At 35.6% G+C, this 72,089-nt stretch overlaps 3 protein-coding genes across 3 annotated transcripts; 1 reads left to right on the forward strand and 2 right to left on the reverse strand.

Annotated features, from left to right (window-relative positions):
• Positions 1 to 4,430: 4,430 nt before the first annotated feature.
• LOC113348838 (plant intracellular Ras-group-related LRR protein 6-like) lies at positions 4,431 to 11,171 on the forward strand. Its single transcript, XM_026592717.1, has 21 exons — positions 4,431 to 4,698; positions 4,928 to 4,991; positions 5,097 to 5,233; positions 5,319 to 5,405; positions 6,590 to 6,665; positions 6,809 to 6,883; positions 7,011 to 7,080; positions 7,173 to 7,250; positions 7,395 to 7,455; positions 7,556 to 7,634; positions 7,729 to 7,819; positions 8,399 to 8,459; positions 8,541 to 8,608; positions 8,723 to 8,790; positions 9,111 to 9,248; positions 9,498 to 9,602; positions 9,803 to 9,927; positions 10,015 to 10,111; positions 10,234 to 10,308; positions 10,505 to 10,560; positions 10,853 to 11,171. The coding sequence occupies exons 1-21, from the start codon at positions 4,634 to 4,636 to the stop codon at positions 10,923 to 10,925; spliced, it is 1,749 nt and encodes a 582-aa protein (XP_026448502.1). The 5' UTR covers positions 4,431 to 4,633; the 3' UTR covers positions 10,926 to 11,171.
• Positions 11,172 to 12,218: 1,047 nt separating this feature from the next.
• On the reverse strand, positions 12,219 to 13,881 carry LOC113353818. Its single transcript, XM_026597302.1, has 4 exons — positions 13,529 to 13,881; positions 13,263 to 13,440; positions 12,983 to 13,143; positions 12,219 to 12,870 (listed from the first exon to the last, which is right to left on the reverse strand). Exons 3-4 carry the CDS (start codon positions 13,106 to 13,108, stop codon positions 12,430 to 12,432), a joined length of 567 nt encoding a protein of 188 aa, XP_026453087.1. The 5' UTR covers positions 13,109 to 13,143; positions 13,263 to 13,440; positions 13,529 to 13,881; the 3' UTR covers positions 12,219 to 12,429.
• A 23,137-nt stretch (positions 13,882 to 37,018) lies between these two features.
• Positions 37,019 to 38,768, reverse strand: LOC113353819 (CBS domain-containing protein CBSX5-like). Its single transcript, XM_026597303.1, has 2 exons — positions 38,099 to 38,768; positions 37,019 to 37,908 (listed from the first exon to the last, which is right to left on the reverse strand). The coding sequence occupies exons 1-2, from the start codon at positions 38,473 to 38,475 to the stop codon at positions 37,083 to 37,085; spliced, it is 1,203 nt and encodes a 400-aa protein (XP_026453088.1). The 5' UTR covers positions 38,476 to 38,768; the 3' UTR covers positions 37,019 to 37,082.
• Positions 38,769 to 72,089: the final 33,321 nt, after the last annotated feature.

Here is a 72,089-nt window from a genome sequence, read left to right on the forward strand (position 1 = left end):
TGTTGATGGTTGAAGCAGAATAGGTAGGATTTTGAAAGAAATCGACACCACCATCAACATAATTGAGTAGACTGGATGTTCAAGTTAGATATCAAAACCATAATTTTTGTTGCTTTTAATGATTCTTTTGGTTTATTTATTCTATTAGGTGATCCAATATTCAAAGAAAGTGTTCATCCATAGCGCCATTTTAATTGAGACCCACGTACGTACTCCTTATAATGAAGGATTTTGGTTTAGTTATATCAATTGGATTTCATATTACATCGATGTCTGTAAAAAGGTTTACATTTGGTATTCATTTAGGATATCTTGTATCGAAATGCAATTAATCATGTATAACACTACATACACATATGTTGCATGCTTCAAAAAATATATATATGCTGAATTTTGATATGGAACTTAGGAAAGGAACAAGTAATTTTTGATAAGGTTTTTTTCACCATGTTAGGAGAAGCGACATTGATTAGAGTTCTCACTTTTTTTGCTCTTTGAATAAATGATGCAGCAAAAGCCCAGGTGGATGTTTATGATACCGCCGAAGAAAAACCACACAAGATGAGATCCCAAAAAATAAGGTCTGAGGGTCCAATCGTAGTTTCATAAAAGGAGACGGGGCATAAGAAATATGAAAACCACTAAGAAAGTTTATGGCACATGAAATATGGGAATTCTTATTCAGTTTTTCATTATTTGTGTCTGTTTGTTGGTGTTCAATTTCTTTCGAACTTTCTTATCCTTTATCTTCCTTCATATTTGTTAACTTTAAGATCTTTGATTTTTTAGCTTGGTTATGTTGTTTTCAAGTAGTTCTTGATCGTTCTTATCGGAAAACTAAGTAGGTCTCAACACATAGTTGTAGTTTTATTACATATATTAAAATTAATTTTCATTGATTCACGATAATTCTCTGATCCCATAATTGTTTAGATACTTATTTGTCAATTATAAGTGTAAAAACTGATGTTATAAATGTGTTATTGTTCATTAGAGATTAGTGTTGTAGTTATGGTTGATATTGTCACCCTTATTTGTGAACTATAACAAATTTTTATTTAATAAGTGGTTTTACTTTATTATTCAACTTTGCAGGAACGAATTCGCCCTTCGTAATATTGTATTGTACTCTCGTGCATTCATCTATAATGTTTGATGAAAAAACATGGAGTGAATTAAGTGACTAAAATTCGTATAAGCAAAACTATTCAAAGGAAAATGCTTATTTTCAAGCAAAACTATGAAAAGGAAATTGCTTATTGCTAATTTCATAGACGTAATTTTTCTTTTTTAGGTTTGGATGCTTATAAAACAATCTCTTATGATATCTTTATCTATTTATCATAATGTTCAATGTGCAATTATAAGTGTTTGGTGAAGGATGTCGTAAAGCTATATCTTTGAAGCTCTACTTGATATCATGTTTGGCTATCTAACAAGGTACAATAAAAGCAACATGAAGTACTTTTTAAGGTTTACCATCTTTGTTAATCGTTTTGGCAACTCTTAACATCATTACTTTAAGTATCATTAATTTTATAATCACTATCATTCTATCAATATTCTTAGGCAGTGTTGCGAAATCGATGTTGTCATGTATAATTTTTTTTAAAGAAAATCGTTGCATCCTAAGTTTTTGAACATTTTTCTCTCCCAGGTAGTTAGATTGACAACATGTTATCACAAGCCCTAGAGTAATTATCAAAATATTTCATGTAGGATTTGTTCCACCATATCTTTATCGCATAGGAAGAGAAAGACTAGAGATTCAAATTAATCTTGGATGCCATAAATCGGGCCTATGGATTTTCTGGAACTCACCCACTCCAAAAACATTTTGTTCTGTAATAACTGTGCGCTACAACTTTATTTTATGAAGGATGACACCATCTATTTGTTTTTACAAGAGCAATCAATTTCAACTGTCATAAATTCAGCTTCCACATCGTATATCAACTTAATGGATTTTGTAGAGTTATAGTAGGAATGATAACTTTAGATAGTTACTTTGTTTCTGTCTTTTTCTTCCATTTCCTTGTTGGTGCGGGATAGTTGTACTTGCTACTATTATTTCATATTAATATTTAATAAAGAGTTATTGAACATTCATTCTCTCTTGATTTAAAATGCTTTAGCTAGAAAAGAAAAAAAGGGTATTTATGATACTTTCAAGATAACTTTCAAATATGCATTACATGTAGTTTGTCACGTTGATTCGATACAGAATATTTTGTGAGGTCGTAATATAACATTGTCTTTGATTTTTCGATAATATCATTTTATGATATTGTTATTGATGTGTTTTTATGGTGCGTGTAATTCTAATTTTTTGTATTACAACTAACATCGGATTATGAACTATTCTTGCTTACCTTATAAAATTCAGGGCAATGAATGAAATTTGAAGCCAGTTTATTTTAGTTAATAGAGAAAGTGGAGCAGTAGATGACTTATGTTTGAGGTAAAACTGATGGGGATGGTCGTTCCCTAGAACAACAAATTCTTGAAGTAATATGAATAAGGATTTGATTTAAAAACTTAGTGGATTGAATTTATGGGGAACATAATTATACTGTTTTTAATACCGTGTTTCCACCGATAATGATGAGTTTGATTTGTTAGTTACACAACTTGGACCATATGTAGCTACAATTCTTTGAATCTTGATTTTTCGCATTACTCTGTCTTTAGACATCCACAAAGAGAAGGTTATGGGTATAATATTACTCTTTCATTTTGAAAGAGTAACACTACCGATTAGAGCAAATTTGTTGTTATTATGGTACTCTTTCACCACCCTTTTATCCCAAAATCTTTAAAACACTCATTTAGATGAAAAAGTGTATGAAAGAGATCAACCCAAATGGTAAACAGTCTTTATATGACAAATTATCTAGAGGATGATTAAATATCAAACAATTTGGAGAATGGAAATAAAACCAAAAAAAAAAATATTTTAAAAGAAAAAAACAATTGGACAACAAAGAATCTGGAGGAATACGTATTTTTTTTGTTATTATTTTAAAATTTAAAATATTCCCTCCATATTTTTTAATATAAGATTTAAAAAAAATTAGTATACGACAAACTATTTTGTCGTATGGTCTCTCCTTCACTATTTGCCATAGTGGCTTCCCTTCTTCGTATGAACCACTCCTCTTTCATTATGTAGAAGTTAGTCTCATTTGGAGACTAACATAGTCCATGCTCCTACAACAAGAAATATAAAATGAGAAAAGTCATTCAAAGTGAAGGAGTTTGAGCACCAGATACCAAAATTTGTTCAAACAGAAGAAACTAAAAATGTTCGGCTCAAGTGAAAACAACTTTCACCAAATTCTCTAGAAAGCGAAAGACGATTTATAGAAAATGTTTGGGCGGCTAATTTTTGACCACTTGAGAGATTTTTCTCTTTAATCGGATGATGTTCAGCCGCTTAGTGTATTTTATTCACTTTTTCATAGTGCGAAGTGCCATTGAGGTGGAACTAGGGCGTGACCACAAATAAATCCTAAGAAAACTAGAACGCGAACACATTATGAAAGTATAGCTATGCACAACCCCAAAAAAGCTTCACAAGTCACTTATTATTGACAACAAAACGTTTTTTGCTTGTTAACAAAAAGTTTTCATATCTAGTTTACTATATTAACAAAAGGTTTTCATAAGTACAAGCTAAAATATAAACGAGACCCACGATAAAATGTTTTTTTGCTTGGGAATAACAACAACCAAGAGAAAATGCCAATAATAAGTATCAGGGGCTATCAGGCGATTTTCTAATCTCTAACCTCTTCGGAAACACCAAAATGATCTCCCAAATCTTGGTAGGATGGTCCACACCAAATATGAATTGGATAAAGATCAACATTGATGGGGTTGCCAAAGGTCACCTGGGTTTTGCAGGTGCAGGTTTCATCAGAAATTTTGAGGCTTGAACTATGATGGCTTTGGCACAACCTTTATACATTCACGGTTGCCTTAACAACATAAACACGAGCCCTGCTTTTGGCATCCGGAACAACAATAAAGAGGCTATGCCCAAAAGTTCTTTTCAATGTACATTCAAAAAACATCCTCCGATTTATTAGCTCTCCCGCTTTCCCACCTTGGTACATCTCAGCGATGACTGAAAAAATAAAACATAGAATGAGTCAGATTCTATAAGTTATTATCCAATACAACTACAAAAAAGGAAATCAGGCAGCAAATATCAAGGCCAATCATACGATATATGGTAGCCAAATAGAAATTTATCAACCAAAATTTGGAACGAGACAATCCCACATTCTATCGGTCAAATTAATTCCATGACCGTGTGATATCACATATCCACGCGAAATTGGAACCTAAACTTCTTTATTCAATACGTGCTCCCAAAAAAGAAAGAAAGGCTACACGTCGTGTTTTGTCGCTCGCCTGTCCTAGCTAGTTTAGCTTACTGGCACCCACATTATAGAGGTGATGATGGTCCTAATGGGAAACTAGATATCGTGCGAGACTTTTGTTTAAGCGGGAAGCGAAGGGATGGGAAAAAATTAATTCATCTGTAATGTCGATCTATGGTTGTCTGAATCTGGAAACATGATTACCAATAAGTAAAAGAAGAAAGAAACCCTAGAATATAGGAACTATGGATCGGATCCTTAAAGCTGCAAGAACTTCTGGTTCTTTAAATCTATCTAATAGATCTCTCACGTAAGTTCAATACATTCGTTAACAAATACTTTATTGTTTATTGCTCGAATCCTACTACATTTAATCTGTTAAATGAGCTAAAATTATGAGTTTCACTTTGTTGTGTAATGTCCAAATGGCTGGTTAGGGAATATTTGAGTGACTTGATCAAATTAGGGTTTTATGTGAATGACTAAACAACACTGCAATATTGCATTTGTAATTTGAACAGCTTTTAACTTTGTTTCAGGGAAGTACCAGATGAAGTTTACAAAAATTTGGAGGGGTTAGCAGATGGTGGAAACTGGTGGGAGGTATTTTTATTACTTCATATAAATGTTTATGAGATTTTAAGGGAAAAGGTTGTAAATTATCGTTTTATTTAACGATGTTGAATGTGTTCATCTTTGTATTCGCAGTCTGTAGAACTACAGAGGGTGATTTTGGCTCATAATGAAATTGAAGTTTTGAAAGAAGATGTTAGAAATTTATCCATGTTGGCCGTCTTAAATATCAGTCATAACAAGCTAACTCAGCTTCCAGCTGCTGTAGGAGAGTAAGTGAGCTGAATCTCATTAAAAAAGACTCTATATCGAAGTGTTTTGTTTTTCCTTGCTGACAATTTTACACATATTTGTCAGGCTCCAAATGCTAAAATCACTGGATGTGTCATTTAACCTGATAGACAGCATACCTGAAGATATTGGATCAGCTGCTTCTCTTGTCAAGTAAGCCTCCTGAACCACCCTTCTTCTCATCATCTGTTACTGGCCATGGAAGTAACTGAAGGAGATATTGTTTGGATTTTCTTTTTGTTTACAAACTATTATTTCATTGATTTTGACAAGGATATCGTAAATTTTAAACTTTCTAAATAAATTTTAGATAGAAGTTATAAAGTATATTATGAAAGCAACAATGCAAATATGTGTCCCACTAATTTGTGGTTCTTAATTCCATAGAAATCAAACAGATGCTGCCTACCAGGGTATTCTGCCTTGAAGTGTGCTTTCATAAGCATATACGCTATGCGCGCGTGACTTTCTAAAATGCTTATTATCTAAGTCATCGCAGAAGAAATAATGATCAATCTAGACCCCAATAAGATAAACAAACAGCAGTGAAACTAGAAAAATAATAGAACTAAAGATTGCTCAATAAGGATGTTGTGGTTGTTTGATTACAGAAAGACACAAAACTTTACCTTACTTTACCCTAGATGTTACATCTCTCTATTTCATCGATGAGATGACGTTTAGAACACCACATTTTAAGGTTACTTTACCTTAGGCGTTGCATGATTGCATCTCCTTCATTCTATTCCTTATTTGATTCTTTTCTAGTAGAATGTCCACCTCTATGTACCAGCTAGCACACTATTTGATGGACTAGAGTTCTTTATAAACTAGCAATTCTAAGAAAATAGAAATTCTTTCCAAGTTTGTAACTTTCAGGAAATTGCAACTCTAGTTTCTCCTTTAGGAATAGAATTTTTAATCCAGAATTACTTGGAGAGATATAATTTTCTTGTGTGTAAGCCTCATTTGGTTTGATTGTGAATTGAAAGAATTGAGGTTAATCTTCCTTGATCTCTTAGAAGGTCATTGTTCTGGTATTGGGTTTTTTGATAGGACCGTACCTAATAGCAGATCCAACAAGAAATACTATACAAGTACTTGTTGTCATATATGTGCGAGAAAACATGCCTAAGTAATGTGCTTTGTGTGATATGTTATACTCATTCACTTGTTTAACTCGGCATGTGGTGTTTCAGTACGTATTCTGAACTGAATGAGAAGAATCTTGTATCATTGCCATTTATTTCTCGCTAACCGTTTGATAACCCGCATCAAACAATCATTTTCACTCTACTTATGTCTGACAATGCTTATATTTTCTGACATTATTTCAGGCTCGATTGCTCGAATAACAAACTTAAAGAACTCCCAAGCTCCCTAGGAAGATGCGTGAATTTGTCAGACCTTAAGGTAACTCATCAGTGAATGTGCGCATCCCTTTTTAATTTTTAAAGCTTTGCCCTTCATTAGTGAGTTTATTGGTACGGATCTATACACCATATGCTTGTTTTCGCAATTTTAGATGTTGAAGCCTATTACTGTCTCCTTCTCAGGCCTCCAACAATAGCTTAACAAGCTTGCCGGGAGATCTGAGCAACTGCTTAAAATTGGTGAAACTGGATGTTGAGGTACTTGTATTTAGAGCAAATTTTATGGTGATTGTGCATTATTCATTGTGCCTTAATGTGCCAATTCCCAAAATCGTGAATCATTTTATCAGTGATTCAAGTACTGATTATCTAAAGCTTTTGTCAGGGGAACAAATTAACAATTTTGTGTGAGAACAATCAAATGTCATGGACAACGCTTACTGAACTGAATGCTTGTAAGTGTTTCAATGCATGTTATTCCTGATATCTGTAACCTGCAAATCTTTTTCTGGAGATAGTAAAACCATATTGGTGGGTTTTTATGCAGCCAAGAATTTGCTGAGCAGCATCCCAGAAAATATAGGAATTCTTTCACGACTTATTCGTTTAGACCTCCATCAGAACAGTGAGTTGAATTTGCATTCATTATCTTTAGATATTTAAGGAATTTTCGTACATAACTTGAAGCATGGGGCGAAAATGCTGCCCGAATCTCAATTTTTCCAGTCATATATATTCTGGCACACCTGCTTATGTATTTTGGGTGCAGGGATTACTTCTATCCCATCATCAATCGCTGGTTGCAGTTCGCTCACCGAATTCTCAATGGGGTCTGAATTTATATTCTTCATTGTCTTCTATTGTACTACCACAATTATGTATAGTTATTGATGCTGGTGTCTTCTAAGTTTCAACGTTTGACTTTGACAGGAACAACATGCTCTCTTCCATACCGGCAGAAATAGGGGCTCTCACACAATTAGGAACACTGGATCTTCATTCAAATCAGGTGGTTACAAAGTGTAGTTTGTGTTGCTTCCTAGTTGTTTTTATCTGAATCGGAACTATTTGATCATGATTTCTATTTCTTGTACTGCGTGCAGCTGAAGGAATTCCCTGTTGAGGCATGCAAGTTGCAGGTTTCAGTCCTAGATTTGTCAAATAATTCACTCTCAGGACTACCTCCAGAAATTGGTAAGGTTAGCAGTTGGCTGCAGCTTCTTTTAGCACTTCTCAGTGGAGTGACATGAGAACCAGTATCATTCTTTTCACAATTTTTGGTGACACCATTTTGTAAACCACCCAAGTTGCCTAGATATCTAATTCCTTACTCTTCAGGGTCCCGAAATTTGTTGCAAGCTGTCCAAAACGGCAAAAAGAATTAAAATGTATAGTTAGCAATCTAATATCAATTCAACTTAATGTAATGCTACATCCAATCTCCAAGAATTTGTTCTACTGGACTCCATTAGTAGGTAGTCTGGTTCTCTTCCCGTCCTCCTATTACTACTAAGTCTCCTATTTGGTTGAGATCCAAAGATTTCTACAGTGTGTCATGCTGGAAATACAGATTTGGGAAAAAATGTCTTTAGTAATTGGAAATTGTGTACGAGCCTCCTTTGATGTCACAATCTTTTCACCTTTCCGCCAAAGACTTACTTACTGCCCCGTGCACAACTAGCAAATTTCTATTGTTTGTTTGGCTGTTCAAAATTGTTGGCATACTTTGTAAACATGATAATGCTGTCACTATTGATTCTAATTATCCTACAGGCATGATGACGAGTCTCAGAAAGCTTCTGCTCGTTGGTAATCCGATGCGAAGTCTTCGAAGGTTTGAATTGGGACTGGGTCGTTTACTTGATTTAAAGTGTTGACCAGTTAAGTAGTTTACCTAACTGAGTTTTGATTATAGCTCGCTGGTGAATGGTCCTACACCGGCTTTATTGAAGTATCTCCGAAGTAGAGTGTCTGCTGATGAAGGCAAGTTGAATCTGACTTTCTTGGATAGTACTAATGTTGTATAACAGTTTAAACCTTATATGTGTTCTTTCTAAAATATTTTACGCGGTTTTGTTCATTTTAACGCAATTACAGGGTCTGCTTCCACTTCCTTGAAAGAAGATGTAATTGTCAAGGCAGCTCGTCTCTCTCTCTCTTCCAAGGTTCGCCTTCTCTGCATATCTCAATTTTGTGACTACATTTGTACATAACTGATAGTTCACTGGTAAAGCATAGTATGCGCTACATGTATGGTGTTAAATATAAGATTAGCAATCCTGCTTTCGGGTGACGAATCTCTATAATTTTATTGTTGGAAATGAAGATTCTTTAGGAGGTCACTGAAGATGGATCTAACCTTTCATGGACATCATGTTTCCGATTATGATGGTTTTGGACCTTTCTCTTTGGTCCTAAAATCTCAGATTTTGCAATTCTTTTCATGCATATAGAAAATTTGAACTTTTTGCATTTGTTCTTTCAGGAACTTTCTCTAACTGGGTTGGGCTTGGTCTCAGTTCCACCTTCAGTTTGGGAATCAAGTGATATCGTAAAAGTTGATCTTTCTAGAAATTCCATTCAAGGGCTACCTGACGAGCTTTCATCATGTAGCTCCCTTCAGGTAATTTATGGATAACGTGCCTTTGGTGGGGATAGAGAATCACAAGTTGTTATAATCAACTTATGTACTCACATACTTACATACATACATGCATACATATGAGAAAACAAAAATCATGAAGTTCATTAACTCATTGAAGCAAAAATCATAAACCGTGAATCGGATCCACCGTGATTGGCGAAGTTTCCTACTTGTTATATGGCAAGCCTGAAACTTGGGTGCTTTCTTATTCTTTTCAATGTGTTTCAGACTCTGATATTGTCGGGGAATAAATTTAAGGAATGGCCTGGTTCAGTCCTAAGCTCTCTCCCTAATCTGTTATGTTTAAAGCTGGACAACAATCCCCTTACAAAGGTAATTCTGATTCAATTATGTTTTACTTCTTTAAGATGCCAGAAATGACAAGAAATGCTAGTATATAGAAGCACCTTGTATATAATTCATAAGCCACTCAAGTGCCATGTTATGTGTTTTCTTTCCTACCTTTGCCTCCTTTTATCTTATATGGAGTATATACATATATATCAAGCTTCCTTGTTCGCTGGAATTTGCAGATCCCTTCAGATGCATTTGGAGCTCTCTCGAAACTCCAAATACTGGATTTGAGTGGTAACGCTACTTCATTACCACAACCTCCCGCATTCTCTAGCTTACCCCAGTTGCAAGAGCTTTATCTGAGGTATTCCTTGGGCCGAACTAGTTACTTCTTTAATTTATTCATAAAATGCATCATCTCATTATCTTTAACTATACCTTTTGGGTACAGGCGTATGCAACTACATGACATCCCTTCAGATTTACTATGCTTACAACAGCTGCGGATTCTTGATTTGAGCCAAAATTCACTTGTATCAATACCAAAGGTAAAACTAGTTTTTCTTTTTTGGTTTTAAAACATGTTTTTTTAATGCAAACTAGTTATCCAATTGTTATATGCATATTTTCTTGGTAGGGTTTAAGACGCTTACTTTAAATTGATATGCAGGAATTTGGGAGATTTACATCTCTCATTGAGCTTAACCTGTCTGACAACAACATCTCAATGATTCCACCGCAGCTGGTTAGGAAACAAAATCTTAACTCCTTTCACTTTCTTTTTTCCTTTGCATATTCATTTTGAGGTTGTTGTGGCGTGTATCATACATTAGTGTCAATAAAAAGCACCGAGTAGATGTGCCAGCAGAACTAATTGACTTGATATAGCATTTTTTGTTGCACCTTTTGTACCTATTCTTATAACAAAGTTACTTGAGCAGGGTTTACTGGAAGATAGCTTACAGGCTTTGAGACTCGATGGGAATCCATTGAGAAGGTAAAATGCTTTGCTCGTCATTTTTATTTATCTGAGAAACAATTGGCAGCAAAATTTGAACTCGACATGGGACGTCAGTCAAGATTGCTAATTTCCCCAGCTCTTTTGAAGCGAGGCTTAAAATGATAAAAATCAATGGTCTTCAGTGGTTTTTTTTGTTTACTTAGCCACTCAACCTGTCCTTGGTGTTTTTTTTTTTTTGAATTTGAAATGGACAACCACTCAATTCTCATGGAAATTACTGGTGATTGTATTTCAAACCTCCAAACTCAAATCTTAACAATTTCTGCAGCATACGACGTGCCATTTTAGATCGTGGAACCAAAGGAGTTTTGAGTTATTTGAAGGAACGGATTCCAGAGTAGTAATTTCACAATAGCTCATGTTCCTGTTATCTTTTTATTCCTACTTGTGTATCTCTGCTTTATTGATTGATTGTTTTTCATTTGAATCTCAGTTGAAGTTTATTTATTCTGTTCTGTTTGAGAAGGCCAGAAAATTGTATGGGTGGCTACACTGAAACCTTATAAGCCTGTATAAACTTTGTATTGTACGTTTAATTTTTTAAAGTGATATGGCACAGAACGAAAAATCCAGATGTTACTCTCCCACTCCAGATGGACTTGGCAATAAAAGCCGATTTGGTGACAGTTGAAAAAGGAGGTTCCCAACATGTTTTAATCTCCGACCATCCTTGAGATGAATGGTTATTTATATATATGAAAAAGATGTATTTTACCTACCCTTGTGGACATTCAATGAATAAGTAAAAAGATTGTTCGTGCAATTTGGCAGTGTTCTCTAAACATGCATTTGATAGAGATGTTACACCGACTATGTACTCTTTTCCCAATTGATTGGAATGTAATAAAGAGCAAGGAACAAAATAAGAAGCAAAAAAAAACAGAATTGTAAATTAAGCTCGACTAGTAGGATAAGCTTTAGGCCCTAAAAGAAACTGGAGTGGAGAAAAAAGATTGCAACCTATATGCTCTGATTGGGAACCAGACGCCAAAACAAGGAACCGCACGGCTACTTTTAGGATATTCTTTTTGATCTGAATTTTATTTGAATTATTTAATGATAACAACCAAAAAGAGCTGCACTATACTGTAAGAAGCAACCTTAGAATTAGAGTATTAAAAGTTACGGGAAGGATTGTCAATTGGGATCTCGATCTAACTACATCACTTATTTTGACTCGATTCATATAATCCTACTGTATTCAACAATTTTGAATCAAATTCAAATGCGATATATCAGATCAGACGAGCCAGAAAGAAAACAAACACCTTGCATCACCCGGTGCTGAAGAAAACAAACACCTTGCATCACCCGGTGCTGTTAATGGCACTACTGCACTAAAAAGGCTCAACATTCTTCCAAGGGTTAATGTGGTTGAAGTCGTGGAGTTGATAAGGGATGGGACAAGTGAATCCAAGGATGAGCTGCACCGCTGCCCCAGAGCACGAAGCTTTGCTTTGGTCAGCTTGAATTCGTATTCGTTGGAGCCGAGTCATCATGTCTCATCAAAAGGCAATATGAAAAACGCCTAAGAAGATTAATTACAGGGTTCAAAGTTCAAACTCCCAACTCTTTTTCTTTTTTTAAGTAATTGCAGGCATTTCGATAAAAAGAACAATGAAAACTCAACCTAAATAACATTTGGACACTCAACATTTCCATGTATGGCATGCAGTTTCCAGTCTCAACATCATACAGCAATCAAGAATGACAATAAAAGAATCTTTTCCCAGTAAATCCTTTTCATCTTCTACTATAAACAACCTAAGCTATTAGGGTACTGTTACCATTTAGAGCAACAAAAACTAACCACCAAAAAGAGAACAGTAAACTACGTGCTGTGACTCAAGCAGCCAAGCTTTTAATAGCGTCAGCAGTATGACTTGATTGTTCCTCAGACACGTCCTCTTTGCGCATTTGAAAACCACCTAGAAACTGGAAGAACCGAAATATTCCTTGGTTAGCATCGTCTTCTCCTTTTGTACTTTGATCTTCATGGGGGTCCATATTTAACTTCAGCTTAGAATCATCAGACTGTGATTCTGTTTTTGCTGGAGGAAGCAGATCGTTCTCTGTAGTATGACTCGATTGTTCCTCAGACACAGCCTCTTTGCACATTCGAAAACCACCTAGAAACTGGAAGAATCGAAATATTCCTTGGTTAGCATCGTCTTCTCCTTTTGCACTTTGATCTTCGTGGGGGTTCATATTTAACGTCAGCTTAGAATCATCAGACTGTGTTTCTGTTTTTGCTGGAGGAAGCAGATCGTTCTCTGTAGTGAGTGCCTGAATCATTCCACCAAAAACATGTACAGGGTGATACTTAAGTTGGACAATACTAAGTAATCAGTAACTTTGGTATCAAAAAAGGTTGAAAGAAACAACAGCTAAGCTTTACCGGACTAGACTTTATTATCTTCAAAGCAGAAAGGACCTCTACTTTAATGTAAAGAGTGTCATCAATGACAAATCCTTTTCCGGGATCGACTAGTTCATTAAGAGGCATTACTTTTAAAAAACCCATTCCATCAATCTTCCCGCGGAATTCACCTTGCGAATCTGACAAACAAGCAGAATCGAAAAATAAAAACGTACGTACAGAGAGATTCCTAGTAGTCGACATGAACTTGTGGCAGATAAAGGAAAATATAAACACTTTATTGAAGAAACTAAATTACCAATTTTTCGTGTCTGTGACGTATCTTTTTGATTGATTACGGCAAGACTGAACCGGGTGTACCAGGCTCTAGTGTCCAGAGAGTAAGAAATATCGATAAGTGAGTTCCTTTCATCAGTTGAGGGCCATCAAACGTATGCCAGGTTCCAATCACTCCTTTCGGGTACATATACAAACACCTTGAAGACAATGACACACATTACTAATGAGAATTTGAAAGCAAAGACAAAGTTGCAACTTTGCAATAATGGTGAAAGAACGACATACCAGTTAACACCATGTGCGGAGAAATCTTCAGAGTTATACGTTTCGTTGCTCAAGCTAGAAAAGTTTTCAACCTTCCATACGTATTCATTGGAATCAGGCGTTACACTGGGTTGATGCTCGCTTACTGACGGTCGAAGAGATACTAAAAACTCAGACACTTCTTTGTTTGTGTAGATCGAGAGGAAAGTTATTAGAGAGAAGAAGAAGAAGAAGAACTTGCTGGTTAGATTCATGATGAACGATGATTAGTTTCGTGATCGGAAAGTACAGGGAAGGAAAAGAAAAGAAAAGGGTTTGTAAAGGAGTATATATGAATATGATTTATATAGAAATTTCTCACGCAGGTATGTTGGTTAGGGTTAGGGAAAATCTTATGAGTTGCCCTACGAAACTCAGTTTCTATAAGCTAAGTAATAAGGCTCAACATCCTAACGTGCTGCCTAAAAAACAAACAAAGAAAAGGCCAAGTGCCAGGTGTCGCAGCTCGCAAGTTTTCGTTTGGAGCACTTAAAAGGAAACTGGTCGGTCAGAACGGGCATGCTCATCAATCTGCCTGTGTAACAGATCGTCATGGCTAACTGCTTACATGGCTGCTGGAGAGTAAGGTCTTATGCTAGATTGGAAGGCCATGTCAGCTAGAATAATCCTCTAAGTCTTATGACAATTCTAATCTAGCATCTAGATGCGCTAACCATTCCTCGTGGTCGCGCTGAATGGAATAACGCAATCATCTCAACCGTCAGATTAAAAAATAAATCAATCTCGCTGAACCATTCCGCGAAAAATAGAATTTTAGTTGCGCATAATGAAATAGCGCAACTATCTCGCTACTAGTTTACATGCGAGATATATCTGGAAAGAGAAGTAGCGTTGAAGAATAGACAACGCTTTGAGAAGAAATTGTAACGTAATTTAGAAGCCAAATCTAACCCGTAAGACTTAGCCTAAGCCTATTTGGCCACTTGATCCCTTAGCAGTATCGTTTGGTTAATTGCCTTTGTAGTGCCCCAGCCTAGGACACTACTCAAGCTATTAGTGGTATTATCTTGGTGTTGGATATTTTCTAAACATACGCATTTTGTTACCGCTACGGCAGGGAGTCAAGGGTGACGACAGGCCCCCGTAGCAAAATGTGAGACATCGTTTCGTAGTAATATTCCTGGTTTTAGTTTGAAAACATAATTCAAATTTCATTTTATTGAAATTTGAATAGATGCGTCCCTTCCCAATAGCCACCATTGCTGCCTCTTGAATGTCTCAAATGGACATGAGACCCTTATAAGTAGTGGTGTTTGTTCTCTGGAAACACAACAACATTTATTGGTTTTTTCTTTTCCAATATCATCATCGGAAACTTAACAACGTGTTCTTGGACTGATCATGGAGTACAATCCTTGAATTCAGTTATACTGTTAGGGATTTATTGAATCCTGAAAACATAATTCGCTGACTTGTTATGATCGCCAATGATTTGAGAAAGGTCGAATTATTAAAAGACCCTTGAAGTCAGGGACATACCATTTCTCTATGTGTTTTTCATCCTTTAGTTTTAACCCAATTTTCTAACAATTTTAGACAATAAGTTTCGATAATGGAGAGTGATACTTCAACCATTACTGATCAATCTCTGCAAGTCATGAAACAGACTCTGAATCACTTGGAATATTTTGATGGCGAGAATTTTATTCGTTGGTAAGACATTGTGAAATTATTCCTGACCATCATCAAGTTGTGGTACATTATTGAAGATAGATTGGAGAAAATCCTACTGCATCAAAAAAAGATACTGATGAATTGAATGCCAAATGAAAGAAGCGTTATGAAGATGATTGCATGTGCCATGGTCATATTTTGAATGCCCTGGAGACTAGTGTATATACTTCCCATCGAAGTATTGCGCATGCAAAAAAATTATGGATTATGCTTGATAACAAATACAAGATTTGTGAAGCAAGTAACAAGAAATTCCTGATTTGAAACTTCATGGACTTTAAAATGGTTGTCATCAAGTCAATTATTGCCCAGGTCAACGAATTTTTGCTCATTGTTAATCATCTTAAAGTTGTTGGTGTAGAGCATTGCTAGTTCGAATTCACAAATTTTGCTATCTCAAGCTTGTTGTCAAATGTAGTTGTCAAAGCTATATCTTGATTTCTACTCTTAAATTAGTTAAGTCTCGGATTAGGATATAAGTGTAGTTGAGAAACGAACATCGCGGCAGTCAACATTGTGTTCTACCGTTTGAAGGCGGAGATCAGCCGAAGCTTTTGGATAACTTCTTCAACAAAAGGTAAGTGAAGACTGAACCACCTATTTCTCAAGTTATATTGATCTTTCTACCAATGAGACGATGTCGCATAACTAATTAAACTATCATGCATATACAAGAATTTCGAGTCAAGTTTATCTTGGTAATTAGTTTTCGAAATATAATGACTAAGTTTAATGAACATTTATTCATACTTGAAGAATTTCATTTAAGGACAATTTATTGTTCGCAATCAAAATCATGATTCAAGTTTTATCATTCGAAAATAGCCTGGAACAATGATATGTGTCATTGATGTTATTCGGGAATGTTTCGAATTGATTTAAATAAAAATATGAAACAACTTATTAGAGCACAACACGGTTGAACTCACCAAGCGTTGGTATGTCAAGTTTGGTTGTCATATTTTAGTATCAAAACTCATGTAGAGTCGCTTGATTAAATACTAGAGTCAACTTTGTTTAGGTTAGACTAGAAAGTCTAGGAATATTGAGACATACAAGTATTACTCCGAAGACCTGAAGAATGTGAAGAAGTAACGAACTACAACGACGACATCATCCTTCCACTCGAGGTTAGTAATACTTACTTGAACTTGTTTCATTCCTAACGTATCTTTCAAGTCGTGCATATTGAAAACATAACTGTGAAGCTGTATATACTGTATATATTGTATATTATATTCTAGTGATGTGACATGATCATAATAATATGATCATAGTATTAAGGAATTAGACTACACAGTATAATTAACGGTTATCTTTTGAACTTCGTAGATATGACATCGATATAATCTTGTATATACTGTTATGGTTATATATATGGGTTATGGTGATGATTTAATCCTAGAAACAATGTTTTACATTTGTTTAAAGGAAGTACATTCATAAACTTGCTTTGTGAATCGAAAGGGAAATCAATAGGATTATTGGTCTTGCTATTCATTGCATATCTTTGGATGACAAATATGTGTGAGTTGGTAGAACCGATCTAAGCTAAGGTTATGTATCTTGGTATAACCGATTACAATGCCTAGACTTATGATTTGGTATGACCGGTGTATTGGTGTAACCGATCCTAAGTAATCACCATGTGATGGTATGATCGATCCTTGTAATTGGTGTGACCGATCATAAGAGTTGTGTGACCGATCCTTGTAATTGGTGTAACCGGTCCTCGTAACTGGTGTGACCGATCACAAGTAGATACCATGTGTAAATGGAACTGATCTTTGTAATTGGTGTAACCGGTCCTGGTAACTGGTGTGACCGATCACATGTAGGTATCATATTTAGGTATAACCGATCCTAGTGATTAGTATAACCGACCAGAATCCATGTGTGTGACTTGGAAGGACCGATCACAACTAACCATTGTGATTTGGTATAACCAACCACATAGTAGTCTTAGAATACATGCAAACCAATTCTAAACTTATTTGGAAGTGTGGTATAACCGACTCCAAGAATGAAGATCCATGTAATATGAAATAAGGATTTGTAGTGAAAAGATGTGAACATACTTTGAACAGGAGCAGTAACTCTTATCATTTATTGTTCAAAGATATTCCTTGGTACTCAAGGTGATCCTGTACCGAAATAAATTAAGAATCTTTTAATTAAGGTTTTTGATTTTATATGCATTAATTACCATCAATTAATGCATAGCTCTAGAAAATAAAAATTAGTAATGTGCATTTACTAATTATAGTTTTTTTATTGAGAGATTTCGGAAATATTGGACAAGCATTTATTGGAATTAGGAGACCGAATTTCGCGATTCGTTGCATATCTTGAGAATATTTTCGGTTTTGGAAATTCCTTGGTGCCCAAACATCCTTAGTCTATAAATACCTAAGTTTGCATTTCTAGCAAACTATCCTAAGAGACAGGCAAACTTCATTTCTTGTTGTTTCTGGTGGAGCCATCTATTCGGAAAGGAAAGTATCTTAATTAGGTGAAATCTCTTATGACCGCTCGTTTAAAGACTTCTGTGGGATCAAGAAGCTCTACGAGTACCGTTGGTGGGGAACTAGATAATTGTAGAGTTATTAGTTTTCGATTTGATTTGATTGGATAACGGTTGTTGAAACTTTGATTGCACCTAGTTTGTTTATGCTTGAGAATATTCGAGCCTGTTTGGTACAATTTTTAAAAACAGTTTTCAAAAATAATTTTATACTATTTTAAAAACATACTTTTTTTTTCCTTGTTTTCATTTTCTAAAAATTATTTGGTAGGATAAAAATTGTTTTTGAAAACCAAGGAAAATCAACTAAATCAGATCAAATATAAAGACTCGTCTCAAAGATAGTGATATTGGCGATGACTCACTTGCAATCATTCCCCCGATCTCTTATTTTGTTCTGAAAAGAAGAAGAAAGAACAAAAACAAAAAACACAGAAAACAATAAATTGTTGTTTTCATTTTTTTGTTTTCAAAAACAAAAAACAAATAGAAAACATTTTCTGAAAATGTCCCTACCAAACGCGTTTTCTCATGTTCTCTGTTTTTAAAATCAGAAAAATGTTTTTGAAAACTATAGCAAACAAGCTCTTCTCTTCTGATATAAGATTCACTCAAACTAGATCGAACTATCGATGGGATCTTTAGAACTCTTGTTAGATCTAAAGAAATCTTGTGATAATCCATTGTTAACAGACTCAGTTCTATGCGTGATTGATCACAAGAGATCCAAGTGGAGTTGTGCGGGTTTTGAAGATAAAAGAAGACGAAGAAGATTTCTTATTAGTTTTTGTATCTTGTGAATTATTGATAAGTGCATATTTTACATATATTTAGTGTCAATTCCATGCTAGTAATTTTTTATATTCTTGCAAATTATTGTATATTACGCTTGTTTTCTCTTATTTTATGTTTTATTAGGTGAATCATCCAAAAGAAGTCAATTGGCACTTAATTGTGCAATAAAAGAAGCTAGCTACAAATGGAGAATGTCCAAAGACCAATGTAACTTGTTCAAGTACAAGATTTTTACTTTTCATCTTGAAGAGGACGAAAAGATAAAGCCAACGGCGAAAGGATGAAGTAATTCCGAGTTCGCATGAAGAAGTTATGAGCAAAACAAGAACTCATAACACAAAAGGGAAAAATGGTTGTTTCCGGGACAAGTGCTATTGGCACCCCTTATGCATTAAGGGGTATCCATTCTACTAAGGGACAATCAACTTTCAAAGGAATTACTAATGGCAGTCCGGCATTTTACAAGGGGTAAAGCTAGAATTTAAATATTGTTAAAGGCAGACGTTGTTTCACTCAGGGCTGCCATATCCATCTTCGTTATTCAAAACTAGAAATCTCGCATGCAGTTTCTTCTGCATGGATATCTGTTACAGTGTTTCTCGATATGCTACGATTGGCATTGATGAGGAGGGTTCGGTGATTGATGGAAGACGAGTAGAGAAGAAGACCTCAAGCCTGGCAGTGAACGTTGCTGACGTTGTTGGTCCGTAATCATTGGTGATGGGTTTAAGTTTTGTCTACTATGAAGAAAAGCAGTGGTGCTGCTACCGTTGGCAGTAATGAGGAGATTGCGTGATTCTGAGTTGCTGCCATTGTTGACTGTGAGAACCAGTAATGGAGCTGGTCGTCTGTGATAGTTAAGAAGAACTCGATGGTGTTGATGGAGCTCGAGAGGTACTGGGGTTTTTAAGATTGCTACCATTACGGTAGTGATCATGGTGATCAGGCAATGGAGTTAATGTCGTGACTATGCCATGGATAGGTGGTTTGCGGCTGACTACTGGTGATGCTGGCAGTGACGAGGAAGAAGTGTTGAGTTCGAGTTTAGGTTGAGCTGGTGTTGGGCTCGATATCAGGTGAAGCAAGATGGCTTCTGCCATTGGTTCTGGTGGTTAGCAAATGACTGGGATTGTGACTTTGGAATCCTAGTTTGATTGGAAGAGTGGTTATAGATAAAACATGGAGTTCGAGGAGGTGTAGCTGCTCGAAACTTGAGAGAGAAATCAGCTCGGAAACTGATATTGCTGCCGTTGATTGAATAGGTTGGATGGAGATGATTAAGCGGTGGTTCTGGAGATCGGATAAACAAGGAATCATTGCTACGCGCTGGTGAAGATTGGGTAATCTTTAGAAGTCAAAGCTTGGGCGAGAATTCAGAGTTTTGATAAGTTTTGTCGCTGGAAAACAGTCATCAGGTGAGACTTTTGCCGTTGATTTTGAAGATGAACGGTGGATGATAAACACGAGTATAAGGTTTGAGTCGGCTAAGGAGAGCTGGGTTTTTATCAGATTCGAAATTTCAGCTACAAAAAGCTATAAATAGAGGGTCAAATAGCCAGTAGAACTCATCTCCTCAACCTCAGTTTCACGCTCATAACCTGTTCGTAAAAAGTCTTCACATAAGCAGAAAGTATTCATACATGCAATAGTAGCAGAAAGGTTATAGCAACAAGGAGACAATGGCTGATCTCTTGCAACAGATGCAGCAGTAGCTAGAGTTCTTCTACAACAACAGTTTGCTTTCTATAACCTCCATTATGTCTAGCTAATTTACTTATTTGATTGAGAATGAATTCTAAGTACTATATATGATTTGATTTAGTATATGAATCTGTTATGATTTCTTCATATAATTATTGTTTGTGTTTATTATTAAAAATGAATATGATTGATTGATAGATTGTTTAGGTGGCCAACTGAATATATTTGTTAACTCAATCTAATGCTAATAAGGGTTAGGATATTCGTAATTGTTGAATAATTTCTTACACAAGTAGAGAACGTGATACCTTGCGGAGGGATTCCGTAAAGCAATCGCATGTAAACACAACATTAGAAAGTAGACCGAGCATACTGAGTCTAACTACTAGAATTAAACCTAAATTCACAGACCATAAAGCATTCGTCTGAATTACATCTTGTAAGCGTACATCAAGGTGGTTCAGACGGATAGACTCTGGCGACTAAGCGTACCTGTTGTTCAGTGGCTTAAGGAATTTTGGAGATAGCTAAGCGTACTTGTTATCTTATGGTTAGTAATAATCTATGATTAATGATGAATGGATGAATATACTACTTTGATGAATATTTATTTATGAAGAATGATTCCTCGATCATCTCACTCCATATTGCTTGCAATCTTAATTACTTCTCATTGCTTTATTATTTATTTAGCTTTTGAATCTAAAACAAAAATCCCCATTTGTGACATTTTTGACAACTAAACTCCCTGCTCTTCGTGGGAACGATCCTTGCTTCCATTATATTATCAGCTAATTATGTGGAAATAAGATTATTAATTTGTTAAGCCTACGACACCCATCAATTATTTGCACAAACCTTGATCTGCTGGGATCCAACTAGAATCAGTTTATCTGATTGATTAGTTGCATGAGATCTGCATTCTCTATATTTCAGTTTGAGTGGTTAGTAAACAGATTAGTTGTTGCAAGATTGATTAGAGTGGTTACCAAACAAATTCTCCACTTGTTGTTTGGAATACGATCCAAAGGCCTTTCTGTTCACGTGCGTGAATCTAGAAGTCGAAGGCGCAGGGATACTGATGGAACTAAGTAGCTAGGGGTAGTTGCTTGGTATCAACTATACGAAGTTGGTATTAGATTTTTTTTATAGCGGCTTAATTCTGAGAGTATTCAAAACTGGACTAGACCGTGGTTTTTCTGCATTTGCGGTTTTCTCGTTAACAAATATTGGTGTGTCTTTACTTTTATTTCCGCATTATATTTTTTTATTATAATAAAATAATATACATATATACGTTAGCTCCGCATTACTTGATAGTGATCCTATAGAGTTCAATGATTGCTGAACCTATTATCAAGTAACACACTTCATTGTTGTATTGTATTGATCTTGTATCCATAGTCAATCACACAAGTTATCTTGTTGTCGTATTGTCTCGATCTTGTATCCATAGACGATCACACGAAGTGTGAACCGAATTGTCGTATTGTCTCGTGAACCAGATCGGTATTGTCTCAATCACAAAAGTTATCTTTGGGTACGCATATCCTTATACACAGATCCTGTAGAGATCTGTTAACTCGTGAACCAGATCGGTACGCATACCCATATGCAAACCGAAAATGAACTCTATTCACGGAACCGATTTGGTATCCATACAAGTACATGTACCAGAAAAGTTCTGTTTTCCGGAACTCAGTTTGTGTATCCATACCGGTACGCATACCAAAATAGTTCTACGGACTTCGGAACCGGTTATAGTCTTAAGGTACACATGCCGGTACGCATACCTAAATTGTTCTGTGAACTCCGGAACTTGGTGTCCTTAATAGTATACAAACCAGTATATGTACTGTGACTGACTTGACTCATAAACGGCTATGGTATTTGTACTTTGTACATCAACTAACCATGTCGATTATTTTCAAATGCAATAAAATTATTTCTATGAAATAATTAGCATTTGATCAAATCTCTAAAACACAGTAGACTTGTTTGATCACAAGATTGTGACTCAAGGTTAAAGTCTTAAGTGTTTATGAAAATTAATATTGAGCTTATAAGTTCAAATTGACTAGTTTCGGCTAACCATCTTGAACATAGTCTTTATACGCAGTTCGATTACGATTTCAAATAACCAGAGTGTATATCTTGTTTACGTAAATCAGATTCAAAGATTCATCTAACGGTGGATATTGATTGCTTGGTTCCAAAGCTATCTTAGCGTAAACCTAAAGCAACCTATGGGAACTTCAAGAAACTAGGATCTTTGAATCCCGACACTACTTTCCTTGGTGTGTCCTAGTTGTAACTAGAGTCGTCCTCTTCCTAAGACCCTTTTAGGGTTAAAGCGACTACAACAACTTCATTGGGATTCGTGAAACCAGGTCCAACTATTGTTTATCTTGATAGATCGAGTACCCTGATCTTGTTCGATTTTTGAGCCGCTCAGTTGAAAAAGATAGATAGAAATCATCAAAAAAAATTTCGTCTCAGACTTTGTTTATTTCACAAGTTTTATATTTGTGAATTGAATAATAATCTAGGTTGCACTTTGGGTTGTATAAGTCCGGATTTTGAGGTTGGATAGACTTTGTCTATTCCTATCGATTTCCATAACCTTGATCAAACTTTTTGATCTTAAAGGAAATTACATATATGTTTAATATGTGGGAGGCATATTGGTTTAAAGTCTTTAATTAAGTTGAAGCAACTCTTAGTTGGTATGACTTTAGCTAAGGGAATCAATTGCGCAGAGTCCTGCTGGGATTCAAGAGGAGTAAGTAACGCGACTGTAACTGAATTGCCGGGAGCGTTTAATTCGGTATAAATTACATTCCAGTCCTAAGTTAATTGGTAGTAGGCTAGTGTCTGTAGCGGCTTAATACCGTTTGGTGTTCAATCTGGATTAGGTCCCTGATTTTTCTGCATTTGCGGTTTCCTCGTTAATAAAAATTTGTATTTCTTTTTCCACATTATATTGTTTATCTTTTTAATTGAAATATCACAGGTTGTGCGTTAATCAATCATAATAGATATATCTGACCTTGTTTGTTGGATACGACTTGATTGATTACTTGGGAAATTGATCTTTTGAATCACCCAAGTACTCTTACCCTAAAATCAGGTTCACGGACTATTGTATATGTGTATGTAAATGTTCTAATTTTGAGAGATAAAGATATAACTCTAAATATTCTTTCTTGATTGAGTTTCATCTCATAAGTTTGTGTTCGAAGCAATCTGATTATATGGACATGAGTAAAATCTCTGATGAACGTCACACTAGTTTAAAAGAAACTTCTTTTATGGATTATGTAAATGAGTTTGATCCCTCAAACTCTCATATAGAGGAACATTACTTCCCAGAAAGTAGTTGAATGTTGATATATGTTATTCTTATTTTCTTTCTGATGAGTCTGACTCAGAAGTGGAACAGGAAGCATCCAAAGAAAGTATTGGGTTTTTCAAACTTATGGAATTCCAATTTTTTGAGGTCAATCGGTTGAAACAAAAAGTCAACAATCTCATCGGTATTATTTCTGAACATGATTTTAAAACAATGATGCTTCTCGAGGAACATGCCGAAGTGAAATTGAAAGTCATTTCGCTTGAGGCTAAACTTAAAGAGAAATCCTTAGAAATTAAGCAATTGTCGGGTAAAAAGACTACTCCACGTTGCAATAATGAATCTAATGAAATTACCATGGAAACCGTTTTTGTACAAGGAAATGAGTTGGTAAAAGTAAAAACAAGTGTTGTTCATGATATCCCAACAATATTGTAGTCAGAAACTGATAAACAAAGTATTCTTACTTTAACAAGAGAAAAATCAGTTAAAATTCTCTGACCAAGAAAAAATTGTGTCTCTAAGGAGGAAAAGTTCTTTACAAGACGAGTATGATAAAACTACCTATTCTGATTTTATTGAAACTCATAAAGTCTGCTTTCACTGCAACACTAAAGGACATGTTCAAAGAAAGTGTAAGCTGAGGTTGGAAAATTATCAGTTCGACCGTCTTCAAAACACGTTGGAGGGTGTAACTGATATTCAGATGTCTAAACCTCTTGAGGTGAAATCACATTCAAGTAAATATGCTTCTAGGAATATCAGTACTTCATGGACCACGAATATTCGAACAAGTCAAAAAGGTAGTATGGAAAATCGGTTTAAGAAGAACTCAGTAAAACCATCACAAATATGTGTTCGGAAGGATACCCATACGCCTCCTAAGAAAGTTGATAGTCTCGAAAATGAAAAGGTTCCACAAGCTAACATGAATATGATCATTACAAGATATAAGGATCTTATTGATAAACTGTCATTTCCCATGAGGAAAGCAATCTCAGGTAAGGGTTCTAATCGTGTCTCTTATTATGATGACAACAATTTCTATGATCATTTTTCACATTCCAAAAATATTTTCTTGACAAAATAAAGAGGTAAACGCAAAAATAAACAACAATATAATTCCTCTAGCAAGCGTATGGCTCACCCTTGTGCAAACTAGGCACAAGTGTTGAAACCTTATCCATGAAGAATCTTGCTGGATAAGGATTACTGTATGACACTTATACTATTTATCTCAAGAATTACTGAGATGTGATGAACTATAATTGAAAAGTTGGGGGTCTAACAACCACACATAATATTTCTTTTAGGAAATATGTATGGAAAAACTCCAATATATTTCCAAGAGAATCACCTAGACATTCAGACTCAATCAAGGAAAATACATCCAAGAGTTATACCTCAATTTCTCAAATCAATCTGCAATCGAACAGATAAAAATCTATGAGCCGGATTAATACGAGAAATAACTTGGATGGTACCAAAGACCAATATCCAAGTGTCAATCAATTTATATCAACAACCAAAGGTTGGATTATCTAATTGATTGAACTATGCACAACCTGTGATATTTCAATTATATAAAAATATAATGCGAAAAAGAAATAACACAGACGCCGGAAATTTTGTTAACGAGGAAACCGCAAATGCAGAAAAAACCCCAGGACTTAGTTCAGATTTGAACACCACACTGTATTAAGCCGCTACAGACTCTTGCCTACTACCAATTAACTTCGGACTGGAATGTAGTTGAAACCTAACCAATCTCACACTGATTAAGGTACAGTCGCGTTCCTTACGCCTCTTGAACCATGCCGGATTCTACGCACTTGATTCTCTTAGTTGATCTCACCCACAACTAAGAGTTGATACGACCCAAAGTCGAAGACTTGATAAACAAATCTGTCTAACACAGAAAAGTCTACTGAATAGATAAATCTGTCTCCCACAGAAATACCTACGAGTTTTGTTCCGTATTTTGATAAATCAAGGTGAACATGAACCAATTGATACACCAGTGTTAGAGCATAGCTCGGTTGAACCCACCAAGCGTTGGCATGTCAAGTTTGGTTGTCATATTTTAGTGAATCAAAACTCATGTTAAGAGTCGCTTGATTATGTACTAGAGTCAACTTTGTATAGGTTAGCTTGAAAGTATTAGGATATGAGACATTACAAGTATTGTGAAGTCTTGAAGATATGAAGAATCAAGGAGCTACAACGACAACAATCATCCTTCTACTTGAGGTTAGTGATATTTGACTTGAACTGTTTCATTCCCTAACGTATCTTTCAAGTCATGCATATTGAAAACAAAACTGCGAAGCATATTTGAACTCTAGATAGACATAGTATTAAGGAATGCAATACGAGGTTTATTGCTTAACCATTAAACTTTGTAGATAAAACATCGCCATAATCATTTGAATGCTATTGTGATTATGTATGGGTATAAGGTGAGGATTTCATCCTAGGGAACAATGTTTTACATGTGTTCTAAGGAAGTAAGTTCATAAACTTGTTTGTGAACCGAAAAAGGAAATTTCCAAGCATTATTGGTTTTGTTATTCATTACATATCTTATGAACAACCAATATGTGTGATTGAGTGTAGCCGTTCACGACTTGTTTATGTTCTTGGTAGAACTATTCATAAAGGCCTGACTTATGTATTGGTATGACTTTTATTAGTGAAACCGATCTTAAGTAATCACCTGAGATGGTATGATCGGGTTTGTGATTTTATGTCTGACTAAATATGGGAAAGGGATACCGATCCTAGTAAGAGGTGCAGTACATCACAAAGGGTAATCGATCCTTGTATGAGGTGCAACAAGGTTTATAGCAGAAAGGGGAACCGATCCTATGAACATGTGCAACACGTTTTTAGGCAAGGGGGAACCGATCCTATGGACATTTGAAACATATATAAGTTAGATACCATATATATGTGGGAAACCGATCCTAGTACCTAGTCAACCGAATTTTGGAAAGCTAGTGTGACTATGCACAGTACCCACATGGAAGGTAGAACCGAAACTTGTTTTGGTAGAACCGTTAAACCCAAGATTGTGATTGAATATTATTTGATCAATCGCATAGTTCTTGAAAGTCAAATGAACCAATTCTAAACTTGTTTGGAAGTGTGGCAAATCGGTATCAAGGTTGTAAGTGTGAAAGAGAACTTACAAAGTACGGATGTCGACATACTTTGAACACGTGCTATGAATGTTTATTTCTTTAATTGTTCAAAGTTATTCCTTAATAGCTAAGGGAAGAGAATCCCAAGATCGAAACATAACTAAGTTAAGAATCTTTTAATTAAGGTTATTAATTTCATTTTGTAGGGAAATACAAGAATTAGTAATGTGCATTTACTAATTAGATTTTCCGAGAGATTTCGATCATTATTTTTGGTCCAAGAATTATGAAAACCGAATTTGTGCTTTAATGAATATCTTGAGAATATTTTCGGTTTTTGAAATTCCTTGGTGTCCAAACTTCATTGTCTATAAATACTTGAAGTTTGCCTTTCTAGCAAACTAATCCTTCATAACAACAAGCTTCCTCTTTGTTGTGTTGTTACTGGTGTAGCGCCTATTCGGAGAGGAGAGTAACATAATTAGGCGAAATCTCTTCCGACCGCTCAGTTTAAAGTCTTCTTTGGGATTGAGAATCTCTAGCGTGTATCGTTGGTGGGAAACTAGATAATTGCGGTTTATCTTTTGTTTTCATTGATTTGATTGACTAACGGTGGTTGAAATCTGATTGCACCTAGTTTGTTTATGCTTGAGAATCTTCTCTTCTGGTATAAGATTCACTCAAACTAGTTCAGAGTTTCGACAAGGATCTTTAGACTGTTGTTAGTTCTAAATACGATCTTGTGATAATCCATTGTTAACAGACTCCATTCCGTGCTTGATTGATCACAAGAGATTCAAGTGTTTGTGTGCAGGTTATTATTGAAGATCTAAGAAGATTTTAAGACGAAGAAGATATTGAAGATTTATGATTTGTGGGTTCATAATCTTTGGTGTGCACAATACTTGTTTCGGTAAAAGTGGATCCAATTGATAATAGGTTTATCCTGTGATAGATTGGATTGATTAATTGAGTAGATTGGCGTCAACACAATTATTTGGATTAATAATGTTGTTGGCTTAATCTTAAACGATTACTTCGGTAATTGAACATAAGATAGATCTAAGGACCCGGCGAAGAAGTTTATGTTAAGATAAACAGAAGAGCCTTTGTTCGACTCATATCACTTGGTTGAAGAGAGTTGATACCAAACATATTTGTTGTTCCTTTACTGTTTGGAATACGAACCAAAGGAATTGTTCCAAGTACGTGACTTATTTATAAGTTGGAGGCGTGGGAATACAGACGGAACTAGGTGAACTATAGGTTTAGTTGCTTGGTCTCAGCTATACGAAGTTAGGTGTAATTTTGTGTAGCGGTTTAATCCTGAGAGTATTCAATTCTGGACAAGATCCCGGGGTTTTTCTGCATTTGCGGTTTCCTCGTTAACAAAATCTTGCTGTGTCATTTACTTTATATTTCCGCATTATAATTTTTTTATTATAATTAAAGTAAATTACACAAACGTTAATTCCTATTTACTTGGTAAGTGAATCCTATTGTGTTTGGTTAAGTCCGAACCTTTTTATCAAGTAACATACTTCGTTGTTGTATTATCTTGATCTCGTATCCATAGACGATCACACGAAGTGTGAACCGATTAGTTGTATTGTCTCGACTCAATCCATAGACAATCACTTTCGGACAAAGGACTTATAGGTAGGAAAGGTTTTAGCTTGAGGTACATTTGGGTACCCTCGCTTTTTTAATTGGTATCAGAGCAGGCAAAAACGAAAAGATCTAACAATCTGTGTTTGGTGCGATCCAACCTATAAGAAATGAATCTAATATCTGATTCAATAACGTTATGCAATAGTATGACTGCTCAAAGGTTGAAGATGTTACTACTTCGTTGACTCATGATCCAGAAGTTGCGAAAACATCTATGTCTATCTCTGATGAAAGAGAAGATGTTGATAAAGAGTTGATAAAACTCCTAAAGCCTATACGATCTCTGTCTTCCAAAGTACTCATTTTAAAGACAGAGTCAAATCTTCTTAAACAGGAGATCATAGAAAAACACATTCAATTGAATTGTCTTTCCAAAGAGAAAATGGATCTCACTGTCAAACTAGAGGCTCTTGGTAAATCTCTTAAATATAAAGAGACATGTCCTACGATTCTAACTAATGATGTTGTTGTGATTTCTTCTGATGAGGAAACTAAAAGTCCTTGCTCGACTTTTACAGACTGTGATAAAACCGGATTAATCACATCTGAAACAGATCAATAGATGGTATTTTTCCTAACTATATCAAGTTGGAAGAGGATGAGAAACCAGCTTCTAGATCTACTGATGATCAAACAAAATCTTGTCCAAAGGATACTTTGAACCGATTCCATGGTGATTGTAAGGAATACAATTTTCAGTCACTTGACAGGAAACTTATACTTCTTCAACATACGGTGGTAAAATTTTTGAAGGAAGTTTCTTGTCTTAAAAAACTGAAAGATCATTCCTCAGTAGAAAGACAGATTATACCACATCCCGATAAGATCAACTCAAAAGAGTCATAGGAAAGAGTTGATAATCGCTTCTGGAAAAAAGGTTCCTCCACACCCATATCGAAACAATTCTATTTTTGATAAGGAACGACTTCAGAAGGAAGGGAAAGGGAGAATCTCTGCCAAAAGAAACAACCAGGAATTTCCGATAGTTATTTCAGACAATCACACTAATGTGGAAAATAAGGAAGTCCTTAGAATGAGAAAAATCTTATGAAAATATCATTGAAAGAATTAAGAGAGATTTATTTATCTATGAGAATTCTCACATTACTACGTTTTCTCCACATGATCATATCTCTCTAGTTAGAAAAGATCATCGTCTTGGAAGAAAATATTTTGGGCAGAAATTCCCGAAGAGAAACATGAACTATGTTTCTAATATTCACTGTAAGCTGGAAAAATCTTGCTCCGATGAAACTTAGTTGTATCAAAGTTGTGCATTCTCATCCTTTTTGTGCTCATAATCATGGATGAGAAAAGCACGTAAAAAAAGGGCACTTGTTAATGGTAGTTCCCATTTTCGGTAATAAGAGATATTTATGGAATATCTTTTGATTCTTCTCTTCAATAAAAAGAGAAGTTCGAAAACATATTTGTGTATATTTTCGAAAAACCATGTTTCAAAAATCTTCTCTTAGGATTATTGTCTTTCCTTGTTAAGGATGGCTCCTATAACTCGCAGTGTTACAAGGAGTGATAGAAGGGAAACACGAAAAGTAAGAAACTGTCAAGGGTTTGTCCTGTATCGAAGAATCAGGAAGATTGTCTCGAGAATCGTGAATGATCATAACTCTGATAGATCTCAAGAAGAAATAAGTCTTTTTGCGATCGATGATTCAGTTTCTACCAAGTGGTTTAGATGGCATGCATGAAGCTATGCATGGGTTTGATGAACTCATAGGAAGTCTTTTTTCCCTGATGCAAGACCGAGATGGACTGAAAGAAAGATTGGAAGAGGAAAAAAGTGAGATTTCTAACTTGAAGCTTCAAATAGAAGATCTTATGAAACATAAAGTGGCTGATGACAAGTCTCTTGAGACATGCTTTAAGAGTTTAAACACTGAACAGACCTCAGTGAACAACAAGATCTTCTGTTTACATATAGCCTGTGCTTGAATGCTTTTATCTTATTGCTATGTATGTTTATGGGATGTTTAATTTCGGTTTTACTACCTTAATATTCGATCTCATATATTATGAACCCTTGTGGTTTGGGTGACTTTTTGATTTAGCAGGATTAAGTTCTGACCCATGTTGGTAGGCTTTATCAAAGAATCATGAGGGATTCTGGTAGAAAAAATATGTGAGAAAGTCACAATATGTTGAATCGGTTTTGGTTTAGCATAAAAGCATATGTGTTTCGACGGTTTTCAACTTTTGCTTGCAATTGTTAAAACCGATTTTCAACCTTTCTCTGGTAAAGGTTGGTTGTTTTTATTCTTTTGTTTTTGCATAAGGATGACAACATGGTGATATTTCAATATCAATTCTCCCTGGACGAAGATGCAACCATACTGGAGAAGTGGATGCGAAATTTGAGGTAACAGTCTTGTTAGTTAATTGTTTTCCTGTTTAAGAAAAGCCTGAGTTTATATTATATATATTTATTGCTTTTGCTTAACAAAATTTCGGTGCAATTGATGTTTATTCCATGATGTGTGTGATTCAATTGGTTGCGTTTAAGAAAAACTATTGTTATCTTGCTTTATTGTGTGGTATCAATTGTTTAGGCTTACAAAATTTCGGTGCAACTGCGGTGTTTTAATGATTATGTTTATTCAATTGCTTCCGGTTGAGGTGAATAATTATGCAAGTTGATTTATTTGGTTCGTATGAATTATTTATGGCTTAACGAAATAAAAGAATTACGGGATGAGTTGTTTAGTCCAATTCGATTCCGGATAAGAGAAACTAATGTAATTCTGATCTTAGTTAGAATTATCGAAGTGAGGTTTCGGTTATTCAAGTCTAATCGAATGCCTTAACAAGAAATGCTAGTTAACTAACCTAGTACTTGTCTTGTTTAAAATTGAAAGGTCTAAGTTTATGGATAATTAGAACCTGATGAGAAAAATAGAGTTATCTTTATTTTGGTCTTATCGAATCAAGCGGTTGTTTTTGAACAATCGGTTTAGCAAAGGGACTAAGGTGCTTAGTTGGTTTTTGTTTTGCTAAACTAAATTGGAAAAAAAATTTCGGACAATTGTTTCCTTGGTACCATATGAAAATAAAACTACTTGTAGTTTCGGTTTTGATATTCGTTATCTGAACATGATGTGTGGAACCCTCGTGCCTAACTCTACAGGTTGCTAGTCTATTTTGAGATTTGTAAGATTCTTTTCGTGTTGTCCTTTATTTTTTCGTTTCTTTGTCATTTTGTGAAAAAAGGGGAAGAAATATAAGGAGTAAACAAGTGATACTGGCATTGATTTTATATTGATTAGTATCACTAAGGAAAAGAACATTGATGCTTAAACGTTTTATATAAACGAAAGAGTGAAAGCACAGACTAAGGGGGAGTAACATGTCATATGAATTGGTATAACAAAGACGTGCAGATTGAATATCTACCTATCTTCCTTAGGGGGAGTATTAGCTTTGTTATTATAATGTCAACATCGACATTTTCAAGGATTGAATGTAAGCAGTTTACTGTGTTGTTGAATCGTGAATCAAGCGTATGTGTAATGAATTCTTGTAATTTGTTTATCCATATGATGTAAGAGTTTTGTCACTAAAATTGACAAATGGGGAGATTGTTAGATCATAGCTCGGTTGAACCCACCAAGCGTTGGTATGTCAAGTTTGGTTGTCATATTTTAGTGAATCAAAACTCATGTTAAGAGTCGCTTGATTATGTACTAGAGTCAACTTCGTATAGGTTAGCTTGAAATCATTAGGATATGAGACATTACAAGTATTGCGAAGTCTTGAATATGTGAAGAAGCAAGGAGCTACAACGACAATAATCATCCTTCCACTTGAAGTTAGTGATATTTGACTTGAACTGTTTCATTCCCTAACGTATATTTCAAGTCGTGCATATTGAAAACAAAACTGCAAAGCATATTTGAACTCTAAATAGACATAGTATTAAGGAATACAATACGAGGTTTATTGCTTAAGCATTAAACTTTGTAGACAAGACATTGCCATAATCATTTGAATGCTATTGTGATTATGTATGGGTATGAAGTGAGGATTTCATCCTAGGGAACAATGTTTTACATGTGTTATAAGGAAGTAAGTTCATAAACTTGTTTGTGAACCGAAAAAGGAAATTACCAGGCGTTATTGGTTTTGGTATTTATTACATATCTTATGAACAACCAATAAGTGACCGTACATAGTTTGGGTTCGCCAGTATGCGAACGGGTACGCATACCTCCAAATTCAGTTGAATTCCCGTACTTGAACTTTACGCCGGTACGCATACGAGTATGCATACTAAGTTTCTGGACTTTCAACTAACCAACCAGTACGCATACGGGTATGCATACTGTGGTTCCCGAACTTTGAATAACTTGCAACAGTTAGTATACAAGTACTCATACTGTGCTATATTCAAACATAATATAACCCCATCTTAATCATTGAAACATTCTTGGAAGACGGGAATAGATGCCTCCCACAAACTATTAGCATTAAAGCAATTTTCAAGCGATCAATAGATCAGTACGAAATATTCCGAATCTACATCAAATGACTGTCTCATACAAATCATGTAAGATGTTACCAGGGTGATTTTCACATGATCATCTTTTGACTTTCTTCAAGAATATAAGATGAACTTGGTTAAAGCGAAAGCTTACCAACACATATTTCGAGAAATATATAAGCGAGTTAAACTCAGCTCGAAAGATCAAATGTTCATAGTCGAAGTCTATATAACTATACGTCTTTTGTCTCAACATGATATAAAATAGAAATAGACTTCTGAGTGATAGATGAGTTCAAGTCTCCACATACCTTTTGTTGATGAAGTTCCACAAGCTCCCCTTAGTAGTTCTTCGTCTTCAATCGATGAACACCGTGAAGTCTAATGCTCAACTACACATTCTATCCTAATCCGAGACATAGCTATAAGTAGACTAGAAATAAACACTTATAGTTTTGGAAACTAAACTTGACAACAAGCTTGAGATAGCAACGCTTGTGAGTTCGACCGAGCAATGCTCTAACAATCTCCCACTTTTTAATTTTAGTGACAAAACTATCAATACATATGGATTACAAAATAAATAAACATGGTAGCTTCTCATCCAAATGCTTGATTTCCTTGGTTCTTCAACATTACTCGAAATCTTTGTCACTTCCAAGTACTCTAGTGATTCTGAACGTGTTCAACTCAGTATCATAGTTGTTGAAGATCCGTATCCAGAACAATAATAAAACAATTGTTCTAAATTATTGTTATACAGTGTCATAGTATTATTACACAACATCAAAGTCCAATTGTATTACAACTTTGACAATAATACCACGGTGATATGTATCACCCCCCCTTAGTCAATACTTCATATCACAATGAAAACCACTTCCCCTTACATAATGATCCGTAAACCATATGTATTTGTAGTGTGGACTACACATTAATTCTCCCCCTTTTTGTCAACATAAATTGGGAAAGATACGAAAACTAGTGGGATCATAATGAAATTCTCATAGAGATACTTCATGACTAAAGTATAACATATCAACTTTATTTTGATGATTTCACATAGTAGAAACTTAGTGTATTCATCAAGGAGTTTATAAAGATGCAAGAAAATTCCTACAATATTCCACAGCCGCACTCCCGACTAAGATTTGGCAATGAAGCACAAGTTCAAATAAGAACTCCCCCCCATAAAATGTCATTACCGAAAGAACAACAAGAGCGACCTTACTTTGACAAGAAAAGAAGGATTTTATTTTGATACTTAAACGGAAACAAACTACTACAACCAGAAACAAATGAGGAATTGAAACAACACTTCACTGAAACTTCAAGCTTTTATTGCCCAAAAGATATTGATAGATCCAGGGGCAATACATCAGCGAGAAGTCTAATGAACCAAAACAACACCTATAGACTGTCGTAAGTGTTGAAACATAGCAGTATCTAGAGGTTTGGTGAGGATATCAGCCAATTGTTGTTCGGAAGGTACAAATTCCATACTAATGATACCATTTTCATATAGATCTCTAATAAAATGATACCTGATGTCGATGTGCTTAGTTCTTGAGTGCTCAACAGGATTCTCAGTGATGTGAATCGCGCTAGAGTTATCACAAAAGATTTTTTCATTATTCCAGTGTCAATTCCATAATCAGAAAGCATTTGTTTCATCCATAGAAGTTGAGTACAACATGATCCTGCAGCAATGTACTTTGGTTCACATGTTGAGAGAGATTGTGAATTTCGTTTCTTGCTATGCCAAGCCACAAAATTCAATCCTACATAGTAGAAACCTCGAGATGTACTCTTTCCGTCTTCCACACTTCCTGCCCAATCAGCATCTGAATAGGAAAAAGTGTAAGAAAGATCATACCCGGTAGTGTGTTGAATGTATCACATGATCCTTTTTCCAGCTGCAAGATGAGACTCCTTTGGATTAGCCTGAAATCTAGTACAACAACCAACACTAAAAACAATATCAGGTCTAGTAGCTGTGAGATATAGAAGGCTTCCAATGATAGATCAATAAAGTTTTTGATCCACACATACTCCTTTCTCACCTCGATGTAATTTACCAGTGGTGGGCTTAGGAGTTAGTTTTGGAGTTGACTTATCAAGACCGAATCTTGTCACGAGATATCATCCTTAGCATATTTTTCTTTAGATAAGTAAATTCCATCGTTATGTTGTTGAATCTGTAATCCTAAAAAGAATTTTAATTCACCAACATTGCTCATTTCAAACTCTTTACCAAGAGAGACTTGACAATCTTTTGCAAGTTTCTCAGATGTTGATCCATAGATGATATCATCTACATAGACTTGAACAATGATAACATCTTGGGTTATTTGGTTTTTGGTACTTACATTTTGACCAACATTAGTGTTTGGTCTAATTTTTGTCCAAGTTAGTGCTTGGTACTTGGAATACACGTTGACCCGCGTTGACCTGGTTAAGTAACGTTTGCGTCAAAATTTTTGGAGAATTAATTTGCAATTACCATAACGTATCTATCTTTTGTAACACTGACTAACTGTATCTTTAACTTATCACATACATGGACGGTTTACATTAAATCTTAACCCATCTAAGTGATCAACGGTTAAGATCTTAGTGTTCTTAATATTAACCCATCTAAGTCGCTCGAACAGAGCTTTATGTTCTTCTTCTTCGTAGAAAACTATTTGCATATCCTTCTTCATCTTGATATCCTTTACACATAGAAACCTTAAATCTAAAACCATCATCGTCACCTTTTTCTTGTTTAAATCACAATATTGACACCATCATGACAAAATTTCCCCTATTTTTTTTTCTAATTCTCTGATATGACTGAAGAACTTTAAATTTCAATCTGAAATTTGATTTGTTTTTCCAAACCCTAAACCATAACCCTTTTTGATTCGATAAAATCCCATTAATCGTATGCCCTAATTTTTTGATATTATTCTTGATTTTGAGCTCTGATTTTTGGTATTTTGATTCGATAAAGTGACCTAATTTGGGTTGTTTTTTCATATTTGATTCGTGGGTTTGAATGAATTTTAAGGTTTTAGTGTGTCCAATCTTGGTTTGGGAGGTGTAAATTTTGAGGTTGGGGATGAAATCAGGATGTCTGATTGAAGTTTTAGAATTCCCTAATATGGAAATATTTTGGTGGTGGCGAATCATGGAAGTAGTGAAATTTTGGTTATACATGTGTTGTTGTTGGGGGGTTTCAAGTTGAAATGGGTTACGATTGATGTAAATTCAATCTCTACTGAGTTTATCTTGTTTATATGATTTCAGTGTACGACTATTTGATCCAAATGTAGTTAATTTCCTTCATGGTTTTGGCAGAAGAAGATTTATGTAGACTGAACTTGTGGATTCACGATTACTATTAATTGTCTTTTTTTTTCCTGATTGAATTTGTGGATGACAATGAGGTCGAAGGAAAAAATTGAAATGAAAACGAAAAGAAGAAGTGAGTGATTTTCAATTTGGGGAAGAAAAGGAAATTAGGGTTCTTTTTCAATTAGATCGGTAACTGTTGTCTACCGGCGTTAATTATTTTATTTATTTATTTTATTTTTTACAATTATTAAACAAAAGTCAGATTTAACATAGTCAACGTTGATCACCGTCATTTCCAAGTACCAACTCCTAAATTGGACAAAAATTAGACCAAACACTAATATTGGTCAAAATGTAAGTACCAAAAACCAAATAACCCTAACATCTTTCCCACTCCATTTGATAAACAAAGTTTTATCACCTTCCTATTTTCTATGTCATTCTTTTAGTTTATAACAATTGACGCTGTACTTGTGCAGATGCAAATTAGTTCGACTGAAATTAATTTTCGTGTTGTGATTCTAAGAAACCGTACATTCATAATATAAAGAAACCACAAACAGATCTCATAAAATAAAAACATCTGAGTAAATTATATCAAAAGAGAGACATTGTTTCAAGAATCAGAAGAAGTTCAGAACCCCAAAAGAAAACGTTTTTCTTTGGTTCACTTCATTTTCATACGTAACACCAAAACATACATAAATCCAAAGACACTTCATACCCTACACCAAAGGAAAAAGAAAGGAAAAAAAGATAAAAGAAAAGAAAAGAAGCTTCACTTTTATAAGTTTTACTATGCTCGTTCCTGACTACATTTATCAAGACTGTAAATGCTCCCTCAAAACACTCAGCATATCAGAAAATGTAACAATTCCAGCCAAAGTATTATCATCTTCAGTAACCCAAACATAGTTAACTCTATGCGTTAATGCCTGTATCATAACAGCAACTAATGAACTTCCCTGATTACAAATAATCGCTTCAGATCTTCTAATCATTCTTGCTGAATAACTTCTTGATCTACTGTGTCTACTTCTTCGAAACGGCGCTGTCGGCGAAGACGAAGATAATTCTTCATCTGATGATGAACAAGAGAACGATACAGAAAGATTCAATTCCTCCATTAAACTCAACGTCCCTTCTAAATTCCTTGATTTCAATCTCGATTTTACTAATCTAACTATATCTTCAGGTGGACCACCGCAATCAATATAAGCCATTAGATCACCTGATGACAATGTTGTAATTGCAGCTGCTACTGTTTCTTCACATCTGGCTAAAGTAAATGGAGAAATCTCTCCAATTAATTTCCCTTCATTATCTACCACTGCAACTGATGTTTGTTGTTTCAAAGCAAGAGTAATTGAATCAATGGCAGATGAAGCTGGTTCATCATATCCAATTGCTAAGCATTCTGTAGTGATAAGGTTTAGAGATTCAATTGAGTAAGCTGGTATTGGTGAAAATACCCCTATTGAACTTAGAAGAAATCTTATAATATCTTCTTGAGTTAACCAGCAAAATTCATGACTTGTTTTGAATGATGATTTTTGTTGTTGCTTTTTCCTGTTGTTGAAATTGCTCTGGATTGGTACAATTAGGTTCTGTGCTCCTTCCAGTATTAGATCAATTGCATCTATTAAACTGCAAAAAGAAATTATAAATCAGAGCAATTAGCATTTTGTTCTTAATTATGAGTATCAACCAAGATTTCACCACGACATTAATACTTTCAACATCAGATTTCAAAATTTAATGCTAATTAATGATCAATTTAAATTAAAAAAAAAATCTAGTAGTGCAGCAAAAGAAGGATTATGAACCAAATGTATACCTTGTATGAGGCTCAACATGTTGAACAAGGCCAGAATCCGTTGAAACGAGAACAGAGATAGGAGATTTGAGAGCAGAAGAAGGAGATTCAAGATTTTCTTCTTTACAAAGAAAGCAAATGATGTCAACCATACTAATTTTTCCAACACATTGGCAGTTTTCAAATGTGATTTTCTTATTATTACTTAGATTAGATTGATCCTTTTTATGATGATGATCAATAGATTCAATACAATTCCACACACTTAGATAATTATCTTCAGATTGTTTCAATTCAGATAAAGCTTCAGAAATCGTTGAGGATATTGATAATGATCTTAACGATGGTTTTCCAAGACAGAGGTCGGATACCTCATAAGTTACAAAATTATTTGCCATGCAATTGAGGAAGAAGCAGCTGTCACTGAGAAAAAATGTTGAGAAAAGGTGGTGTTATGATGATGAGAACGAGTGTATGGAGATAGTGAGTGAACAGAGTAAAGGCTGACAGAAAACTGAAAGAGAGAGAGAAAAGGGTTATTGGGTAGTGACAGTCGCTACTAGTGATGAGTAAGATGAATAGAGACGTAAGAGGTTGGGGTGTATTTATAGAGGCTGAGGGGGATTTGGGGAACTTTTGTAGAAAGTTTGAAACTGAAAACTACATGTGTTTTTAGCAAGTAGAAATTGAAGTTTAGTCCCATTTTTGTTGGGCTTTGGACATTCTAGTCTTGTCTTCCCAAGCCTAGTACTAAGATGTCCAAAGTTGCACATTGAGAAACGAATTAGTCTTTTTATCAACGATTCAGTCCAAAAAAAATTTTTTCATGCCAAAAATGACCCTCAGAATAAAAATCGTTTATTCATCTGTTCACAAACCATTTCTTCTCTTCACCGTCCTCGATCAGAACTCTGCAGCAAGAATTAAATTTATTAAGCCTTTAAAATTACAAGGATTTTTGTATCCATCTCTGGTTCTTCTCGTTGTAGTTTGTCTTTGAAACTATCGAAAACAATCAGTGGTGAGGTTTATATATAGATCAGACAAAAAGGATACTCAGATCTTCTTCAAGTGAGAATCAACGTTAGTTGATCAACGAGTTTTCAGGTTAGTATTTGAAATACTTTGATTACTCTCTATCCATTATTCGATTTTTACCGGTTTCAGATGTTTACTTTTTTGATCAATCAAAAATTTGTTCGACCTTCTATCATTATTTTCAATTTATTTGATCAAAAGGTTGGCTGTTTTTGTATCTTGATGATTCAATTGTTTTTTGAATTATTTCGATTTGATTTTTTTTGTTTATTTTAGGTTTTTTTATTTTGATAAAACTTTGATTCGCTTTTTTTTTTTTGAGCTTAATTCGATTAATAGGGATTGAAATTTTTATATGTGATTGATTTTTTTCAGTAGTGTGTTTTGTTGATTTTTAGATCTAATTGTTTTTTTCCCTGATGAAATTCGAACAACAATATTATGTGTAAATTTTTTAATCTGATTTCGTCTTTCAGTAGCATCTTGATGAGACGGGAAAAAAGAGATTGGAAATTTTTTTGTAGACACCCAAAGCATCTCAATAAAACCATTGAAACTGCCAGGTCTTGTTGGACTTCCTTTCAACAGAGAGGTACATAAAGTTTCTTGCCACATTGTAATCTTTGAATTCAATTAGATAATCAAAGTGTTGAATTACGTTACATTATATATCTTAATTTATATATGAATGATTTAGTGACTATCGAATTAAAGATATTTATTAGGAATATAGGTTTGGACATTTCACTATTTTAAATGATCTTTCAGCTGCATATACCATAAAGATTCTTTTTATAACTTTCTTTCTTATCAAAAATTGTTGTATACATAGTGAATTCAATTACTCCGAGAGAAACACAAAGAGAAACAGGGAGATGGCGAAGATGATGACAAATGGTGAAGCAGGCATGAACATCCCAAAATGCAAGTTCACTAAACTTTTTATTAACGGAGAATTTGCTGACTCTCTTTCAGGTACCATTCTTATATATCTACTCGTTTTCGTTTCTCTATGCTTCTCTCAAATACTGTTTTTCATCTTGTTGCTAATGAAATGACTTAATCCTTCATTTGTCTACTTAATTATTCAATTTTTTTAAGGATTTCACCAAAATCTTGGAAATCAAGAACACTTAACAGATTTGATAATACTGCTAATTAACATACCAGGTGTTAAAACTAATAGCTTGACTATACGACGAGCGTTAACCTTTATATTAGCACCCAGCTGTCAACGTAATCTTGTTATAGTTTGATTAACTTTTAGAAACGAGATTTATAGTTAGCAATACAATAGTTATCATACGTGCATAATTGCATACACTTCAGGCGCATTCTAGTATTTTAACTTTGATTTCTGTCACGAGGAGAGTAAAATGAAATCTACGATTGAACAAAAAACAATAAAATTGAGTTTGCTAAAATTCATAGATTTCACGGATTCCCCGTTTCTGTCAAGCAGGCAGCAGAGGTGTGTATATATGATAGTCAGGTAGTGTAATAGTGGAGCGCTCGTGCGTGCAATGAAACTACAAGAAGCGTCACGATTAAAATACCTGAACTAACACATAAAATTTTTACATGTTGGCAGTCAAAACAACTTTAGTCCCAGTGAGGAGTATTCGTTTTTCACGGTCACCGCTGCCGTTGCCGTATCCAGATGGAACGCAGACATCTGCCTTAGACTCCATGTATGTTTTTAATTAAATAGCTAGCTCTTTTAAACCACAACTTAGAGCATTGCCTACAACATAGTTTTGCGGTCGATATAAATATCGAGAAGCAAACTGCCTACATTTAGAAAAAATAACAAAAACTATATCATCCTTTTTGAATCCAAAACACATATTATCATTATTCGTAATTTCCAAGAAATTTTAAGATATGTTTTTTTTTAATGATCGACATGGAAAAAGAAATATGAAAGAGCCAGCTACAAACTAAGTCTTTCTGACGCCACATCTTCATAGATGGAAGAGAGCAACCATTTGTCTTCAACATGGTTGGCCAAAGAAAACTGAGCTTATACATGGGAAGTGGAGTTCCAAATGACAGATAAGTTTTCTGATTTAACATGTGATAGGCTGGATTTTCAATGTCTACATAATTGTACACCTATTGATTTTCAATTTGCACAAAGTTGTACACCTGTCATAAATGTCCACATAGGTCTACACCTGTTGATCGTTAATGTGTACATAATTGTACACCTGCCTATTCTGAAATTCAGATTACTATTGAGAAGCTTTGTGGTTCTGGAAAGAGGAACTTTACTATTTATATATTTGAGATGGTTGATTGGGTAATAAAAACATTTTTTTTGTCTTAAACAATTTGTGTATCAAGTTCATTGGGTAATACTTTAATCTTTTTTACGTTTACAGTGTGCATCCTTGTCGTGTACTTGTTTACACATTATCCCTTAGTATGGTCATTATTATCATAATAAATTGATTGTCAATCGGTGCACCAGCAACTAAGGTTAGTTCCTTTCCTTCCGTATTTTCTTATATTTTTCTAAGCATATATTTATTAATAATGTCAAAATCTATTATCGAAGAGTGAGATATCTTTTATGGGAGATGGGGATTCTTTCGATCTGTGTTTTGTCTGGAGGTTAGTGATCTTGTTGACAGCTTGTAATCTTCAACAAACTTACAACTTAAAAAATACAAAAAATTCTCTTTGGAAAAGCAATTTGTGAAACAAATTTATGCATGTTTAGACTGTAGAGTAGATTTTGTAGAGTAGTTGTAAGAAATAACAAGACTTTGCGAGAAATAACAATAGTCAAACCTGAAAGGTAAAACATAAGCTTTTGCTAGCGTAAATAACTAGGGTGTAAAAACTGATACACATGTGAAAAAACTTGCGTAAGTTACTAAGGTGTACATAATTGTACACATGTTGATTCTTAATGTGTACATGATTGAACACATGTTGATATTTGATGTGTACATAATTGTACACCTATTGATTGCTAATGTGCATTTAGTTATACACCGGTTGATAGTTAATATGCACATAATTATACATCTGTTGATTATTTAAGCTTTTGTAATAATTAAATATTTTTCTGCTTTATCATTTTCATGATGTCGGCGATTATTTTTAGTTTCGGGGTTTCCTAAAGAAAGTTTGCTTCGCTCATATAAGTATATAGCGCTTAAGCAACACCCATTTATTAGGATTTCATTGTCGTCTCGATATACTGATTGCAAATTTTGTTTTCGTATGCAGATTCTATCTCTGGATGAAGATGACCAACATATTTGCTTATCTTGAAGCAAGGTTTGTAGATACTTTTTTCCCAATGATTTAAAAATAGATGGTATCTTACTTTGTTAAGAGACCCTTTTTATGTTCTGAAGGTGAATAAGTGAATTTTCCCGTTTAGACATGTTCTTTTCCCTATCCCTTTTGTAGAAATTAACATCTTTATATGGTTTGAATAAGGGACCCATTATAAATCGCAACATTGGATGACCTAATTTATTAGAGAGGCGTCAGTGATGCTTCTATACTTACTTTTATACTTTTTAAGCTAATGTGTACATAGTTGTACACCTGTTGATTGTTGATGTGTACATAATTGTATACATGTTTATTGTACGCATAAATGTACACTTGCTGATTGTTAATCTTTAAAACTAGAAATAGGAAATAAGCGTGTTAAGCTCGACTTATACTGTATGACTGATGTAGAGTTTACATAATGGACAAGTTGTACCCTTTAAGTAGGCATGTTGTTTTAAAGGCGGTGGGTGCTTGCATGTTCTCTTCAAAGTTCTAAATGCGTGTCTCAGTAGACTTTGTTCGTTTTGAATGTTAATTATAACTTTTTTGAACTTATAAACGATGCACTTAATGCAGCAGTTAAGTAGTCCGTAAACCTTTTTTCAGCTTGTCAAATGTTAAGTTGTCAGACTTGATGAGCGAGTTAAGTAGTCTGTGAACCTTTTTTGTGCTTGTCAAATATTTTAGTTGCTGGAATTGATGAATGAATGCATGTAGATCGAAGGTTTCATAGTTTGTGGCATGAGAGCATCGTTTGATTTTGCTTCTCATAATTTCCTACGTGCATTGGTTTTTCTCTGTTTCTTATACTTTTTAATCATGCATCTGATGGATAATATGGATAATGGGAGTTCTGACCGTGATGACCATATAAATTGCGATTTTATAGTTTTATTCGGAGAGTGTTGAATGGGCTTGGTTATCAGAAGATATTTAGTTGAAAATTGTTGGTAAAGTAGGTATTTGTAGAGGTGTACGTGTTTGTACACATGCTGGTTATTACTCAAGATAAAAACTACTAGAGTAATAACCAGTTACTCAAAATTGATTAGCTTAGTAGTAAATTTATTTTCTAGCAAAAGATGAATGTTTTGATATTTTCTTGTTTTCTTTTTTGATTGTGTAAACAAGGTGCTTATGTGTCATTAACTAAATCATGTGGAAGCATCATTGAGGATGAGCTGCAGCATGAAATGTGTGAGTGGTGCTTGGGTGGACGATTCAAGTTGTACGTGGTGTACAAATCGGTGCATCTTGTCTTGTATGGATTTTTGTAGATGTGTACATGTTTGTACACCAGTATAAACTAAGATTTTTAAAAAATGAGAATTATATAGTCATATGGTACTGTTTTTGTAGCTCTCGGAAAGAGCTTTCCGAATATATAAAGTTTACGAATTTTGGAAAAACGGTTCAAAAGATAAATTGTTTTTTTTTATTTTATTTTTATATTAATTAAAATTGCTGACATCATCATAAGTCAATGTGGACTAAACTGCAAATATTTGGACTAAATTGTAAATGATAAGAGTTATTAGTATACTTTCTCATATTTTGGACTAATTTGTACCTAGTTGACTCGGGCTGCTTTAAACCGTACTTTTGGACTAAACCGTATTTTTCCCTTTTAGCAAAGATTGCTGTCATATTTCTTTATTTTGAGTTTTATAGTACAAGGGTAATAATGTCCCTTGCAAAATCTCATTGGACATCTGAGCTAGGGAGATCGTAATTGTTGCACCTTTTTGCACATAAAACTGACACGACGACGGTGGGAACCCCCTGAAATATGTACGTGGGTCTCTCTGGCTTGTAGTAATTCGAGTCACAGTTTGGGCCCCGCACATGTGGGTTTCCAAAGCGGACACCATATTTCCCGTCGTCATCCTTATTATAAACAACAACGTACCACTGCTCCATATATCCAATGGTAGGGCTCGAAAATGATTTATTTCAAAGTCCCCCACAGACCGCACTAATAGCAAAGGGGTTGGGAAGGTCGCCTGAAAGGAGGTGTTGGAACACCAGAATCGAACAACTAGAACATTTTTTTCTGATCGGTTCGAACAACTAGAACATGATGTAATAATATCAAATAAAATAAATGTTAAAAGGTGAAAGAGAAGTGTAACAAAATTAGTTTTGTATCGCAAATTAAGTACAAATTTGGAAAGACTTATTGGACATTAAAAGTAAAGAAATTTAGTTACTTTTAGAAAGAAGGCGAAACCTAATTATGATTTATGAAATCGACCATCACTGTATAAGTCCTGGAATCCATTATACATGAGAATGCAATAAATAAAAAAGTCATCTAATTTTAGTAACACGAAATACAAAAAATCTTCTAATTTTGTAGGATTTTTTAAACAAGAATCTTCATCTTTTTTCTTCAATAAAATCATCACCAATAATCTTTGAGCAATATTTTTTTATTATTTCTTGATAGTAGTTTTAGCTTAGTTGTGTTATCTACACCATTATGGTGGTTTTATCAACACTTTGAAGGTTAATATTCGTTTTAATTGCGGTCCTTGGTTATTGGATTGGGTTTTAAGATCAATAATGATGTTCTCCAATGACAAAATCTTCATCTTTGTTGTCTTCGGCGATGAAATCTTCATTATCAACTTATCCGACGAAAAAATCTTCATAGATGATCATTTTAACGACGAAAGCTTCATCACTAGTTACAAGAGATTTGAGCAAGTCACTCCTATTATTGAAGCACATCTTTCTAAAGAAGAAAAACAAACTAAATGGTTGGATTTAATTCCGAGAAAAAGAATGGAACCATTCTTTCCTCCGATTTAATCAGATATTATTCGTACTTGTATTTGTCTTACTCCAGTAATCCTTCTCTTTCTCTTGTAGAATTTCTCGGTATTGTACTTTTCCGGTATGTTCTTGTTACTTTGTATTTATTTTTTTAATCTTAAACTCTATATAACCTCGAATTTCCATTAATGATAAAGTTCTTTGTTTATTATATATATATGTATATATTTGTTTAGAGTGGTAGACAATATAAGAGACAAAACATAAAGGAGACAAAGCATGAAAGAGAGGAAGAGAAATAAGGTGTGTCTTTCATTTCCATTACTTCCATTTAAATACAAGAGGTGGGGTGGAGCTTGTGTTAGTACACTTGTAACCAAGGACAAGATAAAAAACTACATGTGTCTAGCAACAAAGGACTAGTTCTACATGTGTCCAACATAAAAAAATGTGCCATGCACTTAGCCTTAAGTAGTGGTCACCCATACCATGGACCTCTTTACTACAACGGTATTTATATATACATAGTACGATGCTAAAAGAGCCAGTTTTTAGAAACTTGATAAAATGTAAAACAAAAATAAAAAAATCGCCAGTAGGACAGTGGATTCGTATCAATTTCCCATCGAGGAAGGTTGAAAGAGGTCGCAAGTTCAATCTTTCATTCCTTTCCTTCCATATCTTCTATAAAATTGCAAAAAACAATATTCACAAAATTTTCCTTCCTCTGAACTTCCTTCTCTTTTCATCCCATACTTTTAGTGGTTCACGCAATGAATTCAGATAAGTTCAATTAACTTGATAAAAAAAAATATGAGAAAGTAGTCTCAAATTTTCTTAATTGAGCTGCAAAGGAGTAAAATGTAGATAGTCGATCACCAGTTGCAAAAACAATATCTTGTGTTAGTTAAGCCACATCACGTCCTATTTAGATAGTCGATCACCAGTTGGATTAACTTTCTAGATGGCATACTAGATGAAAAACCAAACTTTGATAAACATATGTCTCTTCCAAATGCACTTGTAAGGAATGAGTTATTCATTTTTTGTTGCTCAGTAAGTCATGTATGAAAATATACACATGTATAAGTGGAGTTTCTATTACCGGTTATCACCCAAAGATGGTAGTAAAGTTGCAATATCATTTATTTCCTCTACACATGGATGTTGTCTGTGGGGTGTACTCACGTTGCCATTGTTGTTGAGTTTTTTACTCTGGCTCATATGTCAGCTACTAACTTGGAACTATTGAGGTATTAAAGTTTACGTTGGATGTTGCCTGTCCATTTGTACCACCAGAATCTAACAGAAGTCCCATCTGAATTTCTATTGATGTGTTATATTCTAACATCAACTTACCTTTTTTAATACCCTTCCAAAAGGGCTTCCCATGCACAGTTGTTGATATTTTAGGTCATAGATTTTCTTCTTTTAATTTAGTCTTTAATTGGATTAGCTTCCTCTACAAAGCATTCTTCTCCGTTGCATATCTCCAACTCCATATAAACATAAGTATCATATTGGTAAGCCTCAAGTTCACAATAGTTACACCTAGATTTTTGAGTCTTGCAAGTTTATTACATGTAATCAAGCAAATCTTATTATTTTCATTGGTAGAAGCCCACAGGATCCCTTATCAACTTAGTCATTTTCTTTTCCACTATAACTGAAAGTGGAATCGTGAACATGAAGTATACTGGTACTATTGATGAGTATTATTTTCTCATAATTTTTAAGGAATCTTCTCTTCCACCAATTGGCAAGTTTCTTTTTAAATTCGTCTAAGATAACATTCCAATTAAGATCTTTGTAATTTCAGTTGTTTTTTAGTCAGTATCTTATACTTATTATCCATTTTATTTTATTTTTGCAGATTCACCTTCAAACCAGTTATTGCATCATATATTTGCAAAATGATTAGCTAGTTTTCTGCACCCTCCTATTTTGCATCTGAGAAAATCAAGGTCTCATCTGTAAATTGTAGGTGTGAGATATTTATTGCACTACTGACCTAAGATCCAGAAATTATATTCAAATCGGTCCTCTGAGAAATACCTTGGTGAATATTTTTGCAACAAAGATAAATAGAAATGGAGATATCGAGCCTCCCTGCCTTAGAGCAAGATTTGTGGTAAAAAAAAATCAAAGTTACGGGAGAAGAATAGGTTTGTCACACCAAGATTTTAAACGCTTATAGAGTGAAGTTTTTGCACAAAAAACTCAAGAAATATCTAAGGCTAGATTGATTAATCATCAACCTAATCGATTACTGACTTGAAGCATTTCAAGAGTTTTTATCCTTTATCTTGTAGAGAATGGAAAGACGAGTCCGATGAAAAAATAATGAGGTCTGGATGAATAATAAAGGAGTTTTGACCAGAATGACGAAGTGCACAAAAGTATTCAGGGGGACCTACGGCTATGTTGAGTGGTCAGTCAATTTAGCCGATTTTTGGAGCAAGTTCATCAAAAACTTAAAGTTATCAAGACCATCTACGACTAGGTCGGCGGAGTCAATAACTTAACCGACTCTAGAAGAATTATAGGAAAATTCTACTTGTCATGTATAAATAGGTTGTGGGATATTGAACCTAGCCGCATCCGGGGCTATGGTGGACGAGAAATTGACTCCTAAAACAACAAAACTCGATCCCAGAAGGATTAAAGACCTATACTCGTGAGAACCTTATGAAAATACCTCTTGGACTCTAAAAAAGTGTATATAAACTATACAACAACAAGAAGAACAAGGAGCTAGCTAGGGATTGTAGTTGCGAATGATCCTCACGATCCCTAGGGTTTGCGTACTTGCCTACTTGTATATGTTTCATGGATTTTGAAAATTCCATGATGCCTTTCTGAATGATTAGAAATGCAGCCCAAAATAAATCTGATTTTTTTTTAATTAATTGAAATATTCATTCTCAAATGCTCATAATCAGTTCAACATCGCTTATCTTATGCCGTTAATAATACAACTATAATTTATTGCTTGTTTATTTAAGTCGCGAATTAGAGGGGCATGTGTTCATATATATAATGAAACCAAGGTTTAAGATCCAGAATTTTCAAAAATATTATTACAAGTAGCATAGATGGTTGTTAACGATGAGATGTTGGCATGCATTAATATGTATTGTTAGTGGTAATAGCGGTGGTGGGTGGTAGTGTTTGTACTGGTGATGCTAGCGGTGGTGATGTAGTGGCGTTTGTGCTGCTAGTAGTGGTGACTTTTGTAAGGTTGGGTATATTTTGTGTTATGTAGTGGGAATGATTTATAACAGATATTTTATAAATATTTAGTTTTGGGGGGATTTTGTACGTCTTTTTTATGGCATGTGTTTTTATATTAGAGGGAGGATCCATGGACAATATATCCTATATGGGCACTATGCATACAAGATTGAACCAATTTTCCTTTAGAGTTCAAATCACAATGAATCCGAACCCAATATATTAAGTTACCTACGAAACCTCAACATCAACCGATTTTAAGTTCCAACCGTTAATTTTCAAAGGTTGATTTTAAAAGTGATAGATGGTGGTTTTATACGTCTCAGATTGTGCTAATTTTTGATTGGAATCTAGAATTTAATAAGAGGAACATATCACGAAAATATTGGGTTTAAATTCATTTGTCATTTGGACTCAAAAGAAAAATTGTTTCAATCTTGTATGGATAGTTTCCATACGAGATTATCCATGTGCCCTGTATCCTAACTCAATATATTAAAAGATAATAAGATTTCTAGACTATTTAGTCCCTGGCCAAACTGGGGTATACATAATGAGACAAAACCCGGGTCATTTTGAAGTGAAACAGGACACCCCTTAACCATATATTTTATAAATGCCTAAACTGCCCTTATAATGATTAACACTAATTTAATTGATATGATTAGATTAGTTAAATTAGTTAGATTGGTTAGTTGATTTATATGAGTGAATTTGGAAATAATTGAGAGTAAGAAAGAGAGTGAAGTAGTAGAAAAAGTTTTTTTTTTTTTTGGGGGAGGGGGGGGGGAGTTAGGATTTTGTGATTTTTGTGATATGAGTGATTCTAATCATGATTTTGAAGTGGGGGAGTTTTCTAATTTTCCTCTTACAAATGAATACTTGTATGATGATCTATCAAATTATGATCAAATGGATTTCATGCATGATCCTAACTTTTATTTTCCTCAAACTCAAGATGGATATGAAAGTGATGAATGTCTTCAGCCAAACGTAGAATCTAATGACCCATAAGAAGAAAAGGGAGTTGCAAATAATCAGGGACACAACTTATGTGGTGAAGATTGTGATTTTTCCATGAAAACGATGGATTTTATTTACTTTTTTCACTTTTGCTGCCCAATATTGGCAAGGTCAACGATGGTTGAACCGTGTCGACTATAAGATTCGGCATTGTTTTTATTACCAAATGCCACGACTTTTCATGAGCAGTATTTTAGTCGGCAAGGTCATAAATAAGAACCATACCGACTTTAAGATTTTTGCAGCACAAGAGACTGGGTTGTGAAACATGCTTAAGCCGTCATTGTTTTGAATATGTCTACCCTGTCGACTGTAGTTTGGTCATCATTGCTGTATTCTGAGACCCTGCCAGTTGTGATTTGGTCGTTGTTGTTTTATATATCGACCTTGCCGACCATGGTAGTATATATCAATTAACTTGTGATGTTTTGTAGACTGCATTGGTACCGATGACGGATCATCCTCAAACTCACAGTGTTAGGGGTACTGATACATCCGCATATTATGCTAATGATTTGGAATGGAAGGAATAAGACGAAGCAATCAATTGGGTTGTTGAGAAAGCAAAAGAGAAAATGTGCGTTCTAGTGAAAAACACCCAACAAAAAGATATGTGGTTTGAAATGGTATGCGAGTGTAGTGGGTCGGACATAAGTCACAAGAGAAAGGGTTATGTGTATGATAAGAAGACGACTAGGGTGTATAAGACGAAGTCAAAGAAGTGTGGCTTCCCATTCAAGATTATTTTTTGGAGGAACAAACACACCAATAACATGTGGAGAATGAATAGAGTTGATGTTGGTTGGCATAACCATAAAGATCTGCAAAGTCTTGTTGGAAACCCCCAAGTTGCCAAGTTGAAACCGCACGAGTTCGAACAAGTAAGAACAACTTGGGGAATTGAACCAAGTAAGATCCTTAGTAATTTCAAGAGGGATGACCCGCATAACCTTTCTTCATTATCAACAATTTATGCGTCCAAAGAAACTATCAAAAGAATTGAATGGGATTGAAGATAGGTAATGGAAGAATCGCAATGGTTGGACCACAAATAAAACTACACGGTGAAACACCATGAGTCATCGGAGGGAGGGTGGATCGTATTTTTCATGTGCATCCCGATATGATTCAATTTTCCTGGTGCTTTTACCAAGTTTTGTTCATGGATTGTACTTATAAGACGAGTAGGTACAACATGCCTTTGTTGAACATTATAGGACAAACATCGGACAAGCAATCATTTATGGTAGCATGGTGTTTTATGGATCGTGAGAAGGATGAGAGCTATATTTGGGCATTGGAAACTTTGAAGCTTCTCTAGTAAGAAGAAGAGACTCCCGGGGTTGTAGTGACCGACAATGAGCAAGCAATAATGAATGCCGTGGGGATAGTTTTTCCCAAGGCACAAAATTTTCTTTGCACGTGGCACATACAATGCAATCTTAGAAAGAATTGTAGGAATCATATCCGAAAGCCAAAGTCAATGAAAGGTAGTAAACGTGAAAAAGAGGAAGATGAACGTCTTAATAAACTAACTAAAGAGGAGAGAGAGGAAGAGAAAAAGAAAGAAGATGAAGAATGGAAAGAAGGTGAGATTAAATTTGGGTTATTCATGAAAGCGTGGTATAAGTTGGTTTGGTCGATGAGTGTGGCAAGATATGATATAAACTTGAAGGAGTTCGAGGATGATTGGGGCCCTAATTACCCCAAAGTAGTGGAATGTTGCAAGAGACAATGGTTGAGGCCACACAAAGAGAGGTTTGTGCATGCTTTACTTATGACTATAAACATTCTAAACTTGAGTCCACAAGTATGGTAGAGCAGGCTCATGGGAGACTAAAAGGTCTACTTTTCACGAGTTAAAATGGGATTGTGACGGTGCAACATGCTATCCATGAGTACACTAATAATGATATCAACAAGATAAGAAAACAATTCGAAGAAAGTAAGTACAAGAAGTTGAAGTGCTACAAGGAGTATGATTGGTTGCTTGTTGGTATATATTCCAACGTCTCGCATCTCAAGTTGTATCAAAAGTATGACGACCCGAGCACTCCTTGTAAGTGTAGGATAATGAAGGATACCGGACTTCCATGTCGTCATATGCTTGGTAGGTATAAAACTCCGATTCCGATTGAAGATATTGATCCTTATTGGAAGCAACTATCTTTCATCCCGGCTCCAAGAGATGATCCCGGTGAAGAGTTTGGCGACATGCATAGAACTTGGGAGAATAATCCTCGACAAGTACCCCACATTGAATAGGTTTGACAAACAAACTATGAAGCACAAGTTGATGTCGATTATTTACCCTTTTATGGAAGAACTTGAAGAACCCTTGAAACAAGATCCACCGGGTAGACCACCTACCACAAAGACAAGGGCATAAGAAATGGAACAAATTAAAGAGTATTTGAGTACAACATGCGATCCATCCGATTATACCGAGGCGGAATATAAAGAGGAGACGGCTAAAAAGAAAAGAGGTTGTCCGAGGAAAGAAACAACTACACTAACGGTTTCAAACTTGAATCCAAATAACACTCCGCCTCTTGAGAGTCAGGCAAGTGTGGAAGTTATTGCAAAGAAAAGGGGTCGGTCGAGGAAGGAAACACCCACACCAATAGATAATCCCATGGAGCCAAAGATTACACCTATTGAGAGTCAAGAAAGTCAAGGAGATGTTATGAAGAAAAGAGGTCGTCCGAGGAAGGTAGTAAAACCGGTATTAGAAGAGTATCGCGTACAACTCCCTCAAATTATTCGAGAGTTCGTTATTGGTACCGACGACGTCCCAAAGGATGAAAATTGTGGGTTTCACGTTGCCTCCCAAAAATTGGGACACCTAGGTGGAGAGGTTGAGGAGAATCTCACCCAATGTCAATATATAAGAAAGAAGATGGCTGCCCAGCTAGAAAAAGACAAGGATTTATATATCTCAATGATGCTAGAAGGTTCGATGGAGGACAAAGAAGCGACTTTTAAGGAATTTCTTACTAGTGTTAAAGGCCCGGAGGGAAATGCACCGATCAAATGGGAGCATTGGATGATACTTCCGGAGTGTGGCCATCTATTGGCGGATACGTGGTCATGTGTAGTACATTTTTTTAGTAACGGATGTTGTGTAGCATTTGCACCAAAACATGCGGTTTGTGTTAGATCATTGCTCGGTCGAACTCGCATGCGTTGCTATCTCAAGCATGTTTGTCAATGTTAGTGATCAAAACTATAAGTATTGATTTCTAGTCTACTATAGCTAAGTCTCGGAGTAGGATAGAAAGTTTAGTTGAGCTCAAGGACTTCATGGCAATTCATCATACAAGAAGAAGAACTACTCAAGGAACCGGTGGAACTTCTCGACAAAAAGGTATGTGAAGACTTGAACTTATTTGTCACTCAAAAGTCTATCTACTCTATCTCCTACTTCTTGAGACAAAAAGTCGTATGCTATGTATAGACTTAGATTATACACATTTGGTATTTCGAGCCGAGTATACCTCGCCTATCTATATCTCGAAATGTGTTGGTAAGTGTTTCGCTTCGATCATGTTTATCTTTACCTAGTGACGAAAGTCATGATATGTTTCAATCACTTTGAAAATTGATTTGACGAGAAATGGTGTAACAACTGTATAACGTCCTCTAAGAATGTTTCAATGATTGGAATGAGAGTTTATATTACATAACCAATGATAGACATAAGTATTGCTGTGGAAACACATATGTGCATAAGTCCTATCCCTTGAACCAAAGTTTGCGAACTTTGTTGATCAAGAGAAACCGGAAGAATGGCTTGTTGCCAAGTCCGCAAACTCAGCCCGCGAACTGCCGAACTTCTCATCCCGAAAAATTCTGCTGGAGTTGACAAACTTGTTCCGTGAGTACTAGTCCGTGAATCCAGTTCGCGAACCGGCGGAAAGTCTTTGCCGTGATTTTCTGCTGGAGTTTGTAAACTCTGCCCTGTTGCTTAAGTCCGCGAACCTAGTGTGCGAACTTAAGAAGGTTATATATCTGAAGATGATTTCTTAATTTAAACTTATAAAGACTAAGGAACTCAGTTTGAAAACCGTGGCTATAAAAGTTCATGAATCGATTCAAGTGAATCAAATCATCTTTGCTTCAATTGTGTCTTGTGTAGTACATAAGATTTCCTTGCAATTGAAAAACTCTCTAACTAGTTCATTTGAAGTCATTTGAACTAGTTATGGCGAAGAAGAATATGGTTGGTATGAAATGCTCATATGGCTAACCCTTTGGTTAACTATTGTTGAACCAACAAATGTACACGTTTGGGTACGGTTAACAAACCTAGAAGCGTGCATTTCATTTGTGTATAACAAGCTAAGTTTTCGATCTAACGGTTGAGAAATATTAGCTTGAATCTAAATCAGGTTTTCATCTAACGGTGGATATTGTTTGCTTTGTGACCAAGGCGAAACCCTGATTTGAAAGACTATATAAAGGAGACATCTAGTATGGTGCAAAACTAATCCCCACATTTCACGTGTGATACTAGTTTACGTGCTAGAGTCGATTCTCCTTTAACCTTTGGTTTTCTTCTTCTAAAACCAGGTTAACGACTTAAAGACTTCATTGGGAGTGTGAAGCTAGACCGATACTACTTTTATCGTAGTTGTGTGATCTGATATTGCATCTTTTATCATACGAGTATAATCATATTGATTGGTTTGAGATTAATATCTCCGATAGGCAAGATATAAAAAGTAGTCACAAACATCTTCATCTCACTTTTTGTGATTCCGCAACATCTTGTTTCGCTATCATACGATTAAGATTGTTGTGAGGTGATTAATTTATCTAGGTTGTTCTTCGGGAATATAAGACCGGATTATCAATTGGTTCCTGTTCACCTTGATTATTATCAAAAGAAGGAATAAAAACTTTAGGGTTTTCTGTGGGAGACAGATTGATCCTTTGATAGACTTGTCAATGTGAGACAGATTTGTTTATTGTCAAAGCCTGCGATTTTGGGTCGTAGCAACTCTTAGTTGTTGGTGAGATCATCTAAGGGATCAAGTGCGCAATATCCTGCTGGGATCAGAGGCGTAGGGAGTACAACTATACCTTGGATCAGTGGGAGACTGATTGGGGGTTCAAATACAGTCCAGTCCGAAGTTATCTTGGAGTAGGCTAGTGTTTGTAGCGGCTTAATACAGTGTGTGTTCAATATGGACTAGGTCCCGAGGGTTTTCTGCATTTGCGGTTTCCTCGTTAACAAAAATTTTGGTGTCTGTGTTATTTCATTTTCCGCATTATATTGTTTTATCTTTATAATTGAAATAATACATGTTGTGCGTTAGATCATCAATTGGAGTAATCCAACCTCTGGTTGTTGATTGTCATTGATTGATCCTTGGATATTGGTCTTTGGTACCATCCAAGTTATTCCTTGTATTTGATTAGTACTTGCAGTTTATGTCTGAGGAAATCAAATCAAGAGAGAAAGACATATAAACTCGTTGATGTACTTTTAATTGATTAAGTCTTGTTGATTCTCTTAAGAGTATACTCAAGTTTGTCCATACAGATTGCTAAGCGAAATATTGGGTGGTGTTGTTAGACCCCCATTTTTTCAGTTTGTGTGAAGTAGCTCAAGCATATAAGAATTGTTATGGATTTGGTGGATAACAATCATTTTATTGGTCTACAACTGAACAAGGAATGTTCATTACCTCCTCTTTGTAGGTTTACTTTTTGGGAAAAGTTCATAAACAACAAGAGCAAGGAATGGGTGAAACTTTATGAGGACAACATGCAACTTTGGAATGCTTTAGATGAGTATATCAAAGGTCCCATAGATTTGACTAAAGGAGGTTCAATTGATTTGAATGAACTCCCTCCAAGAGATTTGAGCGATGGGTGATTGTGATTAGGAAATAAGGAATATTTTTGTATTCGTATTCGTGTTTTGTGTAATGTACTTTGGAGTAATACAAATGAATGAAATGGATGTGTTTTTTCTTTTTTTTGGTGGTTACTCCTTCCAATTTATTTACGGCAGCATTGTTTTGTATTTCTTAACCAGCCGGCTTAAGTGTTTTACTGTACCGTCGGCATTGTAATTATTATACGACCTTGACGACCATATAGTATGATACAATTAGTTTGAATTTTCCCCAGGGTCGGCAGGTTATAATTTTTTCAGGTTGCCTACTGTGTATCCCTGACAACACTGTAAAAGAAGCGTGGACGGTCGACATGGTCGTGGTCCTCCTTCAATGCCGACTAACAATTAGTCGGCAGTGTTGAAGAAAAAAAACTTGCCGACTAAAAGAGACAAAAATGCTATTGTTCCTGGATGTTCTTCACACAATAGTCTTCATTGTGTTATGATAAACTCAATGCCGACTGTACTGCCGTCGGCATGCTTAAATTTTTTTATAATGCCGACTAAGAAGTTCATAAATATCTTATAGATCAACCTTGACGACTATGAAAAGTTGTAATTTTATGTAAATTAAAACATGCCGACTGTAGCATTTTTAGTACACTTAGATGCACTCAACACTTAATTAGAGCATACAAACCTTAAAAACTTAACCCTAACACATTTGGGACGTAGATAGTATCTTTTTACAGTACATATTTTTTTAGGAGAGGTAAGTAGCTTCATATTACCGTCGCAACATGGATCTGTGCATGGTAGAAGGTTGATTTTAGCAACTTCGTCTTCGTACGGAGTTAGGCGCTCATCTATCCAACAGAAAAACCCACAACATGTGCATTTTGAAGCATACGGTTGATACACATCTCCTACTGTAGCTTTCATAAGAAATAAGAACCCCTTACAACCATCAATGGTGCATTTGCTGCCTTCAAAGGGACAATCATTTGCAAAATGACCACTTAGTATACAAAGACTACAAATATTTGGTTGTGTTGGACTTGAACCTTTCATTATTTATGCATGGTTGAATACGAAGTTGAAAGTGCTTTTATATTAACAACACACTTAATGTCTTGATTTTGAAAATTCTAGCCGTTGAGCATTCAGTGGGTTGTACTTTGTACTTAAAGTAATATTTTTATACTATTAACATTAACATGTTATAGTAAGTCGGCAAGGTCGAGCATTTCAAAGCATGCCGACTTAATACAACTCTAATATTGTTTAAACCTGCAGAAAAAATACTAAGTTTCTAAAGCAAGTGAAACTGAAAATTGCATAAGTTTAAGAGTTATTGACAAGTCTAAAACCACAATCTAAGAGTTCAAAACATAATATTAGAAACATAATAACACAAACATATCAAACACAGTTTCATGGATCCTTCTCATTGTTGTTATCTTCCTCCAAATCACCAGCTTTTTCACCATCACCAGCATCAGCTTTTGCTTTTTCCTTTATTGGACCTATATAGTCAACATTCTCATTGTAGTAGGGATTCACTCCAGAAAAGTCAGATGCCTTGAAAAAAGTTCTTGGATTAAACTCCTCTTCTTATTCCTCTGATGATGTGCATACAAAATAGTTGAGGGGATTTGCAACACCCCGTGTTTTTAGCATGGCACAGACATGCCCTTAGATGAAGCTTCATCCAAATCTTCTGTTGCGTAGTAAGAGGAACATTGACCTAGGCCAATACGCTACCAAAATGGCACATTATGTTGGACATATTGGTCAAAGCCAATATGGCACCAAGAGGGTGTAAGTTGTAAGCTATATTAGCCAAAGGACAATCTTGCATCAAAAGATGCATTAGGACAGTGGGGTGGATGGCCTAGAACAAAGTAGCGCCACATCAACGCATTACGCAGGTCATTGGCCTATGACCAATATCGCAACATACCAGAGCTGGCTGGCCTTGGCAATGTACAACCATCACGGCTGGACATTGGAGTTGCCTATGGGCCAAAGCCGGAAATACATCCATCACGGCCGTTCAGTGGACCTGGCTCAGGAAATGTTCAGCCATTATGGCTGGTCATTGGAATTGTCATGTGAGCCAGAACTGAATGTACAACCATCTTGGTCGGTCATTCAGGAATATATGACAACGACCATGAATAGTAAAAGTGGGAGTTGATGAATGATTTTTGCTCCCCTAATTTAAGTTGTAAAAATGTCAAGTTAACATATATAGGGAGGGGTAGTTGGTTGAAGGTGCATATGCGGACCATGCACCAAGTAAGCTTCATAACTTAGCCAAAAGAGTATAAATGGTGCTTAGGCCTCATATATAGCTGCATAGACTTACCGATGGAGCGTATTAAGAATGTACATCACTATGCCGCTGACCAAGTATTCATCACTTGGATGTATTTTGACGGAACGGCCTATACGGACTAGGTCATTACCATTATTGCTTGTCCACGACCAAGCAAACGAGTTGGCTTAAGCTTTTGTCCCTTCGAAGATAAACTACGGTCTGTGCTTGATCCTTTATAGTATGCAAGGGTATGTAGGCAGCCGCAATGAGTTCCAACATTGCCAGTCCAGTACTTTGTCGCTCATATCATCTAATTTAGAGGTGATTCATGCATTTTGGCCTCTCATATCATATGGCTTGGTAGCTCGATGCAAGAGATGATCGTGGACAAACTTGATGAGTCAAGTTGCATTCCATTCCTTGGATTATCATACTTCCTATTAAGACATTCGACATAGGCATGTACCAATGGCGCATTGGGCATGGCCTGGAAAGTAAGCTAGATCGATATGCAAGTTACCGGAGCTTGCATAAGCCTAAGGAAAGTACGACATGAGCCTGATTGATGCACCCTTGGCACAATCAATACAAGTGCATGATCTCAGAAGTGCCTAAGCCAAGTAAAGAAGTGAAATTAGGCCTCCTATGGCCTACGGTCAAGACGTCCAAGGCAATGCCTTATGCATGGACAAGACTCGGAAGCCAGTGATGCATGCAGGATGCATCGGCTTAGCCATCAAGGCTTTAAACCCTTCGCAGAACAAGGGTAAGTTGGAAAGGTGTGGAAGCTAAGTTAGTTGCATCATACTCCATGAACATGCTTGCACGAGCAAATGGACGTGCATTTGCCTAGCTTTAAGGCCCGGTAAGTAGCATCATCATGGCGCACCGGGGTAGTTATGGCATGCGCGCCAGGCGTAATTTTCCGATCCGTCACAGGATTGCTAGGAATGTTCATAAACCTTAGAAATTCTTCGAGATCATTCTTAGCCATCAGAAATAAGTCTCTCATAGAGTCCTTCTCTCTAGTTACATGACTAGAGCTGTCAATTTTCAACCCGGCCCGCGGGTTGGACCTAGCTTGGCTTGTTTCAACCCGGCTCGGCTTGTCCCGTTGGCTAAACAAGCCGGGTTAGTTTTAGCATATCTAACCCTAGCAGAAAACAAGCCGGGCTAGGATCAACCCGCGGGTTACCCGTCAACCCGTGAGTATATGCTTATATAGTCATATGTCTAATTTTAGGGTTGATGTGTAACACAAAAATATTTTTCCCCCGATATCATTTTAGATTTTTCAATAATCTCAAATTTATATCTTCGTTACTCTTGAATGCCAACCAATAACTTGAGATTTACATTCAATAAAATCAAAGCAGCCCACACCTAAGAAATAAAAAACACATTTTAATCTTATTATATACATATTAATAAATAACAATTAATGATTAAATCATTCGAATTATTTTAGATTCGTTAATCCCTTCACATTCCATACCAGTAAAATAGACCGATCAAATTCAGAATAAATTGATTCATTAAGCACCAGAAAAATTAAATTATTTGTAAACAAAAATACTTTAATTTTGTGTTGCTTAGTAAAACAAGTCAACCCGCAACCCGTCAGAGCCAACCCGTCTAGGGCTAGGGTTGGAGTTTTGGGCTTGTACATGAACAGTTCTAGGGCTAGGGCTGATCCTAACCCGTCTATGGCTTGTCAAGCTAGGGCCGGGTTGACCCTAGCTTGCCCCGTTGACATCTCTATACATGACAAGGATCTTCTATAGAAGGATAAACCTTGTCAATCCAGGATAATAACTCTGATGTGGTAGAACAAGGGATATCCTCTATGTAATCCTCTTGGAACCTAAAAAATACACAAAAACAAGTTATGTGTTAATAAAAGAGATTTTGGTCACCTATTAGTCGGCATGGTCGATTATCTAGAAAAGGACGACTAGTACTTAGTCGACTTTAGACCCAAAAATCATAATTTTCGATTTTTAACCTAGTATAACAATCAAAACACACAACACAAGAATGGGTTTGAGTTTAGACATCACTTACAGTCTTCTTTTCGCCGGTAGTGGGTTCTTTTCAACATGCTCAGCGATTGGATATTTGAGTTTAGGGATTTCCCTAGTTCCAACTTTTCCCTTACCTTTTTCCTCTGATTTGGATATTTTGATATCACCTGTTGAACCTCTATTGCTACTTGATCTTTAGAATCAACCATTTTTGTGGAAAATCAAAATTGAAGATTTTCGGTTGATGGAAGAAGATGAAGAGGAAGAGCCTAGAGGATTAGAAAGAATTAGAGAAGATTAACAATTTTTTAGTTTTTAATTTTAGGGTTAAGTTTTTAAGTTTAATTAGTTCAAAAACATTAAAGTAAAATCATCAATTTTAACCACCTCTTAGTAAAGGCACTCGGTCCATTTTAATTTGGGTATACCTCAATTAATCTGGTACACCCCAATTTGGTCGGGATTTAGTCGGCGCTTCATTTTAGAAATCAATAGTTTTTTGTTATTAAGAACCGCAAGACATCAATATCTAAAACATAAAGCAGGTATGTTACCACCGACACAATGCAACATATCATGATTGGTATTCGCTGTTGTGCCATGTATTTTGACATGCCAAGTTCTTAGAAAGGGAAACTAAATACAATAGGTTCGCTTTAATTTTCCAGTACGTCACTTTTAATTAATAATTATTACTCGACGGAATTTCTGACAGATATTAGTTAAAGTGATCCCTGTCGGAGAAAATGAGTTATTTAATAAATGATTTTTTGGTCTTGGTGTGGTTTGATCTCATGACCTAAGGGTCTAAGGATACTCACTCATTTTTGAGTGAATGAAATGGAACCTTTAGTCCCACATAGTGGAAAACTAAAGAGGTGCTCCACTATATTACCATGTTCTCATGGATATGTTGTAAAACAATGTGGGTGGAGCGGGTGGGGCGAAAAATACATGTTTTGACCCATGCCCATGCGCGTGTACCAAGCACCAAGTCCGTGTCTACTTGAAAATATTTTTTGCAAGTTTTTAACTTGATAAATAATTTATTTAAGAGTTTTATTTATGGAAAAAATTCCCTTTTTGTGTTTAATTGTTTTACAAGAAACAAAACTCGTTTTATAAGAAAAAACCTAAACCTAACTTGATTTGCAAGTTAATTTTCCTATAAATACAACTCGAAAATCTCTTTTCAAAACACACAAGCAGCGACCATCTCTAGGTCTACTTTTCTTCATCTTCTTGCTTTTATTTTCGTGCGGCGTTTTACTTCCATCATCGTTGCTGAGTTTAAGAGTGGGTAACTTGTATTGTGCTAATACAAGTTATATCGGGCAGTCTTATCCTGGACACATCTTCGCACGTCGGGGTTTAGCATTACTTTAGAGTATACCCGCGAACTAATGTGTTAAGGACAGCTTGTTGAACCTGTGATTCTGCCCTCATCAATTTGTTCGTGGTAGAGTTGTTTGATACGGTTCTTTATATTTATTGTTTGATACATCTGACATTTCTTCTATTGTTGCAAGACTCCAAAAATCTTAACACATTACTATTCCTTGTAACAATGGGAAAGAACGACGTTGAAAGACCACAAAAGTTTAATGGAAAGTATTTCAAGAGATGGCAATCCAAGATGTTGTTTTATCTAAGCCATCATGAACTGGATTATGTACTTGTTCCACATGATGAATTGATGAATGCTGAAGCTTTAACTGAGGAGGTGATCGAGTATAACAAGCGGTGTAATTTTCTGGCGAAAAATCATATCATGAATGGTTTGGAAGATACGATGTATGATTTTTACAATGCTAAAGAAAATTTCAGTGCTTATGATTTGTGGACTGCGTTAGAAGCAAAGTATCAAGCGGAGACTGCAGGGAGCAAGAAATTTCTGGTGGCGAAGTTTATGGACTTCAAGATGACGAATGATAAGCATGTTGTTGATCAATTCCTCGAATTTCAACAGATTATTAATGAGATTCTTGCTGAAGGTATGGTCATTGATGAGACGTTTCAAGTATCTGCGGTAATTGAGAAGTTACCAACTTCCTGGTCTGAGTACAAGAAAAAGCTAAGACATGAAACTGGCGAGATCAACATGGTTGAATTAGGGAAGAAGATTCAAGTGGAAGAGTTGTTGTGCTCCAAAGATAAGAACGTGTCTTCTGCAAGGGACATGAGTAATAAAGCTCATATGACTGAACATAGATCTTCCAAAGATGGAAAAGGTGAGAGTAACAATCGTAACTCTAAGCGTGGTCCTCCCAAGAAAGGTATGTTTCTAAAACCAGATTCTAGCATTACTAAAATTAAGGGTGCTTGTTATGCGTGTGGAGTTACTGGCCATATGGCAGTTTACTGTAGACACCGTAAGGACAAGAAGGATAATGCTAACTTGGTTGAAAAGAACAAGGATGAGTTTTCTGCTGTAGTGTCTGAAGTTAATTTGGTGACCAATGTGATGGACTGGTGGGTAGACTCTGGAGCTACCAAGCATGTTTGTGGGAACAGAGACCTGTTCACCTCCTACCAGAGGGTAGAGGAAGGCGAGAAACTCTATATGGGTAACTCATCTGCATCAGAGGTTGCAGGAAAAGGAAAGGTCGGTCTGAAGCTCACATCTGGCAAGACTCTCACATTGAATGAAGTTCTTCTTGTTCCAGACATCTGCAAAAATCTTGTTTCTTGTTCTGTTTTAGATGATAAGGGTTTTAAAGTTTCAATTGAGTCTGGAAAACTTATAGTAACTAAGGGAAATGATTATGTGGGTAAGGGTTATAAGACTGGGGGTCTTTACAAACTTAATGTAACCTGTCCTGAAGTGGAATTGAATGATTCTTCTGCTTACGTGTGTGTGTCGTCGAATGTTTGGCATGGAAGACTTGGTTATGTAAATTACAAATCAATGCATAAACTGGCTAGCGTAGGCTGCATACCCAAATTCACTTTAGATAAAAGTCATAAGTGTGAGATTTGCGTAGAATCTAAGCATGCTAAGAAATCATTCAGGAAGAATGTCCAGAGAAACACTAAACCCTTAGAATTGATTCATTCAGACGTAGTTGATATGAAGTCAGTTCAAACTAGAGGTGGTAAGAAATGGTTTGTCACTTTTATAGATGATTGTACGAGGTACTGTCAGGTTTATTTGCTTAGAGGTAAGGACGATGACTTATAAGCCTTTAAGATATATAAACGTGAAGTTGAAAACCAATTGAATGCTACCATTAAAACTTTTAGGTCTGACCGTGGTGGTGAGTATCTAATTCCTATTGGATATTTCTGTGAAGAACATGGCATAATACATGAAACTACAACCCCTTATTCACCTCAATCCAATGGTGTAGTTGAACTTAAGAACCGTACCCTTAAGGATATGATGAATGCCATGTTGATTAGTTCAGGATTACCTTCGAATTTGTGGGGGGGAGGCTATCCTCTCAGCCAATTACATCCTGAACAGAGTACCCTTTAAAGGATCAGATAAAACTCCATATGAGTTATGGAAAGGTAAACAACCATCTTATGATTACTTCAAAGTGTGGGGGTGCTTGGCAAAGGTGGCCATCCCTCCTCCTAAGACAAATAAGATAGGACCCAAAACCGTTGATTGTGTTTTATAGGGTATCCTGAGCATTCTAGTGCTCATAGGTTTATGGTTGTGAGTTCTGAAATTTCTGACATAGGGTTGAATACTATCATGGAGTCTAGGGATGCTGAGTTCTTTGAGAATGTTTTTCCTATGAAACGTGATTCCTGAAAGAGATGTTTAGATGATCCCCTAGAATTTCCATCATCCAGTCAGTCATTACCTTTAGAGGAAGATGAACCAGAAATAGAACCTAGAAGAGGTAAAAGGGTTAAAACTAAGAAAACCTATCCTGGTTGCATTACATACCTAGCCGAGTCTGATCCTCAGACTTATAAAGAAGCCATGACTTGTCCTGAAGCTCCGTGGTGGAAAGAAGCTTCAATTAGTAAAATGGATTCCATTTGAGAAAACGGTACTTTTGAACTTGTAGATTTACCTCCAGGGTCTAAGGCCATAGGTTGTAAATGGATTTTCAAGAGAAAACGTAATATAAATGAAACTATTGAAAAATACAAGGCTAGGTTGGTAGCGAAAGGCTATAAACAGATAGAAGGTATAGACTTCTTTGATACATATTCACCAGTAAGTAGAATTAGATCCATTAGGATGTTATTTGCTATAGCTTCTGTCCATAACCTACAGATACATCAAATGGATGTAAAGACAACGTTTTTGAATGGTGAATTAGATGAAGAAATTTATATGGAACAACCCGAAGGCTTTGTAGTTAAAGGTTGTGAGAAGAAGGTTTGTAAACTGAAGAAATCTTTGTATGGATTGAAACAAGCACTTAAACAGTGGCATGAGAAATTTGATCATGTGATGATTTCTAGTGGTTTTAGAATTAATAAATCTGATAAGTGTGTTTATACTAAACTTGTCAAGGATGCCTGTGTGATTGTATGCTTGTATGTTGATGATATGCTTATAATAGGTACAAACATGGATGTTATTAATACCACTAAGGAAATGTTGAATGAGAACTTTGACATGAAAGACTTAGGCCCCGCTGATGTCATATTAGGGATGAAGATTAGAAAAAATTCTAATGGCTATAGTCTGAGTCAGTCTCATTATGTTGAATCCATACTTAAGAAATATAATCAGTTTGACTGTAAACCTGTTTGCACTCCATATGATTCGTCTTGCAAACTCATGAAGAATAAGGGTGTAGGTGTTAACCAACTTGAATACTCGAGAGTCATAGGAAGTCTGATGTATTTGATGAATTGTACGAGACCAGACATTGCTTATGCTGTGAGTAGGTTAAGCAAGTATACTCGTAATCCAGGGCAGAAACATTGGGATGCACTTAATAGAGTGCTAAAGTACTTGAAGTACACAATGACCTTTTGTTTGAATTACGAAGGGTATCCGGCCGTCCTTGAGGGATTTTGCGATGTGAACTGGATAGCAGACTCAGAGGAGTCTAAGTCTACGAGTGGATATGTATTCACTCTAGCAGGTGCGTCTGTACCTTGGAAGAGTTCTAAACAGACATGTATAGCTCGCTCAACTATGGAGTCGGAGTTTATTGCGTTAGATAAAGTAGGAGAGGAGGCCGAATGGCTAAGAAACTTTTTAGAAGATATTCTTCTCTGGCATAGGCCTGTGCCAGCAATATCTATACATTGTGACAGCAAATCTGCAATAGGTAGAGCTAAGAATAGCTTCTACAATGGAAAGTCTATACATATGCGTAGAAGACATGATTCTTTGTAATTAATAATCTCCACAGGCGTTATTTCCATAGATTGGACAAGGTCCAAGGAGAATATCGCGGACCCTTTGACGAAAGGTTTTCCCAAGGAAATAGTTAGTAAAGCATCGAAGGGGATGGGGCTTAGGCTCAAATAATTAAACTTGTCATGAAGGATACTCAACCTTGCTGACTGGATATTCCAATAACAAGGTTTCGAATGAGACAACTAATTTATGGTGGGTAAAGGTAAACATTATCAGAGAATTTCATTCTCTGTCCCTTCCCTATGGTGTTGATGTGATAGTGTGACTGCATGTGGAGGATGACTTTTAATTAAGTCTTAATGAGTTCTATAGTTTCAATTTAAGATTGAAGTGGGGTGTAGCAGTAAACACTCTTGATGGAACTCACCTATCTGAATGAGGAAGTGGGTCGCTTCCAATGAGAATGAAGCCGATTCTCTAAAGGATTTTGAGAAACAGGATATGTCCAGGGACAAAATGGACAAAACGGCACGAACTTAGCAACACTTGGAGGATATCATGCATGGATGTTATTAGAATTACACCAAACGCTAGCAGTTCAAGACATAATTCACTGTCTAGCTAGTAGTTCCGGTAACTTCTCACTAAGCAAGGTTCAAGACCTTATGGACACCTTTGCCTAAATGGTATTTTCCGTACTCTGATTTTTCGTTTTTTACCGAGATTTTATTCATGTGGGGGATTGTTGGAGAAAATGAGTTATTTAATAAATGATTTTTTGGTCTTGGTGTGGTTTGATCTCATGACCTAAGGGGCTAAGGATACTCACTCATTTTTGAGTGAATGAAATGTAACCTTTAGTCCCACATTGTGAAAAACTAAAGAGGTGCTCCACTATATTACCATGTTCTCATGGATATGTTGTAAAACAATATGGGTGGAGCGGGTGGGGAGAAAAATACATGTTTCGACCCATGCCCATGCGCGTGTACCAAATACCAAGTCCGTGTCTACTTGAAAATATTTTTTGCAAGTTTTTAACTTGATAAATAATTTCTTTAAGAGTTTTATTTATGGAAAAAATTCTTTTTTTGTGTTTAATTGTTTTACAAGAAACAAAACTCGTTTTATAAGAAAAAACCTAAACCTAACTTGATTTTCAAGTTAATTTTCCTATAAATACAACTCGAAAATCTCTTTTCAAAACACACAAGCAGCGACTATCTCTAGGTTTACTTTTTTTCATCTTCTTGCTTTTATTTTCGTGCGGCGTTTTACTTCCATCCCCGTTGCTGAGTTTAAGAGTGGGTAACTTGTATTGTGCTAATACAAGTTATATCGGGCAGTCTTATCCTGGACACATCTTCGCACGTTGGGGTTTAGCATTAATTTAGAGTATACCCGCGAACTAATGTGTTAAGGGCGAAAAATACATGTTTCGACCCATGCCCATGCGCGTGTACCAAGCACCAAATCCGTGTCTACTTGAAAATATTTTTTGCAAATTTTTAACTTGATAAATAATTTATTTAAGAGTTTTATTTACGGAAAAAATTCCTTTTTTGTGTTTAATTGTTTTACAAGAAACAAAACTCGTTTTATAAGAAAAAACCTAAACCTAACTTGATTTGCAAGTTAATTTTCCTATAAATACAACTCGAAAATCTCTTTTCAAAACACACAAGCAGCGGCCATCTCTAGGTTTACTTTTCTACATCTTCTTGCTTTTATTTTCGTGCGGCGTTTTACTTCCATCCCCGTTGCTGAGTTTAAGAGTGGGTAACTTGTATTGTGCTAATACAAGTTATATCGGGCAGTCTTATCCTGGACACATCTTCGCACGTTGGTGTTTAGCATTACTTTAGAGTATACCCGCGAACTAATGTGTTAAGGACGAAAAATACATGTTTCGACCCATGCCCATGCGCGTGTACCAAGCACCAACTCCGTGTCTATTTGAAAATATTTTTTGCAAGTTTTTAACTTGATAAATAATTTATTTAAGAGTTTTATTTACGGAAAAAATTTCTTTTTTGTGTTTAATTGTTTTATAAGAAACAAAACTCGTTTTATAAGAAAAAACCTAAACCTAACTTGATTTGCAAGTGAATTTTCCTATAAATACAACTCGAAAATCTCTTTTCAAAACACACAAGCAGCGACCATCTTTAGGTTTACTTTTCTTCATCTTCTTGCTTTTATTTTCGTGCGGTGTTTTACTTCCATCCCCGTTGCTGAGTTTAAGAGTGGGTAACTTGTATTGTGCTAATACAAGTTATATCGGGCAGTCTTATCCTGGACACATCTTCGCACGTTGGGGTTTAGCATTACTTTAGAGTATACCCGCGAACTAATGTGTTAAGGACGAAAATACATGTTTCGACCAATGCCCATGCGCGTGTCTACTTGAAAATATTTTTTGCAAGTTTTTAACTTGATAAATAATTTATTTAAGAGTTTTATTTATGGAAAAAATTCCTTTTTTGTGTTTAATTGTTGTACAAGAAACAAAACTCGTTTTATAAGAAAAAACCTAAACCTAACTTGATTTGCAAGTTAATTTTCCTATAAATACAACTCGAAAATCTCTTTTCAAAATACACAAGCAGCGACCATCTCTAGGTTTACTTTCTTCATCTTCTTGCTTTTATTTTCGTGCGGCGTTTTACTTCCATCCCCGCTGCTGAGTTTAAGAGTGGGTAACTTGTATTGTGCTAGTATAAGTTATATCGGGCAGTCTTATCCTGGACACATCTTCGCAAGTTGGGGTTTAGCATTACTTTAGAGTATACCCGCGAACTAATGTGTTAAGGGCGAAAAACACATGTTTCGACCCATGCCCATGCGCGTGTACCAAGCACCAAGTCCGTGTCTACTTGAAAATATTTTTTGCAAGTTTTTAACTTGATAAATAATTTATTTATGGAAAAAATTCCTTTTTTGTGTTTAATTGTTTTACAAGAAACAAAACTCGTTTTATAAGAAAAAACCTAAACCTAACTTGATTTGCAAGTTAATTTTCCTATAAATACAACTCGAAAATCTCTTTTCAAAACACACAAGCAGCGACCATCTCTAGGTTTACTTTTCTACATCTTCTTGCTTTTATTTTCGTGCGGCATTTTACTTCCATCCCCGTTCCTGAGTTTAAGAGTGGGTAACTTGGATTGTGATAATACAAGTTATATCGGGCAGTCTTATCCTGGACACATCTTCGCACGTTGGGGTTTAGCATTACTTTAGAGTATACCCGCGAACTAATGTGTTAAGGACGAAAAATACATGTTTCGACCCATGCCCATGCGCGTGTACCAAGCACCAAGTCCGTGTCTACTTGAAAATATTTTTTGCAAGTTTTTAACTTGATAAATAATTTATTTAAGAGTTTTATTTACGAAAAAATTTCTTTTTTGTGTTTAATTGTTTTACAAGAAACAAAACTCGTTTTATAAGAAAAAACCTAAACCTAACTTGATTTGCAAGTTATTTTTCCTATAAATACAACTCGAAAATCTCTTTTCAAAACACACAAGCAGCGACCATCTCTAGGTTTACTTTTCTTCATCTTCTTGCTTTTATTTTCGTGCGGCGTTTTACTTCCATCCCCGTTGTTGAGTTTAAGAGTGGGTAACTTGTATTGTGCTAATACAAGTTATATCGGGCAGTCTTATCCTGGACACATCTTCGCACGTTGGGGTTTAGCATTACTTTAGAGTATATCCGCGAACTAATGTGTTAAGGACGAAAATACATGTTTCGACCAATGCCCATGCGCGTGTCTACTTGAAAATATTTTTTGCAAGTTTTTAACTTGATACATAATTTATTTAAGAGTTTTATTTATGGAAAAAATTCCTTTTTTGTGTTTAATTGTTGTACAAGAAACAAAACTCGTTTTATAAGAAAAAACCTAAACCTAACTTGATTTGCAAGTTAATTTTCTTATAAATACAACTCAAAAATCTCTTTTCAAAACACACAAGCAGCGACCATCTCTAGGTTTACTTTTCTTCATCTTCTTGCTTTTATTTTCGTGCGGCGTTTTACTTCCATCCCCGTTGCTGAGTTTAAGAGTGGTTAACTTGTATTGTGCTAATACAAGTTATATCGGGCAGTCTTATCCTGGACACATCTTCGCACGTTGGGGTTTAGCATTACTTTAGAGTATACCCGCGAACTAATGTGTTAAGGGAGAAAAATACATGTTTCGACCCATGCCCATGCGCGTGTACCAAGCACCAAGTCCGTGTCTACTTGAAAATATTTTTTGCAAGTTTTTAACTTGATAAATAATTTATTTAAGAGTTTTATTTATGGAAAAAATTCCTTTTTTGTGTTTAATTATTGTACAAGAAACAAAACTCGTTTTATAAGAAAAAACCTAAACCTAACTTGATTTGCAAGTTAATTTTCCTATAAATACAACTCGAAAATCTCTTTTCAAAACACACAAGCAGCGACCATCTCTAGGTTTACTTTTCTTCATCTTCTTGCTTTTATTTTCGTGCGGTGTTTTACTTCCATCCCCGTTGCTGAGTTTAAGAGTGGGTAACTTGTATTGTGCTAATACAAGTTATATCGGGCAGTCTTATCCTGGACACATCTTCGCACGTTGGGGTTTAGCATTACTTTAGAGTATACCCGCGAACTAATGTGTTAAGGACAGCTTGTTGAACCTGTGATTCTGCCCTCATCAATTTGTTCGTGGTAGAGTTGTTTGATACGGTTCTTTATATTTATTGTTTGATACATCTGACATTTCTTCTATTGTTGCAAGATTCCAACAATTCCCAATACATTATTTGCACCCCTCCAAATCAAGGCAAAGAATCATCTGCATGGGATTTTTGGGTTGGACATTTCCATAGTATGAAGAGATTGCGTTGGATATCTCGGTCGGCCAAGCTAAATTACGGCTGTAGGAGGGGAACCTTTGATTTCTTTAATACACATTGTTACGACTTAACGACAACGAACTCTGTTCTTTTTGCTCGTACTCTAATCTATCCTTAACCTTAAGTTCGATGAGGTTGTTTAATATTTCAAATTGTGTAAGAACTGTCTGTTTTCTTTTGGTAGTCGAGAACTGTTTTTCTGGATGGCGCCCATGTGATAATCTATATTTAAAAATAGCAAATTTCTTATTCATTTTGGTTTACTGTATCTTAGAACTAGTTAATCAGACCAACATTTTCTTTTGACAGATCATAGATGGTGAAAGTTCACATTAGATATCGATTTTTATGGTATATAAGCTAACATACGTATCTAAAGATTCTAAACCCTAACCGACATGATAACATGCTGGGATCGAATGCCCCAGTAATAATTAATTAAGTTCCCACTTAATTAATTTGTAAACTTGAATTAGCAAGTGATTTCAGACTCAACTGTATTAGGAGGCTAGCTAACCCACGTGCAACAGTCGGTTGGACGTAATTATGTCAAAGGAAAGGACGTATAACATGGTTGTAGGTGGGACTTCGATTGGGAGACCAATGGGGGGCACTGGCAACTGAGCTGATTCTGTTGATCAAGAGGCCAAACCCATTATTATACGTTTATGAGGAGATTTGTAAGGATTCGCCATTGACGTACGGGAGAGAGTACTATGTATGTAAAGTACCCTTTATATATACAGTAAGTTTAACATCGTACAGTGTCCATCATGAGAACGTGGATGGGGTAACCAAGAAGATAAACACAGCAAAACAATAATACCAACTGAGGAAGAATTCCGTATTCTGGTTCCGTTCTCTAAAGTCCAAAAGTACGAAATTGAAGAGTCACTTTATCCACGTCAGTAGGTGTGTTTTATAGGGAGATCGGTGAACTGTCAAACATGCGAAACGTCAAGCTCTGTACTTTCTTGTTTTCGCTCTCTCTGCTGAATCTGTCGAGTAAGACAGGCAAGTCCAAAAAGCGAGTCAGTTGAAGGCTTGAGATGTACATGGTCCCTGTACTGCTGCTGCACTGTTTTGTAGCTTAGTGGGAAAACACCAACAACCCCATGCTGGTTATTATCTTTTGGCGCATGGACATGCATATTTGAGCTGCGCACCAACTTATCTCTCTACGCGTGTCGTACGCGCTTCTTCTTGATACGATACAGATAAAGAGATAACCTTCTTCAATAATTGTTTTTATTTTTTCTTATTTTTTTTTGATCATGCGATAGCTGGGCCTGCCCCTGCCCAAATCCAGCCAACTGGACCAGTCCCACTGTCAATCCAGCCCGCTACCCCAACTACACTAACTACACAACACCCTTTTTAAGGGATTGAAAGGGGTCGAACCCCTGACCTCCAGCGTGGGAGGTAGATGGGCAACCACTGTGCTAAGACGGTGTTCCCTTTGTCAGCTATGTGTTTCCTTAGCCAGTCCCCCTCTGCACATGCTGTCAGGAAGACGGGTTCTGAACTCCCATATTATTCTGGCAAAAAGAAAGAATTCGTAGAAAAGCTCTTAAAATTTTAGTTTTTTACGGGGAACCATATCCACCGATTGTGGACTATTTTTATACTCCCTTCATTTCCGGAAAAGTGGTATTCTCATTTTTTTTCAGTTTGACCTATTTTTAGGTTTAAATGAAAGAGTGAAAGTATCTCTATTTCCAGAAAAAGAGGTAGTATAAAAAAATTAGAGGATTTTGATAAAATACTCATACTTTTCACATTACACTAAAAGAGTACCCCTATTATTTAGAAATTTGTTAAAATATCCTTATCTTGCCCATTTTATTCCCAAAAAACGGTAAACGACGGTTGAAAACCATTATCTTCCAGGTGGCATCTATAAAAAGACTAATAAACCCCTCACGAGTTGGTCAGACTCTACCCGTGTCTATCATGAAATAACTCATAAGTCCTAACTAATACGGAAGGCTCAATAATATATTTTCCCTAACTCTCGAACTAACCTAAAATCAACCGGACCTCCACGTTTGTTATCAACCCTAAATTCTTACTTTCATTCTAACAGTGTGAAAAGCAAATAAAACAACACAAATCGCGACATCAACATCATTATCCATTATATTAACTAAAATTCTTTTTGTAATGGTTTTTTGATCAATAAATATTGTTGTAATCGAGTTGAAATTAAGAAGTTCTAATAATCGTAAAATAACGTATCAAACATAGTCGTTTTTAATTAATTTTTTTGAA

The sequence above is a fragment of the Papaver somniferum genome, chromosome 2 (assembly GCF_003573695.1).
Source record: "Papaver somniferum cultivar HN1 chromosome 2, ASM357369v1, whole genome shotgun sequence".
Taxonomy (NCBI): Eukaryota; Viridiplantae; Streptophyta; class Magnoliopsida; order Ranunculales; family Papaveraceae; genus Papaver; species Papaver somniferum.

Bases quoted from the DNA above. Each gene is read 5' to 3' on its own strand.
- LOC113353818 (XM_026597302.1), bottom strand. From the start codon at position 13,108: ATGGGTTTTTTAAAAGTAATGCCTCTTAATGAACTAGTCGATCCCGGA. The intron at 12,871-12,982 runs GTAAAGCTTAGC...GGAATGATTCAG, and splicing joins AGATAATAAAGTCTAGTCCG to GCACTCACTACAGAGAACGA.
- LOC113353819 (XM_026597303.1), bottom strand. From the start codon at position 38,475: ATGGCAAATAATTTTGTAACTTATGAGGTATCCGACCTCTGTCTTGGA. The intron at 37,909-38,098 runs GTATACATTTGG...TTCTTTTTGCAG, and splicing joins CATGTTGAGCCTCATACAAG to TTTAATAGATGCAATTGATC.
- LOC113348838 (XM_026592717.1), top strand. From the start codon at position 4,634: ATGGATCGGATCCTTAAAGCTGCAAGAACTTCTGGTTCTTTAAATCTA. The intron at 6,666-6,808 runs GTAACTCATCAG...TCTCCTTCTCAG, and splicing joins TGAATTTGTCAGACCTTAAG to GCCTCCAACAATAGCTTAAC. The intron at 8,791-9,110 runs GTTCGCCTTCTC...TTGTTCTTTCAG, and splicing joins GTCTCTCTCTCTCTTCCAAG to GAACTTTCTCTAACTGGGTT.